This window comes from Silene latifolia, chromosome 3 (assembly GCF_048544455.1).
Source record: "Silene latifolia isolate original U9 population chromosome 3, ASM4854445v1, whole genome shotgun sequence".
Taxonomy (NCBI): Eukaryota; Viridiplantae; Streptophyta; class Magnoliopsida; order Caryophyllales; family Caryophyllaceae; genus Silene; species Silene latifolia.
Window position 1 is genome coordinate 21,701,522 of NC_133528.1, and position 72,089 is coordinate 21,773,610.

Genomic DNA, 72,089 nt, shown 5'->3' on the forward strand with positions numbered 1-72,089 from the left:
TGACATGAATTGAGAAAAACGAGACTTGTATATGGCAACTCTAGTGTACCCGTTTAATCACTCACTTGAAAAACATAAAATGTATACTTAGGTTAACAAAAAAATAACTACAATGGAAAATGATAATAAGATGGCACAATTAATGAAACCAAAAGAAATGGTAATCTTGAAAATGGGGAGACCAATTCAATTTCTGAAATCAACATCTTGTGCAGCATATTAACAAAAATCAACTACTCTATTCGAATGCTCCAAGCCTAATATCTTTGGCAGATACGCCTGGGACCTTTAGGGCACCATAAAGCTATAATTTTTAGTATTGCTCATAGTTTGTGCTAATAAAATTAAAACTATGTACGTAATGCATATGACCTCAAAAGAAGTAAATTCTGGATCCGCCATTGGTGCCTCCCACTATGATACACTACAAACTAATGTAGTGGTATGTCGTATGGTAAGCTAAACTCGCATATAACACCACAAACAATTAGACAAACTAATATTTTTTCAATTTGCATAGACAACTAGAAGAGAATTTGAAATCAATAACAACTATTATTCTAAGCATATTGTGTCTTTAACTTACAATTCTTCATACTCTAAAAACATTCACATTTCTAAAATACTACTCACTCTCTCTCATTCACTTGTCTATCTTTGATTTGACTAAAATACGGCAAAGGATTGCGACGGCGGCCAGCGAGCATATATAAAGTAGCCGATTTATATAAGGTACGTACACACAAAGCAATTCAATTTAGCATCAAGTAAAGTACATGTACATCAGTTCAAATACAACATCAGCACATGCATGCAACATTTTACAATATTGATAAAAAAATATAGATCAAACTACATCCAGTACCTTATTACAATCTTAATTATAAAATTCGGTAATTAAAACGCAGAAATCAAATCAATTATTATTGACGTAAAAATAAAGGAATGATGAGATTCAAACAAATTAACTTATAACTGAATTAAGAAGAGTTGGACCTAGAGAATATTGCTTGAGGGCATCGAGATCGGCGAACAATTTTGGGGCAGTCAAACATTGATAAAAATAATAATCTGCAAACGCTTACTAATTAGTCCAAAATAGTGAAAAATAATCAGCCGTTGGGTATTTGGCTCCCAAAATTGTGTTTGCAATGAAATCAAGAAGAAAGAATCTAGAGAATATAAATTAGAAGTGAAAGTAAGGAGGAACTGAGATAGTGTCTAGGTAAGAAGGAGGACATGAATACTAGTAATTGGTAAAGTGAAATGAACGATGGAGAGGAAAGTTGGTAAATGAGAGGGTGAGACTTGGGAGTGGAAAGACACGTGAGCAAAGTGTGCAACACTGTTACAGGAACAGTAACTGATGTAATACTCCGTATTTATGAGTCTTTGGGTACTCTATCGAGTAGGCCTTACTCTGTCGAGTAAGGGTAAGTTGCGTTTTAAAATAGTTTCTGACCTGTTGGGTACTCGATCGAGTAACTAGGATACTCGATCGAGTACCTTGGGTACTCGATCGAGTAGCCGGTTTACGGGGAGTTTTTCTCGGATTTTGTTAATTATGCGATTAAGATATATAATCTTTTCCGTCATCATTCTAAACACTTTTGCAAAACCTAATTTACTGTCAAAGAGAGAAAGTAAGTACGTTCATCATCTTAATCGCATTGTTAGCAAATCCCGGAGTTTGGAAGGTCGGTTTTCATCGTTTGTTATACCGTTGAGATCCTTGCGTCAAGGGTAAGATCTATGTACCCTTTTGTTGTCTTTCCTTTAAGTGGTTAAACCCTAATCTAGGTATTTGGGGGTTTTTGAGTAGTTTGTGATTTGGTAGCATTTGTATGTTGTATGATAGGAGGAGGTTTCGTAGAAGAAGTTTTTTGATACTGCTGTAGAAACCGTCTGATAGTTGTGCTTTCCAGGTAGGATTTCCTACTCAGTATTAGTCCCATAATGGGATGATTGTTGATGTATTGTGGTTGATTGAATAATATAGTAATTGTATTGTGACGGTTTGTTGATTGTGATTGTTTGTCTCTGGTTCTCGAGGCGTGTCCTCGGCTGAGTGGGGTCACTTGCGGGAGTAGCTTCACGCCCTAATTTCGCCCTTCGTGGAACCCGCCACGGAAGGGGATGTGCACATTAATGGACAGAGTTATCGCTCATTATGAGGAGCGGGGATTTGGTGGGTACGGCTGCGGTCCCCAACTGGCAGGGCTGGTCCAGTGGACAGTCGGTGATTGAGATTGTTGGAATTGGTGTGGTTGTGTGTGTGACGGTTAAGCTGTCTGTTTATCTTATTGTTGATATATATTGAGTTGTGTGATTAGTACTGACCCCGGTTGTTGTTTTGTAAACCTGCGGTGATCCATTCGGAGATGGTGAGCAGTAATTGAGCGGGTTTGAGTTGAGTATTGGGATAGCTGGGAGGTGCCACCGTCTGACGATAGAAGTCTTCCGCTGTAGTCTTTTAGTTTTATGACATTTCAGTATTTCAGTAGACATTTGGTTTTAAGAACTTGTACCCGTATTTTGGGATTTGGTTTCAGTTGTACTTTTCACTAAAGTTATATTATTTAAGTTGTTTCGTTATTGTCTTATGAATATCATGCCTCGGGTAACCGAGATGGTAATATCTTCATACCTGAGTGGTCCTGGTAAGGCACTTGGAGTATGGGGGTGTTACAAATGGTTTCAGAGCGACGATCCTGAAAACTGTAACCAATGAACCTAATGAACATAGGGAGTCAATTAAAATGAACCCGGGGTAAAGGTTGTAGGAGCTAATGCAAAGGCTTGGGAGACATCCTGAAGTCGCGAACTCGCCCTACAATTTTGAACCGGTCACATGGGGGTGTTATGCCAAGGTCGTATGCGTTGTTTGGTTAGCTTGTGTGTGAATGTGATGAAGTGTGTGTAACTGTTGGATGTTTGCAGTAGAGGGTTGAGAGTATGAAACAAAAGGTTGATGATATATGTAGAATTGTTGTTGGAATGAGAAACATGTTGGATGTTTACAATGTGGCGTTTAATAACATGATATAATGATTTCGTAGATCGTATGAAAAGATGCGTAGCATTATATGCTTAGTTATGATATAATGTTGGTTTTATAAAGTTTTTAGCATGTTCGCATATGATATAGCATGCGGGTAGCGTTTCTGAGTTAGCATGACTCGATCGAGTGGGATTGACTTGATCGGGTGGGTTTTTGACGATTTTGAGTTCAGAATCGTGTTTTTGGGCACTCGATCGAGTACCTCGGGCACTCGATCGAGTAGGGGGTCAGTCGATCGAGTAGCTAGGCTACTCGGTCGAGTATGTTAGAGATCAGAAGGTCTGTTTGGGGTCTGATGTTGGGGAACTCGATCGAGTAGCCTGTTACTCGATCGAGTATGTTTGGGAACTCGATCGAGTAGGGTCCGGGCAGCTTGTTTTCTTGTTTTGAGGTTTTGGCACGTATGTTTATATCCACCCATTTTTCTGTTATAGTTTCAAGATGCCGCCCAAGAAGAATGCGTTATATGCGAGAGCTGAGCTTATGAACATAGATGACATCGTTAAGATGTTGGAGTATCAGGATGCTCTTACTGAGGCTTTAAAGACTGTGGGGAAAGATAAGGATAAGGATAAGGAGAAAGAGGTTGATCACTCTAAAATCAGCCTCTATATAGCGAGGTTTAACCCGAAAGAGTACAAGGGAGTTGGGAAGCCGAACCTTCTTGATAGCTGACTTATAGAGATGGAGAACATATTAGATTTGGTTCACTGTCCTGATGAGATGAGAGTGGAACAGGCTGCATTCTATCTGAGGGAGGCAGCTGGTAAGTGGTGGGATACGGTGAAAGTGAGTGCTAAGGAGTTGTATGTGAACCAAGGTTTACCTGCTATACCTTGGGAAGAGTTTCGTAGGGCTATGAGAAAAGAGTTTGTACCGGAGCATGTGAGGAGTAAGTTGAGAGAAGAGTTTGACAGTTTTAAGATGACCGCTGAGATGTCTGTGGCCGAGTACTACAGGCAGTTCAACGACAAGTCTAGGTATGCTAAGGATATGGGTTTGAGTGAGGAGAATCTGGCGCTGAGGTTTGAGAGGGGGTTGACCCCTAAGATTATGGATAAGTTACCCGTGGGAGTCCTTACTGATGTTAAGGAAGCTTATGAGAGGGCTGGGAGAGCTGAGAGGTTGGTGGATATGGCTCAGGAGAGGTTAGGTGGTGAGAAAAGGAAGTCTGAGAGCGAGGGTGGTGGCCAACCTAGTCACAAGAAAGGCAACCACAATCAGTCTAAAGGGTTTTCTTCGTGGTCGGGGTTCGATCTTTGGGGCTTCCTTTGGGCGTGGCCGTGGAAGTGTTAGTGGTAGTTGGGGAGTGACCTGCTATAGTTGTGGTGGTGTAGGACACAAGAGACATGAGTGCACAAGTGCACCTGGAACTTTCCAGAGACCTGCGCAGAGCTATGCGAGCAATAGACCGGCTGGATCATGGGCAAACCGGGGAAGTCAGAGCTATCAGGGTGGAGGTAACCGCAACGGCGGTAATTCTTATCAGAAACCATCGACGAACAACAACAACAATCAAGGGTCGGGTGCTAAGCCGACCACGTCAGCCAATACTGTCCAGGGAGGTGGACAGAAGACCAGTGGAAAGTTATTCATGATGGAGAAGAAAAGCGGTGAGGAGGATGCACACGTTATCACCGGTACTTTTCTTGTTAATTGTATTCATACCTTTGTTTTGTTTGATTCGGGGGCTTCTCAGTCGTTTGTATCTTCGAGTCATGTTAAACGGTTGGGTTTGAGGGTATATGAGTCTGTAAGTGAGCAAGTTTTTATACCTTCGGGTGAGTCTGTATCTTGTGGGAGGTTATATAGGGATGTACCTATGATAGTTGGGCAAGTTGACTTCCCTGTAGACTTGCTAGAGTTTCCTTTTGACGGTTTTGAGATGATAGTTGGGATGGATTGGCTGGGAAAGTATAAAGCTAAGATAGACTGTCATCAAAAGAAAGTGTCTTTAAGAGGTCCTAAGGGTGTTAGTGTGTCTTATCGTGGGTTTCTAGTCAAACCCAAAGTTAAGTTGATTGCAGCTGTCACTTTGAAGTCATATCTGAGGAAGGGATGTCCTTTGATATTGTGCCATGTGAGAGATGACCGGATAGAGGGTCCGACAGTTGATTAGATACCAGTGGTGGGAGAGTTTGAGGATGTATTTCCAGAGGAGATTCCGGGGTTGCCGCCGAGAAGAGAGATAGATTTCACAGTAGAGTTGAAACCAGGGACGGGGCCAATCTCTAAGGCACCGTACCGTATGGGTCCTAAGGAGATGGAGGAGCTTAGGAAACAGTTGGATGATCTGATAGAGAAAGGATACATTAGACCTAGTGTATCGCCGTGGGGAGCACCAGTTCTTTTCGTGAAGAAGAAGGATGGGAGTTTGAGGTTGTGCATAGATTACAGGGAGCTGAACCGAGTGACGGTGAAGAACAAGTATCCTTTGCCAAGGATAGATGACCTGTTTGATCAGTTGAGTGGTGCATCGGTCTTTTCCAAGATTCATTTGAGGTCGGGGTACCATCAGGTGAAGATTAGAGAGGTGGACATACCAAAGACAGCTTTCACGTCGAGGTATGGCCATTATGAGTATGTAGTGATGCCGTTTGGGTTATCTAATGCACATTTGTGTGTTTATGGATTTGATGAACAGAATCTTGAGACAGTTTTTGGACAAGTTTGTAGTGGTATTTATCGATGACATCTTAGTCTACTCTAAGACTAAGGAGGAGCATGAGGAGCATCCGAGGATCGTGTTGCAAACTTTGAGGGATCATGAGTTATATGCTAAGTTTGTCCAAGTGTGAGTTCGGTTAGAGAAAGTTGCTTTTGGGGCATGTGATCTCTAAGGAGGGAGTAGTTGTGGATCCGGCGAAGATTGAGGCGGTGACAAAGTGGGAAGCACCAAAGAATGTTCTTTGAGATCGGGAGTTTTCCGGGTTTAGTGGGTACTACAGACGGTTCGTGAAAGATTTCTCCAAGATAGCAAGACCTATGACAGCGTTGATGAGGAAAGAGAACAGGTTTCGTTGGGATGAGAGTTGTGAGACGGCGTTCCAAACATTAAAGGAGCGTTTGACCACAGCTCCTGTCTTAGCATTGCCTAAAGGGATCGAGAACTTTGAGGTTTATACAGATGCCTCAAAGAATGGGTTGGGATGTGTGTTGATGCAGAACGGTAAAGTGATTGCCTATGCTTCTAGACAATTGAAGCCTTATGAGGAGAACTACCCTACTCATGATCTGGAGTTGGGTGCAGTGGTGTTTGCTCTCAAGATATGGAGACATTACCTTTATGGAGCAATCTTTAAGGTATTTTCTGATCACAAGAGTCTCAAGTATACTTTCACTCAAAAGGAGTTGAACATGAGACAGAGGAGGTGGATGGAGCTGATTGGCGATTATGACATGGAAATTATCTACCATGAAGGGAAGGCCAATGTAGTTGCTGATGCTTTGAGTAGGAAGAGTGTACATTCTCGTGTGCAAACAGCTCTATCTTTGATGAGGTGAGAGATGAGGTAGCGAGGTTTGGGATACATATGATGCAGAAAGGAGATGCCATGGGTGATCTGACAGTGTAGCTTGAGTTTTATGATGACATTCGAGGTAAGCAGGCGTTGGATCCTAAGATAGTGGAGTGGAGAGTTGGAGTAGAGAAAGGGACAGTGTCTCGATTCTCCATTCACAAAGATGGTAGTTTGAGGTTTGACGGTAGGTGGTGTGTTCCTAATGATGAGGAGTTGAAAAAGACTATCATGACAGAGGCACATTGCACACCATATTCAGTTCATCCAGGTGGAGATAAGTTGTATAAGGATTTAAAGAATACGTTTTGGTGGCCTGGAATGAAGAAAGAGACAGCTGAGTTTGTGGCCCGTTGTTTGACATGCCAGAGAGTTAAGGGGGAACAGCGACGACCACAAGGTAAGATTCAGTTTTTAACGGTACCTGAGTGGAAGTGGGAATCCATTTCCATGGATTTTATCGTGGGTTTGCCAAAGAGTCAACAAGGTAACAACATGATTTGGGTAATAGTGGATCGACTGACCAAGTCAGCTCACTTTGTTCCAATGAAAGATACATGGACTAAAGCACAATTGGCTATGGCCTATCGAAAGAACATGCTTAGGTTACATGGAGTCCCTAAGGACATAGTGTCTGACAGAGATGCGAGATTTATATCAAGGTTTTGGAAAGAGTTGCAGGAATCGTTGGGAACAACCTTGAAGATGAGTACAGCATTTCATCCTGCGACAGACGGACAGACTGAGAGAACAATCAAGACTCTTGAGGATATGTTGTGAGATTATGTGATGGATTTTGGTGGTAGCTGGGAACAGAGGTTGGACTTGATAGAATTTTCTTATAATAACAGCTATCACGCTAGTATTGGTATGGCACCGTTTGAGGCTTTGTATGGGAGGAGATGTAAGAGTCCGATTTGTTGGGACGATAGTGCTGAGGCAGTGGTTTTAGGACCAGAGATGGTGCATGAGATGGTGGAACAGATTAAGATGATCAGGGAACGGATGAGAGCAGCTCAGGATAGGCAAAAGAGTTATGCAGATCTACATCGCCGGGACATAGAGTTTCAAGTTGGGGACAAGGTTCTTTTGAAAGTGTCTCCTATGCGTGGGGTTATGAGATTTTGGAAGAAAGGCAAGCTAAGTCAGAAGTTTATCGGGCCTTATGAGATCTTAGAGCGAGTTAGGGAAGTTGCATATCGTCTGGCTTTACCAGCTGCGCTAGAGAGAGTGCATAATGTGTTTCATGTATCGCAGCTGCGGAAGTATGTGAGTGACCCGTCACATGTGTTAGAGGCAGAGAGCTTAGAGCTAGATGAGTCCTTATCATATCTTGAGGTGCCTAAGCAGATTCTTGACCGAAAGGTTAGGAAGACTAGGAGTGGTGAGACAGTTTTGCTTAAGATCCTTTTGTCTAACCACGAGACTGAGGAAGCTACATGGGAGCCAGAGGAAGCTATGAAAGAGCCTTACCCTTTTCTTTTTGATCAGGTATGTATGGTTACGGGGACGTAACCTTGTTTCTTTTAGGGGGGTAGGAGATGATCGCGAAGAGTTTTTAAGAGTTTTATACCCTTTTTGTATGTTGTGTCGGTATGTTTGTCGGGATGAGTTGGGTTAGTAACATGTTTTATGTTGAGTTTTGTTTTGGTTGTTGAGTCGGAAGTGTTGAGGGAGTACTTTTGTTTAGTAGTGGTTTGAACTTCGGGGATGAAGTTCTTTTTAAGGAGGGAAGACTGTAATACTCCGTATTTATGAGTCTTTGGGTACTCTATCGAGTAGGCCTTACTCTGTCGAGTAAGGGTAAGTTGCGTTTTAAAATAGTTTCTGACCTATTGGGTACTCGATCGAGTAACTAGGATACTCGATCGAGTAAGGGGGTACTCGATCGAGTACCTTGGGTACTCGATCGAGTAGCCGGTTTACGGGGAGTTTTTCTCGGGTTTTGTTAATTATGCGATTAAGATATATAATCTTTTCTGTCATCATTCTAAACACTTTTGCAAAACCTAATTTACTGTCAAAGAGAGAAAGCAAGTACGTTCATCATATTAATCGCATTGTTAGCAAATCCCGGAGTTTGGAAGGTCGGTTTTCATCGTTTGTTATACCGTTGAGATCCTTGCGTCAAGGGTAAGATCTATGTACCCTTTTTGTTGTCTTTCCTTTAAGTGGTTAAACCCTAATCTAGGGATTTGGGAGTTTTTGAGTAGTTTGTGATTTGGTAGCATGTGTATGTTCACTACAAGAAAACAAGACAAAGGCGACAGAGAAGCTACAGTCGCCAATTTGGCGACAGAAAAAAAAAACTCGGGCGACGGAAAACAGTCGCCAATTTGGCGACTGTAGCTTTTTATCCAAAAATCTGTATGAAATCCACGGGCGACCGAAAGTTATCCAATTTGGCGACCGAAAACAGTCGCCAAATTTAGCGACCAATACCCGTCGCCAATTTGGCGACCGAAAACAGTCGCCAATTGTGTGAACACAAATAAATCATAAATCCACCTCCCCCAGTATCCACCTTCTCATCATTTACATAAACAAAACCCACCATTAGTCACTTTACCGAAACCCACCATTAGTCACTTTACATAAACAAAACCCACCATTATCCACCTTTTCACTTGTGTTTTCCTAATAAAACCACAAAAAATCAATGATCTCCAAACATACATCTCGCTAAAACAAGATTAACCTTCACCAAATTTTCAATTTTATTACTTCTTTTTTCGGATTTCATCTTATTTTTAAAGGTATTGATTCGAATTTCATCTTATTTTTATCCTTGTCTGATTAATTAAAGGTATTGATTCTAATTTTTCTTTTCAAATTCAAATAAGTTATTATTATAGTCATATAGTGGTGTAATTGATAAAATAATTACTTACTTTACCAAACCCAAACCCACAAAAATTTGAAGACAAAAAGGAAAAGAGAAGCACAGAAGACGGATCGGGCTTTGATTAATGTGCAAATTCAGTGGTTGTTTTGTAATAGCTTTTTTGGCCAATATGTAATGTAAATTTTATTGATGTAAATGGCTTTGATTAATGAACAAGTTTGTATTGTAAATTTGTTGATGTAAATAACTTTGATTAATGAGAAAATATTTGATGTAAATTTATTGGTGTAGATTTATTGTAGGAATCTTGTAAATAAAGAATCGCTTTTTGGTTTTGTTAAGTGGCTAGGAAGCCTCTTTCTTTCTATGCAAGATGCAGATCTCGATTTTTTTATTTTTTAATGCCAAAATTGGCGACGGATGGTAGTCGCTGATTTGGCGACGATGTTTATTTGGTAGTCGCCAATTTGGCGACCATAATCGGTCGCCCGAGTAATTTAGGCGACGAGGCCTTGCGACTAACGCGGGACGACTGCTTTCGGTCGCCAATTTCCTTTTAGCGACAAAAATCAGTCGCCTATTTTGGTCGCCCGAGACTGAAATTCTTGTAGTGGTTGTATGATAGGAGGAGGTTTCGTAGAAGAAGCTTTTTGATACAGCTGTAGAGACCGTCTGATAGTTGTGCTTTCCAGGTAGGATTTCCTACTTAGTATTAGTCCCATAATGGGATGATTGTTGATGTGTTATGGTTGATTGAATAATATAGTAATTGTATTGTGACGGTTTGTTGATTGTGATTGTTTGTCTCTGGTTCTCGAGGCGTGTCCTTGGCTGAGTGGGGTCACTTGCGGGAGTGGCTTCACGCCCTAGTTTCGCCCTTCGTGGAACCCGCCACGGAAGGGGATGTGCACATTAATGGACAGGGTTATCGCTCATTATGAGGAGCGGGGATTTGGTGGGTACGGCTGCGGTCCCCCACTGGCAGGGCTGGTCCAGTGGACAGTCGGTGATTGAGATTGTTGGAATTGGTGTGGTTGTGTGTGTGACGGTTAAGCTGTCTGTTTATCTTATTGTTGATATATATTGAGTTGTGTGATTAGTATCGACCCGGTTGTTGTTTTGTAAACTGCGGTGATCCATTCGGGGATGGTGAGCGATGAATTGAGCGAGGTTTGAGTTGAGTATTGGGATATTTGGGAGGTGCCACCGTCGACGATAGAAGTCTTCCATTTGTAGTCTTTTAGTTTTATGACATTTCAGTATTTCAGTAGACAATTGGTTTTAAGAACTTGTACCCGTATTTTGGGATTTGGTTTCAGTTGTACTTTTCACTAAAGTTATATTATTTAAGTTGTTTCGTTATTGTCTTATGAATATCATGCCTCGGGTAACCGAGATGGTAATATCTTCATACCTGAGTGGTCCTGGTAAGACACTTGGAGTATGGGGGTGTTACAACTGAAGTTTGGATTTTTTTTAAAGAGTATGAGGTCGTTTGGTTACCCACTAAAAAACACAGGAAGTACAATTCATATGAATTGCAAAATGGGTAACTTGTTTGGTTACCCCAATTCACATGAATTGGAACTTCCCATGAATTCTAATTCCTCCATAATGGAGGAAGTTGCTTACCTAGGTCCCCCTAGGTAAGTGGGAATGCCTACATGAATTGCAATTCCTATATGCAACCAAACAACATTTTCTAATTCACATGAATTCTAACTTCATGTGATCTTTCACTTCCTAGGCAATGGAAATTCCTGCATGCAACCAAACGACTCCTATATATATATGGATACGGATATGGAAAAAATTTGATTTAACGTGTAAATGTAGTGCGCCACATGTCATTTTATTAGTTACTCAATCTATCATTTTTATGTTATTGTATAGACAATAAAACGTTAAAGATTAAGACTTTATGGATTTTGAAATTATATTTTTGTTTAGTTTATTTAACACTTACGAAGCCCAAAATGTAATATCTAATGTTCTTTTATTTGCATTTAATGTTTACAATTTTATTTTATTTTATCTTTTTTCTTTTTCTAAATAATAGTATAGATCCCGCGCTAATGCGCGGTATTTTAGATAAAGATATTAGAGAATTTAACAATTATACTAGTGGTATAACTCCGTTTGAAATTTACTCATAAAATTTACTATTAGTAATGTTTGTTATTAAGAGATTGACGGTTTTACTGAAATTATTTTGTTAACTTTATTTAAAAAAAAAAACATTGTTGTTATATCATTATATCCAATAAAGGCGTAATATAAACGTGAATTAATGACATATGTAATAAAATCAGATAAGATATATGTTGTAATAAATATACTTATGTACTCTGTATATGTTATATAAAAAAAATTAAAAATTTTAACCAAAATTTAAAATGTTCACATAATAATTAGCAGAGATAGATATTAATATTAAGTCATAATAATTCGTAAGTTTTTACGTTTTAGAATTAAAAATATCTATGAATATTATTAACTTGTTGTACATAAGTTTGTATCAAAAGACGGAATAATAGAATTATTTAGAAAGTCTTTGCTAAAATAGTGTTTTATGGCCATCATGTTTAGTTTACCAAATAATAATAGTAAAATATTTTTCACATCATACGTTTAATAGTGTAATTTAATTAATCAGAATATCTAATTAATATATGTCTATGCAAATTGAAAAAATATTATATTCTTTTTAAATGGAATAGAGTTATTTATTTTTGGGAAAAAAATTTAGTAAGTTCTTATACTTTTAGTATATAAGGGGATGACATGGCTTGCTTAGAACTCTCCAAAAACTGAATGATCTGTTATTATACTATAGATTTGCCTTTTTATATTATTTATAGATTAGCTCCATAATCCCTGAATTGAGTCTGTTTCAATGTATAGCCTTTCTACGGAAAAAAAAAAAACATAAATTCCAAGAAGAAATGGAACTTCAAGATGGCTACTTGACAGCATAATTGAGCTCCCTATATTCATTATCGGCTGAAACATCTCGCAATTAAAGATAGAGAAAACTTAATCAAACCGATGCATACAATACACGGAGTATAAATTAAAAAGTAAGAGTCAAACATCATTTATTTCCATTCTAGCATTATTTTCCTAAAGGAAGAGAGTGTTCGGCACTCCCTTCCACCCATTTTGGTATTCTCTTTAAAAAAATCATTTTTATTCTAAACAGAACAATGACATTGATAATTGAATTTTGAAATCTGCGTTACGTTTATGACTATGTACTCCGAAATTCAGATGATTTCGGTCCCTTGAGATGTGTGTGACGGACCATGTGGTGTTAGCAAAACTTTCTGCTTAAAAGTTATAAACTACTCAAAAGTCAATGTAAATCCTTAATCAATTGCCTCCTATTAAACACGTCATTAGCGTTATACTCACTTCGTAAAGGCTATATACTATGTTTAACTTTTTGCTTTTGGGGGCGGAGTTTACACATTTGAAGGATTTAAAGATTAGGGATATATGTCATGACGGAGGGGAATGATGAGAGGAAAAAATAAGACAAATCTTCGATGAAGAAGACGCTAGGAAAATCCTCGCTATAGAAAGGATGAGGTGAATTGAACACATACTGAAAGTGGAGTGTATACTGTGAAAAGTGGATATGGAGTGGTGTTCAATAATTTTATGGACACAAAAGGGTCAACTAAGGATAAAGAGAGATTAAGCAATAGAGGATAGTCGTTTTGTAAGTCCCGATTATGGCATCTTCCTGGACCTCGAAAGTGGAGGATTTTAATGTGGAAGATTCTTTCCAAAGCTTTATCTGTAGGAAGGGAACTCCTCAGAAGTAAATTGATGAATGAACATTCATGTTGTCTGTGTGACGGACACGACACTACTCTGGAAACATTAGAACACCTTTTCAGGGATTGTGAAACAGTTAAAAGATTATGGGCGGGATCGAACCTGGGGCTCACCCCACTCGATGAATATGGATATAGGATTGTGGATTATAAATTGGATTACTTATCTTGAGAAGTTAGTGGGTGTGGAAATGAGAGTGGTTCAGTTTTTAGTCGTTTTATGGAATATATGGACTATGCGTAATAATATTATGTTTAGAGGAGAAAAATTTCACCCATAAGATTTTTACAAGGTTTGGTCTCAAATGGTTCATTACATTTTCGTTCTCCCTTTTGTTTTTATCTTCCCCTTTTTATTCGCATTTTGAGGCGTGCGTTCACCCATGGACGGTTCGAAAGGATGATTCATGTCAGCCGACCCCAAATCATTTTGGGATTAAGGCTCTGATGTTGTTGTTGTTGTTGTTGTTGTTGTTGTTGGTCTCAAATGGTGGGTTTGGTCTCAAATGGTGGGGAAGTGGCAAACACTCTTAAATTTAAAGATAAGGAGATGATTGACAAAGTTGAATCGCTTATGGATACGACAATGACTGATCTTAGGAGAATCCGTGATGGTTACCCTTACCTTCTCATAGGTGGGACTAGGACATGTGAGGTCACACGATTAAAGTGGATGCGAGTTGGCAAAGATCTGTGATGCGGGAATTGGTTGGGTGGCTTATAATGGAGGAGATGAATCCTTCTTTAAAGGGAGTTTTAAAGTAAGGTCTACTGAAATTGCTCCAGATATATAATTGATGTCGATACATGCGTCTTAAGTTTGTTAACAGCGTAAAGGGATTGCTTTTAAATGCATATTACGATGGCTAATTCTCCACTTAAGAAGCGGAAACAGTGTACTAGGAATAAGGCCTCAACTAGGTTTGGTGTCCGGTTTCGCCCGAGCTACGTTTATTTACTGTTAAATTTTATTTTCAATGAAAAAATCTATGTTGGAATTGTCTAACTCACACATTTACTATTAGTAATATATTTTTCTTTGACATATCTTCTAATTAAGATGAAATGTAAAATTTATTTTCAAATTATGAGACACTTTCACTACCCCGCTATTAATATTATTACTTTCACGACATTCTTTGTTAATATCATTACGTTCACTACTCCCGTGGTTACTATTGTTTCTTTTACTAATTCCTCTATTTTTTTTTTGTTAAATTCATTATTTCCGTTAATTTTATCCGGCCTATATTTAAATCAATAAAATATTTCCTTGAGTCGATTGATTATTTAATTGTTCATACTTTTTCTCATTGTTATCACTATTACTTTCACTACATTCGTTGTTACATTCACTACTCTCACTATCATTATTATAACTGTCACTACTCCCACATTAATACCCGGTAATTTTATTAATCTCGTTGCTCCTACTATTATTTTTACTACATTTAACTTAATTTATAATTTTATGATGATACTAATTAATTTCATAAGTAGGACATGTTAATTTTAAGGAAAATCACTATATTATTGTGTTTTTTAAATTTAATTATTTAATTTAAGAGTAAATTATCGATTACATCCACGCTTAATACACATTTTTACATTTACTCCCACGTCAAAATTTTTTAATTTACACCCAAATTAATAGCTCAGGTTAGAATTTGCACCCCAAGGCATTTTCAGGTGAAAAAGTTTATGAAATGACAAAATTGCCCCCGCATATATTACTCTCAATAAACCTTTGACTCTTCATTTTACTTTCCCTATTTCACTTTTACCCTAATTTCATCCAAAATTTTCCACTTTTAAATTCCCCCAAATTTTCGCAATAATTCCAATTAAATCTTAATTATTGATAGATTGTACATCTATCTATTGCTAATCCGCATTTTATCACACCTCTAAAGTGAACATTCAAATAAAAGCAAATGAACAAAATTGAGTATCGCTCAAATGAATTGCTCTCATAAAACAAAATCATTTAAGAAATTCAAATTGTTAGTGGAAATAGGTTTATGAAATGTATATATGCCTTTTATATATATATATATATATATATATATATATATATATATATATATATATATATATATATATATATATATATATATATATATATATATATATATATATATATATATATATAATAGATTGAAAAGAAAAGAGGATAGCAAACAAAAGAAAGTAAAACGAATACCAAGTGTAGAAAGAAAGCAGTGTCATATATAAAACAAAGTAAATCAAAGCAGATTGAAGTCTTGAATCTCAGCAATGGAAGTCAACTTGGTTATACGCTCCAATTTGTTTGGTATGTTCCAAATTGTTACACGAATCTACAAAGACGCTTTGAAGTGATGGGGTGTAAATTGGGATGTCCGAAATGAAAGTCAACTTGGTCATATAAGCTTAATAAAGGAATGAAGGAGGGCAAAGTCGTCGAAAAATAAATATTTTACCCAAAATATTTGAAATTTGACGGAAATTTAGCCTGAATTCGATATTGGGTGCAAATTTTAACCTGAGCTATTAATTTGGGAGTAATTTAATAAAAAAATTTGATGTGGAAGTAAATGTAAAAATGTGTATTAAGAGTGGGTGTAATTGATAATTTACTCTTAATTTAATGTAGTTTCCATAAACATTCTTCATCAATGCATCTTTATATTATACTTTTAACCAAAACTATATAATATTTACATTGAGATCCCTTTATCAAGTCCATCACACGGTACTATCGATTTAAAACTATATAGTATATTTAATTTGTATAAATTTCTTTAATTACATTAAGTCCCTTGATTTCTGGAATTAATATATAAATATAAATATTGATTGATAGCACAGCAAATGGTCAAACTAAAAAGTTCCCTCCATAACAAACCTGGGTTACCGAACTGGCTCGAGTACCCTACGAATCACGATAGTTAAGAGTGAATTCTATCCGCTTACTAAAAATACATGTAACACACACTTTATAAGGGCGAATCGTGAATCTAACCATGTAACAAACATTACTTTTATAACCATCAACAACAAAATTGTCCTATTATTAAGACAAGTGACACATGATTAATCCAACTCTATAACTTCAAACATTTAACACTGACCAACTATCGAACCGTAACAAGAATGCAGCTCCAAGAATCATGAACCTTTGAATGATGCCTCATATTTGTCCAGTGAATTCAGTAAAGCCAATCTTGCATTAAACACTGCTGGAAATCGCTAAAGTGAGGCATGGTTTGACCATGATAGATGAAAGTCAAGCCCCACTGGAGCTCACAAGATTTGTATTGTCCAATCATCTGATATCCGAACATTAGGTTTACGAATTGTCAAAACCGGTGCTGTCTGAGGGTGGTGAACCAGGAGAGGGCCCATTTCAATTACTGCTTCATTGTTAGTAGGTTCAATGCGAGCGCTTTTGGGTCGAGATGACAGGCCAAGAATTATAATTCTTTCGATCACACAATCGGATGAAAAGAGCCTTTCATTATTGCCCAAGGGAGCCACGTTCAAGGAAGTAAGCTTGCCATTGGAGAAGATGAATCGGCGATGAATGTAGGCATCACGCTGAAATTCGAAGGTCTTGCCATCATCTACGTATAGCTCACCTTCGGCTTTTTGGGAACTGTTTAAAGCTATCACCTGAAACCAACCAAGGGAAATATACACATCACAACACTCAAATAGATAAATTGGCTGCCAAATTCTTTCATTGGAAGACTTATAGAAAGAGTTAGTCCTATTGACCCAAAACTGACATATCATCAAATCTTCTGGTAACAAATGTCGACAAGCTTAGCAAGTAAAGTCATTTAGTAGAAGGAACTAGAAACTAAGCACCCCCACACTCCACCCAAAAAAAAAGGAAAGAAAAATATACATACCAGGGTGTATGGATCATTCACCATCTGGGTGGAACTTCGGCGGAAGCGATCTTTCCTGGGTATGATGGTACCAGCCCTTTGGAAAGCAGGAACACTTTCATCGGAGACATCCAATTTATGAGTGATCCCTCCCTTGTATGTGCTTCCACTCCTCATATCATACCAGGACTGTTCTCCGGGGAGATATACTGATACATGCTTAATTTTCTGGATAAAGCATATACATGTTCCACTATTATGATTTTCACGAGAAAAACAGGCACATGGAATTGACGTTAATTGGAGAATATGTAAGATCTCTAAAATCTGGAATTTTGGTAACAAACCTCAGAGTACACTCCTTGCACTAATATACCGTTTCCAACCATGAAGGCCTCGTCATTATTGAAAGCAGCTTCATCATTTGGAAACTCCATCCACAAAGGACGCATCACTGGAACACCACTTGTATTTGCCTCTCTAAATAACGTGTAGAAATAAGGAAGTAGCATGTACCGATTGTGAATGGCGTCTCTCATGAGTTCCGTGTTGCGTTCCCTGTGATTGAAAGAGAATTTATGAGTCAAGCATGTAAATCAGTTTCGAGAGTGTCTATCATTAGCCCTTTCTTCTCTTTAGTACACTTCTTTTCAAGAGGGACTTGTGACTTGTGACTTATGAGAGGTGTTAAGGGAGGTAAGAAATATATCCATGCACAATGTATTGACTCAAACATGTACCATAAATACTAAGATAAAATGCACAAGAATCAGAGTTACAATTCTTCATATAATCTCCCGTACACGTGTCGGCTTTTGACACTCATAAAGTGTTAATCAGTTAATGTACTTCAGCTCCATATACATATAAATGAACCCCTAGACATGAAACTAAAATAACTGGGCAGGTTTAACAGTAGAATAATTACCCAAACAACCATGGTTCTCTTCTTTTTGTGTCATGATGGGCATGCCCACGGAAGAAGGGATAGTAGGCACCCAATTGATACCAACGCAAAAAGATGGCTCGGGTTCGGGGTTACCGAAGAATCCACCAACATCGCACCTATACAAAAAGACAACCGTGAGCGAGCAAACACTTACAAAATCTATTTTTTTTTTGTTTTTTTTTTTTTTTTTGCGGTGAAATGAACAAATATACCTGAAAAGGTAATTCCAGTGAGTCCCATGGTCAAGACCATGGGTCGAAACCCTTAGTTGCTCCCATTTCTGCGGTATTATCACCGGTCCAAATAGCTCCATATCTTTGACTTCAAAGAAAGAACGCCCTTGATAAGACGAAGGGTCTATCCTTCCCTTCACCTCGCTTTACAAGTCCATCAGATGTGCCCATGTGAAAATAATAACCATAAGCATTATGAAGTTCCCTGTGTTCAACACCTCCAACATGCAATGCATCTCTAGGCATTGTGACCTGGTGAAAGCAAGATACGAATAAGATCAGACCATGATAAAATAAAATACACCGACATCTTTGTATATCCCGCTTTCTTTCGCATCAAAGGTATATCAAGATAAAGGCAAATTTGTTCTTGAAAAGAAGTCAAATGATGACAATGCTAGTACCATACACTCTGAAACACCACACAAAATTTCGTTAAATTGGAACAATACCAACTGAGTCCTTTGGTAATTTGATAAAAACAATACAAAGTAAGTTATTTTCTAAAAATGAACTTAGAAGCCCAACTGAAATACAAAACAACTACCCTTCCCAGGCCAAGAGTCATATGGCTTAACGATGATCTTTGCTAAACATTGAGACTTGAGAGAGTGAGACACAGTTCCACATAGAGTAATAAGGAGCAAAGCATTAGCACAAAGTCTTATGTAAGATCGTCTTGCAAGACCTCTTTAACACTTGTAAATTACCAGTAACCCTTACCGCCAATGACCTTTGGGATAGTGAGACTTTTTCTATTGTTAGTGACCATTTTATCATTGAGAGTGATAGTTTTAGTTAGGGACCCTTTTTGTAGCATATAAGAAGAGGAAAAAAAACAAGCAACGAAGTTTGAACAAAGGATAAGATGGGAAGGATAATGACACAATGCCATCAACACCAATGACCATAAGAATCCGAGTTCCGGATCCATTCGAGAAGGAAAAGTTAGAAAAAAACAATTGTAATAATCATGAATTTATAAGCTCAATATCACAGATATGACCTTGAATAACAGTATCCATGCATAAGACGTAAATAGTATTCAGTGAATATACCATATATAAACATAAGTGCTAAGTCAGTAGAAATAGAGAAGAGACAACAAGTGACAGAAGAATACCTCCGGTCCATTAAATACAGAAGGTTCATTCATATCGTTCCATATGTATAGTGAGGGTGTGGACCCAACATAATTCTTGTAGGAGAATTTTTCAGCCCACCATTCCCTGACTTCCCGGCTCAACATATCCAGGTACGAGGAGGAGCCAGGCCAACACCATCCATCATAATCCTTCTTACTCCCATCCTTAACATAATGCCCATGTCAGTAGCTTCTTTATGAATGTAGTACGATTCATCTCGCTTAATATGAGGATCAACAATGGTAACCATACGTCTCCCCTTGGCAGCCAACTTGGTCTGCATCTCTTCCGGATGAGGAAAAAGCATACTATCCCAAGTAAAATACCTATTTCCATCCGTATGCTCAATATCAAGCCACAAAACATCATACGGAATATCATGCTCATCAAACTTCGAGTCCACATGATAAACATCCTCCTCATCCCTATAATTTCACCTACACTGATGAGAACCAGTAGCAAACAACTGTGGCATAGCAGGAAACCCAGTCACACTCATATACTGCTTAACAACATCCTTAGGCTCTGGCCCAACAAAGTATTATTGAGAGAAGTTATAGAGAGTGTGTAATTATGTTTTAGTTGATATGATAACAAAAAAAAATGTTTATAAAGGTTGTAATATTTACTAATCCGTGGCTTTCTTTGTTATTGGTCACTCATATGATGAACAACCACGAATGTGGAATATCATCTAATATTTTATTGACAACTAAACGGCCACGATTAACTCTTAAGTACCATCACTTTTTATGTTGTTTTAACTCCAAATTGTCCTTTTCCCGCAGAAACAATATTTTCAGCCGTTTATTATAAAAGAATTCGTACAATCCTATTGATCGTACGTTGCAACGATTAGTCGATAGCAATGTACGATCGATAGCATCTTAAACCATATGTCGCATGAAATCTTAATCTTAAATCTTGCGTTCCGGTCATATATAAACTCATATTCATCAAACGTTTCTAAAATTAGTCCTACGTTGTTGATCTGAACAATTAACTAATTATAACAATATACGATTGATAACATCTTAAACTTAGGTCTTAAATTTATGTCTTACGTCCCGAGACATGGGTATCTAAACCCGTATTGATCGTACATTGCTATGATACGTCAATAGCAACGTACGATCGATAGCATCTTAAACCATAAGACATAGGTATCTAAACCCGTATTTATCGTACATTGCTATGATTAGTCAACAGCAACGTATGATCGATAGCATCTTAAACCATAATACATAGGTATCTAAACTCGTATTGATCGTACATTGCTATTATTAGTCACTAGCAACGTACGATCGATCACATATTAAACCATAACACATAGGTATCTAAGCCCGTATTGATCGTACATTGCAATGATTAGTCAATTGCAACGTACGATCGATAACATCTTAAAACATAAGTGGTATGACATTTTAATCTTAAGTCTTGCGTTCCGATCATATATAAACTCATATTGATCAAAGGTTGCTAAAATTAGTACTACAATGTTGATCGGAACAATTAACTAATTATAACAACATACGATTGATAACATCTTAAAGCATAACTAGAATAACATCTTAACCTTAGATCTTAAATTTACGTACACATACGATCGTACATATTGCTAAATTCCTAAAACCCAAATTAACCCTATAAACCCAAACTCCTAAAAACCCTAGAAACCCTAAACCCCAAATAAACCCTAGAAACCTTAAACCCCCTAAAAAGCCTTAAAACCCTAAAAATATATTTTAACCAATCCATGATGGACTAAACTTTGGATGAACATACGATCAACGCAACGATCTATGTAGAACATTTGTATTTGAAAAATATAAATTTCTATTTTAATATTTACACTTAATAAACAAAATAAATTAATTAACTGTAACTATTCATTTCTTAACTGTTGTTTTTTATTTCTTAACAAACTAAAACTTATATTTTACTGTCAATTTAACTGTAGTTTATCATATTTACTATATTAATATGTTACTATATTAATTTAACTATATATTTATATTATGTTTTCACTAATATAATTTATATTTTAATATTTTAAATTAATAAAACTAACATTTTACCATCTAATTTGACTTATATAATTTGTGTATGGATAAAAATATATTTCGGCAGTAATATTCTACGAAGTTACATAAATTATTTACTTTTAATTATTTAAAAACATGTAAATAAATTAAGATATATTTTCTTTACTATTCTTTTTAATAATATAATTGGTCATTAATAGTTTTTATCTACTAGCCTTTTCGAATAGTGTAAAATAAATTAAGGTGCATAGGGAAGTCAAACGTTCATAATTCAATTTTATGGAGAATAGTAAGAGTTATCCTATTTTTTTTAATTCCATTTTATCGAGTATGATAAGAGTCACCCTTTTTGGTTTTTATTTTTTTATTTTAATTTATAAGGACAATTAAAAAAAGGTAATATGAGAAGAAAATTACTTTTATTAATATTAAAAAGGACGATACAAAGGAAAAAAAACAACAAACGAAATTTTAAAACTAAACCTAATGACTACAACCAACACAAGAATCAAATCTAAGTTTCTTAGAATTGAGCCTTCTTGGATGAGTTCTCCCGAACCTCTTCTTGGACATCTTTGGAGGGGGGATGTCGGGGGTTTTTGTGCATGGCGATTTCCCCGTAACTTTTCCGGAGTTCTTCGGCTTAGGAGGGGTTGCTATAACCTCAATCACCTCCACTACTTCGTCCTCCTCTTGCTCCTCCACCCTAACAATGGTGGAATCAATATTAGGGGTAGCTAACATCTCTATCCCATCGTCAATTTTCTTCCAATACATTTTGTCGAGTTCAAATTTACCCCAATTAAGCATATTAAATTCCTCGTCAAATAAATCAACATGGAAAGTATTTCCATGGTTACCGGGACTAGCTCTCGTTAAAGCATTTTGGACGTTGGTAGGACCAACTTCCTTGATTATTTCTCTCATGAACAACCTCGTGTTCACAATGTCTCTTGCATGGACTTTCCTCTCTTCCGACATTTTTGTTATTTCACTTTAGGATAGTTAAAAGATTAATTTAGTAGGGAAGATGTATTTTGGATGAATTAAAATTTAGAGGGAATGACTATATTTATAATACAATATTTCCCTCCAAAAAAAATAATCAACGCATGGTTTTCCGCCAAATGCAAGTTAGGTGGGGAAAACCCTAACGACCTTTCATCTTCTTAACTACAACATAAAAATAACAAGTTCCCCCGAAATATTTATTTAGAGTGTAGATTATAAGCATACAATTGGTATAGCATAGTTGGTAAGAGACATATTTTTCTTACCAGACGTCTAAGGTTCGAACCTTGTTGCAGTACTTTTTTATTAACAAGTTTTTCGTATGTACTTTTTGTAAAAAAAAAAGAGTATTTAAATAAAAATAGTTGTACCATAAATAATTATGTCCAAGAAAATTTTAAGAAAATTTTTTATTAATATTTTTTAAGAATTTTTTACATAATAATTATGTCCAATAAAATTTTTTTAATAAAATTTTTTAAAAAAAAATTTATTAACATTTTTTTTATTTAACTCGCTAATTTCATACTTAATATTATGAAATTATACAAAAAAAAAATATAATGTAAATAAAGTGCCTTATAAAATGCAAAAACAATTTATCAATAAATAAATAAATAAAACCTTGAATAAGAAAAAAAAAGTTATTACCATAAATAATTATGTCAAAGAGATACAGAACGCAAATATATTCAATAATAAATTAAAAAGAAAAATAAATCTAAAAAATAATCAGCGAAAATAATTATACAAAAAATATTACAAAGATAAATAATTAGTAAAAATGTATACAAGCTGAGATACAAAAATACGAAATATACAATATAAAAAATGTATACAATTAATATCGTACAAGCTCATGTACAAATATACCGTATTCATTAATGTATCCGCCTAAGTAAAAATATACGGTAAACAATTTGTATACATAAATATTGAAATACTGGTGTGAGGTTAAAACTCGTCGTCAAAAGTTACCTACCCAAAACAATATTTATAACTTCACAAACTACTCTTAGCAAAGAGGCAAGTAAAGGTCGGATCCCAAGGGACGGATATTGATGTAGGATTATCAATTGCAAATGGTTGTGTCTTAGGGTGTCACAATTTGGATTGAGATAAGAGATCAACTAAACTAATCAACAAGGTAAAAGTAAAGTAATGAAAACAAGCAAGATGATTCAAATGATATGTAAACAATTGATTAAAGGCACTAGGGTGTCATGGGTTCATAGGGGATTCATGGGAGCTGATCATACAAACATGTTCTCTACTAGATGCAAGCACTTATTGTTGTGATGGGATCGAGTTGGTGTATAAGCTTAGAATCCCTAAGAAGGTTTGGGTCCCAGAGCCGAATCGATTAGATTGTACAACACCTACAAGTCGACTTAGTCCTTCCTATCCAACTATATGCATGGTCTAATGAGACTCGAGTTGGTGTATAAGCTTACAAGTCTCATTTAAAAGATAAGTGATGGGGAAAAAATGCAAGGATTCATAGGCTTGCATTTCATCAAATATAACATGTGCATAAGTTGAAATCACAACAAGCAAGCAAATTAATTATGAAACATATTAGATTAAGCATGAATCAATCCCCATGTTGGTTTCCCCTAATTCCCCATTAACCATAGTTAAGGAAACTACTCACTCATTATCAAGTTTAACATGCTAGCAAGGTTGCCAATCACACTAGCAAAGCAAAACATGATAAATAAATGAAAGTGATTAACAATAATTAAACAAGGTTAAAAGAGAATTATACCTATGAAGATGATTCCAAATAATAAAGCAAAGAATAATAGAAGTACTTGATGATTGATGGAAGGTTGTCAATCCTCCAACTAAACCCAAATAATCTTCTAAATACCCAAAATAACTGAAGAACAATAGAGAAATTAAGGAAAGATTAATATTGAGGTTTGTATTAAGACTAGATTAAAAGTTGATTACAAGATTTAAGAGAGTATTTGAATTGATTACAACTTGATGATAATCTAGGTAGTACAAAGGGTTATTTATACTAAAGATTAGGTACAAGGATTAGGGTTACTAAGGGCTTAAATGACTATTAAGTCCCTAATAAAAGTTGAGGAAATGCTCATCTCGAAGGAAATGAGCATATCCGTCGTGCTAGTCTTGCCACGATCCGTGCGTCTTGAGATGTGGCACGGGCTCACTGACCTATGATCCGAGCGGATCGCCTGGAAGACGCTCGGATCACACTGTTGGGGGACGCTCGTTGATGCGTGTCTTTTATATGATGTTTTACATCCTGTTTTACACGCATTTCAGAGCTCATTTTAGTAGTTTATGCTACTATTCTCCCTATTTCCGTCCACTCTCGTGTTTTTGTACATTATTGCAGAAATGTGAAGAATCCAGCGGAAATCAAGCTAAATCCGTCCCCGAGTATCTTGCATTGCATTTAACGTGAAGTATTCACTTAAGGAACGAGCTTGGTACGCATTTCGAGGCCCAAAAGACAAATCCACGAGAATATAGAAGTCAAGTATCAGCTATAGTGGTCGATCGACCACTACCCTTAGTCGATCGACCAACCCACGATTTCCAGAGACTATTGTTCAGTGAAGAGCAGTCGATCGACTGAGCACCTTAGTCGATCGACCAAACCGCTAATCAGACGTGAATTAAAAGATCGAGGAAAAGCAAGCCCATGGTATTTAGGTTTTGATAATAAGTGTTATGTATATTTTCTATATAACGTAACCTAGAACATCAAGTTTTGTATTCAGTTTTTTGGTTCAAGTTTTGGGATATCAAATAATTAGGGTTGAGAATATTATTTCGTATCGAATCTTCATTCGTGCTTTCAATCTTTCCATTACAATTCCTCTGCAATTTCGGTATTCCCTTATTCTTATTTCATTTCATCTTTATTTCGTCCATAGTATAGGAATTTCTAGTTAGTTTCCCGAAACCGATTTATCGCTTTATTGTTAATCGTTTGTTTAGATAATTTAAGCATGAATTCTAATGTTTTAATCGTTAATATTATTGTTGTTTCAATCATAGTCATGAGTAGCTAAATAGCCCGTGCTAGGATGTAGGGGAACTGTAGAATTAGGCGGCATTAGAAATTAGTAGACTGAAATCGCGTGTCAGTCGATCGACTGCTATACCTGGTCGATCGACTGACCACGTGAGGTGTTACCTTCGTTTTAATTGTTTTAAATTCTATATTCGACGAATCGAGTGCACACGACTAGTTGAATGTCTAGGATATGACTGACCCATTAGATCGAGAGATAGGGACAGTTGATTGACCACCAATTAAAATGACTAAACTATGCTGAGATCGAAAGATAGGTAAAGTTTAGATTATTAGTCACTTCTCAGGATGAGAGTCAGTATTAGTGATATTAGGGACTTATAGCGAGATCGAAAGATGCTATCTGTTAAGAGTGGACCGAGAGGACCTCTTGTTTTCCCGCCTCATGTGTTTGATTTAGACCTACTTAGTATGCTGCCGCCGAAACTATAGTGAACCGACCATCCTAGTACCTCTTTTATATCTATTTTCATCCGTTTATTTAGTTTACTTTGTTTTATTTCCTTTAGCTATAGACCAAATCAATTCAAACCCCCACATTTTTGTTACCTTAGACCGAAATTAAACAACTAGAAATTACGTCTGCCTCTCTGTGGTTCGACCCGACTGCCGCTAGCTATAGTTGTAGTTGGAGATTATAAATTTATTTTTGACACCTCACGACGGGTATCAAATTTTGGCGTCGTTGCCGGGGAGGCAATTGTTCTAATTTTTAGTTGTTTTATTTTAGTATTTCTTAGTTTAAGGGACATCTGTTCCTTAAACTTTTCTTATATTCTTTTTGTAGTTTCCTCTTATGCGCAGGTCACAGGGTGGTGAACTACTACCGATCAATCCTGAGATTGAGAAGACCCTGCGAGAGTTGAGACGATCATCTAGGATATTGCCGACAGAGGAAGAGCTGAGTACTCTGTCTAGTTACTACGAGAACGAACTGTTTGAGGAGGATCCACATTCATCTCCTGTTTCCACTTCTTCATCTGAGACCGTCACATCTCCAGATTTTCTAGAGATGGCCGAAGAAGCTACTATAGCCAGTCACTCGGAGCCGACAGCTGCGAATCTCTACAAAGGAGTTGCATTACCAGGAGAGGACAGGAAATTCGAACCAAAGCCCTCTTACATCAACTTGGTTGAGAGGAACCAATTCGGGGGAGCTGCAAATGAAGATGCAGCCAAGCATATGGAGACCTTTATTGATTATTTCTGTTCCATACCCCCACCGATTGGTGTGACTCCGGACCAAGTAAAGGAGACCATGTTTATATTCTCCCTTCGTGATGCTGCAATGGAGTGGTATAGAGATTTGGACCGAGCTGCTAATGGGATCACGGACTGGAATTCGCTGGCTTTGGCATTTTACAAGAAATACTTTTCTGCCTCAAAGACGAATGCTATTAGAGCTCAGATCACGAGCTTTAAACAGGGGCCTGATGAGAACTTTCATGAAGCATGGGTCCGTTTCAAGAAGCTGGTTCGAACCATTCCGCACCATGGGTTCGAAAAGTGGAGCCTTTGCAATTAGTTCTATAATGGGCTCTATGACGATCAAAGGGCTATCCTGGATGCAGCTGCTAGTGGCAGATTCCAGGAGAATTTGGGAGAGACTAAGGGGTGGAAGATCATTGATGATTTGGCCACCCATAAAGCTGAGTATGGGAATTCCAGGGGGAATCAAAGGAGGAGTGCTGAGTCTCCTTCTGTAGCTGCATTAGAGGCTCTCACGGCGAGGTTTGATAAGTACGAGTTGGGAGGAGCTTCAAAAGGAGGGATCTATCAGGTGAATGATGTTTCAGACGGTCCCTTCGTCTACAGGAGATGTGGAGGAGAAGGGCATGTTTCAGAAAACTGCAGTGCTCCCTTTGAGTCTTGTGCTGCCTTTCAACATTATAGACAGACAAACACTTACTATGAGCCGAATGTCCATCCAAACTTGAGTTGGAGGAGCCAAAATGTCCTAAATCCAACTCCACCTCCGCAGCAGCAGCAGCAGCAGAATTATGTGCCTCCACATAAGCAACAACAATTCCAAAAGCCTCCGTACGTTCCTCAGCAGCAGCAGCAATTCCAAAATTCCGATCTTACCGAATTGAAGAACTTGTTGCTGAAAGAGTCTCAAGCTAGAGAGGCCGGTATGAAGATGCTAGAGAGCCAAATTGCTCAATTGGCTAGCAAGAGTACAACTCGAGCTCCCGGACATTTACCAACTCAGACGGACCAAAAAGAGACCCTTAATGCTATCACTTTGAGGAGTGGGTCCACCCTTGAGGGGCCTGTTATGGTTGAGGATGTCCCTGAAAAAAATGAGGCGGAAACAAGTAATAACAAAGTTGTAACGAATAATAGCAAGAAAAAGGCGTCTACCAGGTATATCAGTCGATCGACTGATATACCCAGTCGATCGACCAGTCCGCAAGTTACAGGACCTTCTGGTACTGTTGAAGCCAGTCGATCGACTGACCAACCTGGTCGATCGACTGGAACCGCTGCTGAAAGTGATTCTTTTCGTCCTCCAATGCCCAATAACTTGAGGGATCATTTGTTTCGGGGTACGACAACTCCGACAATATTGAGGGAAGACCCGAGTGCTGATGGGTCAGTCCCGGTTCCGAAGTTCGACCCAATGTCGGTTAATGGCTCACATTTGAGACGGTCTGAAGAGGGTTCAAGCTTCAATAAGGAGAAGGTGGTGGATTTTCAGCCTAAATCCACCGACGCCGGCATGCCAGCCCCATATCCAGAAAGATTAGTGCCGACGAAGGAACAGGTATCTTTTAATAAATTTGAAAAAGTTATTCGTAGCTTGAATGTACAATTTCCTTTTCTCGAGTTAGTAAACCAAGTGCCCGCTTATACTAAATTCATGAAACAACTTTTGTCCAAGAAGCGGTCACTTGAAACTGTGCATACTGTCGCACTTACTAAAGAGTCGTGTTCTTATCTAACCCACACTGCACCCCATAAGCTAGAAGACCCAGGTAGCTTCTCCGTTCCTTGTAGCATTGGTACCTTTTCTATTGAGAAGGCATTATGTGACTTAGGAGCCAGTATAAGTGTAATGCCCTTGAGTCTTGCTAGGAAACTGAAACTGACTAGGTTTGCAGTGACCGACATAACAGTACAGATGGCTGACCGATCTTCGGTCTAGCCTATAGGAGTCTTAGAAGACATTCCCGTGCAAATAGGAAAGTTCTTCTTCCCTGTTGACTTCGTTGTACTTGATATGCCTGAGGATGCCCACATTCCTATCATATTGGGTAGACCATTTCTGCACACTGCTGGTGCAGTAATAGATGTTGGTTCGGGAACCTTGACCTTCAAAGTAGGGAAGCATTCCATCGTTTTTGCCCAACCTGCTAAGAAGAAAGACCCCATGTGGCCTGTAACTTGTAATACGGTTTCTGAAAAGAAATCCTACTTTGTGCTTTCTGACATACCTATCTCTATTCATATTCCTGTTGTAACCCCTCCGCCCCATATTGGGAGCAAATTGGAGGAATATTCGTCCATTTCTGATATTGCAGGAGCTGGTTTGGGGAAGGCAGAGCTGCAAGTTGCTCCAGCTGTGAAGGAGCCAATCATTTCACGAGCCGGTCTTGGATGCCTTAGCTATAGCACTGATGAGGAGGTTGATGATGAGCCAGTCAAAGTAAGGGAGTCCGATTTGGACTTTGATGAGCCAGAGGAGGTCATTGACTGGGAGGATATAGAAGCTGTTGATCCGTTGAGTTCGGCGGATGTTGAAGTTGGGAAGAGTGCGGCTGAGAAGATGAGCAATGTGGAGGATACCTCATGTAGCCAGAAGCCGACGAAGTGGGCCATTCCATGGCCGTTCTTGATCAACTATTAGTTGATCAAATGCTTTATCAAACATTCATTTTATTGCTTTTAAGACCTTTTATCGTTTTTGTGTGCGCAAGACTTCGCATTTAATTATTTTGCCATTACTTTGGGTTTTGCGCAATTTTGGGCGCGTATTATTGTGCACTTGCAGGTTTTAGACCTCATTAGCTCAAGATATTGAGCAAAAACGAAGAAATCGGTTCTGACGAGTATTTTCGATCGATCGACCGGTATGTATGGTCGTCGATCGGCCGCATTCTGATTCCAGGAGCTTCTGTTCCTGTTCACTCTGGTCGATCGACTGGGCTATGTGGTCGATTGACCACCCTGCACTGCTGTACCTGTTCACGACCTCTCCCCTGCTGTGTTTGGCCGTTTGCGGAATTGAGGGAGTTTTCTACTCCACTTTATCTTCCGTCATATTATTTATTTCTTCTATTTTTCTCAATTTTGCACATAATACCGCTTCATTATTGTTTTCTCGGTTTTATGCGTGGTATTTGTTTGTCTTTTCAGGTACTTATTGGTAGCACTGCTGGCTACTGAAACCTCCTAGCTCACGCCGGTTTGGGGAGGTTTCCTTTTGCTGCAAATTCCCGATTTCCACTTCATGTTTTGTTTGTTTAATTTTACGCAAATTCCCGTTTCTCTTTTCTTTCATTACATGATTTTGCACAATGGGGACATTGTGCGATTTGGTTTGGGGAAGGGTTTTGCGTCGCATACATATGTTTTATTGCATTTCTGTTTCACGTTTACAATTTTGTTTTGCATTTGTTTATTTCATTTTCCTATATATATACCAAAAATGAAAAAAAAATGAAAAATTTCAAAAAAATTGCATGTTTATTTTAGCATATAGGTTGAGTCGGAACGGTAGTATTTCCATGATGACATTGCATTTGCATTTGTTTTTGCCTAAACCTTGCTAAATGACATGTTATTAGTAGAATCAATTGCATAGTCTACGAGTTTTCGTTAATTTCTCGCTGAAATTTAAACTTGACTTAGAATTTTGGCAACCTACATCATATTTCTGAGATTTAGAGCCTATAACTGGTGACATCTATGACCGGTTTATTTAGGAATGTGAGTAGTACTCCTTATGAGGCATGTCATATCAATATGCATAAATATGAACTTAATTTGCTTAATACCTGTATGCATTCGGTTTGTGGTTTGTTGACACATGTCGTAGAGGTTTTCCTTTATTCATTTTTGCCCATAAGCTCCACACTGCCAAAATAGCCTTTTTTGTCCCATTACTACATCCTACATATAGCCTGCCCTTGTCAAGCTAGTAGTTTAGTTTTCGGGATTGTTACTACATTTTTGGTGTCATATGCTCATGTTTGAGATGTTGTTGGGAAAATGAAAGGAAGGAAAGAAATAAATAGAAAAGAAAAAGAAAAAAAAAGATGAAAAAATGATTCGAAAAAAGAGAAAAAAAGAGAGTTCTGTACTGTAGAAGGCAGTCGATCGACTGACTTCATTGGTCGATCGACTGCAGCCCGAGAAGAAAAGAGGAAAAAGGAAGAAATCAATTCGCATGATTCAAGTCCTTATTAATTGGCGATTTTTGCTCCCATGTTGCGTTTATATCCTATGGGGAGTTGATTGATTTTTATGGAGATTTGTGAGATTTGTGCTTGATAATTAGCATCCGTTTTAATTTTGAGCAAGAAGTGGATGTTATCATATGGCTTTGTTAGGTACTAGCTTGATCACCTGTACCTCCTCATTTCCATAAAATGTTTTGCCTCTTCTTACCCATTACCTCACAAATCCATATTACCTCGGCATGTGTCATGGTCATCTGTTCGGTTGGAATGCATATGTACGGTTGTAGAGATTACTTTCATATTAGACTGCAGGCATGTCCTTATAGGTCGTAGTTAGGTGAGAGTCACTACAAAATGAATTCTTTATATCTTGCATATATTCACCTGTGCTTATGAGTGATTTGAGCGACCCGCGAGAGTCCAATTTGATAAGTCTCTATAGTTGACGGTTCAGCAATTTCTAACGACTCCATAACTCGTTTGCATGATTCATTTGCTAATTGATTGTTGGTTATTGCATTAAATTGGTTTAGGCTTTACGTGTTGCATTTCGCTCTGAGATTGAACTCGTTCCTTTAGACCGAGTCTAGTTCTTGCTTGGGGACAAGCAAGGGTTTGGTTTGGGAAAGTTTGAGGCGTGTCTTTTATATGATGTTTTACATCCTGTTTTACACGCATTTCAGAGCTCATTTTAGTAGTTTATGCTACTATTCTCCCTATTTCCGTCCACTCTCGTGTTTTTGTACATTATTGCAGAAATGTGAAGAATCCAGCGGAAATCAAGCTAAATCCGTCCCCGAGTATCTTGCATTGCATTTAACGTGAAGTATTCACTTAAGGAACGAGCTTGGTGCGCATTTCGAGGCCCAAAAGACAAATCCACGAGAATATAGAAGTCAAGTATCAGCTATAGCGGTCGATCGACCACTACCCTTAGTCGATCGACCAACCCACGATTTTCAGAGACTACTGTTCAGTGAAGAGCAGTCGATCGACTGAGCACCTTAGTCGATCGACCAAACCGCTAATCAGACGTGAATTAAAAGATCGAGGAAAAGCAAGCCCATGGTATTTAGGTTTTGATAATAAGTGTTACGTATATTTTCTATATAACGTAACCTAGAACATCAAGTTTTGTATTCAGTTTTTTAGTTCAAGTTTTGGGATATCAAATAATTAGGGTTGAGAATATTATTTCGTATCGAATCTTCATTCGTGCTTTCAATCTTTCCGTTACAATTCCTCTGCAATTTCAGTATTCCCTTATTCTTATTTCAGTTCATCTTTATTTCGTCCATAGTATAGGAATTGCTAGTTAGTTTCCCGAAACCGATTTATCGCTTTATTGTTAATCGTTTGTTTAGATAATTTAAGCATGAATTCGAATGTTTTAATCGTTAATATTATTGTTGTTTCAATCATAGTCATGAGTAGCTAAATAGCCCGTGCTAGGATGTAGGGGAACTGTAGAATTAGGCGGCATTAGAATATAGTAGACTGAAATCGCGTGTCAGTCGATCGACTGCTATACCTGGTCGATCGACTGACCACGTGAGGTGTTACCTTCGTTTTAATTGTTTTAAATTCTATATTCGACGAATCGAGTGCACACGACTAGTTGAATGTCTAGGATATGACTGACCCATTAGATCGAGAGATAGGGACAGTTGATTGACCACCAATTAAAATGACTAAACTATCCTGATATCGAAAGATAGGTAAAGTTTAGATTATTAGTCACTTCTCAGAACGAGAGTCAGTATTAGTGATATTAGGGACTTATAGCGAGATCGAAAGATGCTATCTGTTAAGAGTGGACCGAGAGGACCTCTTGTTTTCCCGCCTCATGTGTTTGATTTAGACCTACTTAGTATGCTGCCGCCGAAACTATAGTGAACCGACCATCCTAGTACTTCTTTTATATCTATTTTCATCCGTTTATTTAGTTTACTTTGTTTTATTCCCTTTAGCTATAGACCAAATCAATTCAAACCCCCACATTTTTGTTACCTTAGACCGAAATTAAACAACTAGAAATTACGTCTGCCTCTCTGTGGTTCGACCCGACTGCCGCTAGCTATAGTTGTAGTTGGAGATTATAAATTTATTTTTGACACCTCACGACGGGTATCACTCGTCTTGGCCGAGAGACGCTTGGATGTTGGTGGTGGGAGACGCTTGGATCGTGTCTAACCCGCTCGGATTCCTTGGTGTAGATACCTCATTTCTGCACCTCTCGCAAACCACCCGGTGATGATTGGGCCGCATGTTTGGTACGCGGAACGATTTGTGACAGTTCATAAGTTTATCGTCAAGTGATCGCTCAAATACTTGTGTCCACCTCTTAATTGTCATCTACGCGCCGATACAGTCGTTTTGGCAGTAATTAGAGTACATTTGGAGTCCGAGCCTAAAACCGTCTTCATTTTCTGATTATCGTTAAAATGCCGAGTCAGAATGTTCTGGAATGTTCCGGATATTTCTATTCCATAATTTCCAATCTTTTAATCTTTAGTAAAGAATTTCCCGTAATATTCACACAAAATATTAAGGAAAACAAGATTAATCCATTATTCCATAAACTAAACACGGAAATCTTTCTTCCGCAGGAGGAAACCACTTGGGAAAGGACGCAGCAAGTGCTGCGCCTCTTCCAAGAGACGCAGTGCCTGCTGCGCCTCTTCCCAAGTCCTTTTCTGTGTATTTTTCGTATATTTTCATATCTTTTCGAGATTCACTTCCAAAGTTTCTCCGAAAAACCCTACTTCCTCCGTGTGATTAGTATAAATAGAGACCTTCGGTCTCACATATTTCTCACGCGAGTGTCCGCCCTTGTAACACCCCCATATTCAGAGGAGCCTTAACTAGGCCTTCCTTAGCACATAAGGGCGTTACCATCTCGGTTGCCCGAGGAAAGCAGTTACCAAACGTCAATAAAAGAACTATTAAGTTACTTTACAAGTGATTCAAACCAAAACACAATATAAAGGTACAACTCAAAGACTACTCGCTACGACCATCATATCTCGTGAAGACTCATCCCCGCCCGGACTCCAGCTATCCACGACATCAACACCTGCTAAGACCGACTGCTCACCATAAGGGATCACGGCAGACACATAACAAACAAACAACACACAAGGTCAGTACTGAGACAAGACGAGACAACCACAAACGACAACACAAACAATGACACCAGTCCCAACTGCAACCTCAACAATCCAACCAAACTCATCCATCGATCGTCCATCCCTTTGGACAGATCCGCCGATGGGGACCGCAGCCGTTCCCACCTAAGCCCCGCTCATCGTACGAGCGATAACCCTGCTCATTAATGTGCACATCCCCTTCCGTGGCGGGTTCCACGAAGGGCGAAACTAGGGGCGTGAAGTCACTCCCGCAAGTGACCCCACTCAGCCGAGAACGCATCTCGAGAACCATCACAACGATCACAACCACAACCACAACACAATACAATTACTATGTCAAGCAACCACAATACTATCACAACGACCGACACACTAGACGATCTACAGCAACTGAGTAGGCGAACCTACCTTTACGCATCCGCAACCAATCCATGCCGACAAACACAGCATCCAGCGCACAAGCAAAGCCTATTACCATCATGCAAATATCTATTACTACAAGCAAAACCCTAACTATGGAAACAAAGGCACGGATGATGATTATGACATACCTATTAGGGAGAGACAAGGCAAGAGACCGCTACCCGACTCAAGGGACGCCCTCCTAAGGCATAAGAATCTTCAAGAGACATCCATGGAGGTTTTGAGGTGAAAGGGGAGGGAAAGAGGCGGCTGAAGGATAGGAGGAAAGTGGCGAAAGTGATTTGCGGATTTAACAAAACGCGATATAAAACCCCCGCTGAAAACCAGGCACTCGATCGAGTACCCAACATACTCGATCGAGTAACCCCCTACTCGATCGAGTGCCCTAGCTACTCGATCGAGTAGCCTCTACTCTATCGAGTACCACTCTTAAAATGCACCCCAAGATGGTTTGGCATACTTCCCTAAGGTTACTCCCGCCCCCAAGGACAGTCAACGCTGGTCAAAGGGATCCCTAAAAGGGCGGGTATTACAGTCTTCCCCCCTTAAAAAGAACTTCGTCCCCGAAGTTCAACTCACCTCTCCCGCTCGCGACATGGAAACAACACGACCTTACTAAACTTCCCGGCCAAACCATTGCCTCCTGAAAATACCATCCCCCCCCCCCATGTCATCATCATCACCGACCACATATAAATCTATCGACTCTTGTCACTATCATGCAAGTTTTATCACAGTCAACCGTTATTTTATATACACATAAAACATCCGACGCGCAGTGCGAATCGCCGCTCACGAACTTCCAACATACACTAATTACTGTCCAACCATCCACCTAGAACATATCTCATATCAACTTTCATGTGGTACAACTAATGCCACCCTGTTACTTGGCAACATGATTCAGATACAATCACACTCGCTTTAAAGAACTATAGAAAATAAGTCGTTATACTTCAACAACAATTTTTTTTTTTTTTTTTTTTTTTTTTTTTTTTTACACATGACACCAACCCCTTTATAAACAACTACCAACAATATTATAAACTAGCAAAACACTATTCGAAAACAATTATAAACAAGCAAAACACTATTCGAAAACAATCTTTTTATTACGTGACATTACTCTTCCCCTCTAAAAAGGAACTTCGTCCCCGAAGTTCACCACCCAAATATCAACGCGTAATACCTAATACATGTATCTTAATGTTAAAGGAGACCATATTACTTGTTGTGGACATTACTCGCTAATTACTTACTTGTTAAGTTAGAAACCATACGCAAGTTACCGAAATAACTCGTTACTATTGTCGACACATGTTAAAATGGTATGCGCAAACCTAGGTGAAGTTACAATGCTGACAAATAGAATGAAGGAGGCGTATGCGATATTAAAGTAACAAGAAAATGACTACCGCTTCACTAATCGTAACAAGAAATTATTAACGCCTTACTAATTGTGACCAATACGCTTATAAACTTTAAGCACGACTTCCAACATATGAATGTAACAGTTCAAAGGTGTTACTACGCACTAATAACCACATTAAACATTAAACTTGCCGTTATAAAACGATTGAACATTTTCAATTTTCAAAAACCCCCTGTAACAGTGACACTCGATCGAGTAAGTATCGCTACTCGATCGAGTAGCATGCTACTCGATCGAGTGTGTTGGTTGCTCGATCGAGTAGCCCCCTACTCGATCGAGTGCCCTAGCTACTCGATCGAGTAGCCTCTACTCTATCGAGTACCACTCTTAAAACGCACCCCAAGATGGTTTGGCATACTTCCCTAAGGTTACTCCCGCCCCCAAGGACAGTCAACGCTGGTCAAAGGGATCCCTAAAAGGGCGGGTATTACAACCCTTCTCTTCTCCCTTTGCATTCTAGACCACGTTCTTACTTTTTGGCGTCTACGTGCTTGAACTTTCGACCACGTAAGCTCGGATCTTTCTGAGTACCAGCCTCGTTTTGCATGACCGACCAATTTGACCAACTCCACATCAATCAACTTTAATCAACTTTTTTCGTTTTCCTCGTAGAGGGCACTTTCGTCGTACATTCGAGTCGAGCATCACTAAATGTTAACTTAGTTCATCTCGTTTCGTCAAACATGTAAGTCTGAGGGTGTAAATCCTTCTTTTGTTTATTGTTCTTTACTTTTTGTAATCATATTGTAAGGTTTATGTCGAAAGGATTGTTAAAACCGATTTATAAAACCATGCTTTAAATCCCTTTTTACTAATTATCAGAAGACAACCGTCGAGAAAGGACGGAGCAACTGCTGCGCCTCTTCGTGAGGCTGCCGCAGTTCCTGCTTCCTTTCTTCTTCCTTCGTCTTTTGTCAATTCGTCTCTTTTATTTTGTTTGTTCTCTGATTCTTTAACATAACAATTTTAACATAGTAATTTGACATATTAATCATCGTCGTTAATATTTAATTTGTCATTAAGTCCCGACTTAAATCTCTTGTAACTAATATTTGCGGGTTTTCGTCATTATAATCAATTTGGGTTTTAGAGATTCGATTCATTAATATTGAGTCTCTGGAATTCGTCTTTGATATATTCCCATCTGTTATTTATCGTCACCATCGTTATTAATTTGTTTAACCTAATTAGTTTGTTTAATTCATTAATTAGCCCTTTTAATCATGTAATTAACTCATTTTAATTAGTTTCATCCATGTTTTATCGTTTTTATCACCTCAATCACATGTAAATAATCTGTTAATCACTTTCATCCGAGTCAAATAATATAATCAAGCATTAAAATCACCAATGAATGTTAACGGCTTGCAATTCCGGCTTCACAGCCAGAACTGAGCCAAGGAACAGACGCAGCGACTGCTGCGCCTCTTCCAAAGGACGCAGCTCTGCTGCGCCTGTTCCTGGTTGATTTCTGTCTCTGAACTCCCGTTTTGCCTTGACCTAATTATGTATTAACTAACTATTATTCGTATTATCACCCTGATTCCTGTTCGTTAATTTATTTATTTATTCTTTTCCAAATTATCCGTTTTAAAAGTATTTTCGACATAAATTTTTTAATCCCATTGTAATTATTGTAATTTTCATTATTGTATTTATTATATTTCTTGTATCATATTGTTGGTATGCCTTCACACATAATAAATCTAAATCCCTACATCGACTTAATTGTATGTTAAATTACGTGTTTCGCCGACTTAATTAATTCTCACATGTTAGGATTAAAACATTGAATGTTGCATTGCATGCATATAAATCGACAATATATAGAGTATAGACGATTTTCCCTAATCATTAGTAGAGGCCGCTATCGAGGCGGGCGGGATTAGGTGTTCGATCAAAAGAGCTTCCTAATACGTACCCTCACCCCTTACTGCAGATCTCTGTGAACATCCGTGTTCATTGGCATCCACGAGAGTCATTCTAGACATAGAATGCTAAGGGTAACGAGTGCTTAGTGTTCATGTCATTACTTTGTGTCTTGACATGGCACGAGGTATTCGAACGGTTTCCAATTTTCCACAATAAATTGGTGGCGACTCCACAAATGCAAACGCTTGTCCCAAGCGCCCCCCGTGGCCCGCGTCCACAGTTTGGCGACTCCGCTGGGGATAATACACTTACGTGTAGCCAAAAGGGTGAAACTTGAACAAGGTTAGGGAATAGTTTGTACAAGACAATTGTCGGTTTTTCATAACTCGGTCTTCCTAGATCGTTTCATTCGGCCTTCCTAGGCCCAACCCAACCCATTCAACCAATCGTTCCGTCTAAACGGTCCTCATTCTTATTTGGGCCCAAGGATGGATAGCGATTGACGTCATCCATACCATGGTACTTACTCTTGTTTGTATCAAGGACTTTCACTACTTGAGGGAATGGACTAGGAATCGGCCTTACTTTTGTTTGGTACGAGCCTCTTCACAGACTTCGGGTTTGATTGTTCGGTATGGCAACCCACCCTTTAAACCAAAACCCTTTTAAATTCACTCAGCATCCCGTTATAATGCCTGTATAATTGCTTATACTATATGTGATCACCATTTCTAAAGAAAACCATGACGATTTTTGTAAAAATCAAAATCCTCTTCAAAATGTAAAAATTTCCAAAAAAGCCCGATATTAGCGCAAAACAAGTCGAAACTCTGTCCAATTCTCGAGTCAAATTTCGGGCCAAGGCCCATTTCAAAAATCCCACTTCGAGTCCACTCCTACAACTACACTACAGTTGACTAGGACCAACATTTTCAAATTCTGTCCTTTCTTCAAAGCTCACTTGATACAAGTGGCACACTCCCACTTCAGAAGTCAAAACATTTTCTTAGTAAGTGTGCTAGAATGGTCGATCGTGTTTTGATTGGTCGTCAATCTCTTATCCAGTTTCCAAGATGCCTGAAACAAGCGACTTGAGCAACGACCAACCCCAGAATGGTAATGATCAAATCCTAGCCGCGCTAGCTCGTCTCCAAGTCACTCAAGACCAAGTGTATGATCGCCTCGACACAATCTAAGGCCGAATATATATCGTATAAACGAGGTTGCCTCCTCGAGAAAGTGAAGTATCTAATGACTTTGTGAACAACTTTGGGGAAGAAAACCCTCTCGTAGGTATGACTGCAGCTGAGAAACGACTTCAATATGTAGAGGAACAATTGATGTATCTCAAAGGGGATGACATTTATAGGGAAAATAATCGCAAATATGAAGCCGTGAGCTCCAAGTTGCCAACTAACTTCAACATGACGGATATCCCTAAATTCAAGGGGCACGAAAACCCTTTGAACCATATCTGTGCCTTCAAGGATTACATGTCTATCAAAGGCATTAAACCCGAGATGTTCTTAAGGATCTTTCCTTCATCTCTTGATACCATCCCAAGACAATGGTTCTATTCTTTAGAGCATAATAAAATCGCTACCTAGGACGATGCCGCAATTGAATTTGCCAAACAATACGCGGATAATGCTGAAATCCAAGTCAACATGCGCACCTTAGAGGTTCTTACCCAAAATGACAAAGAAGATTTCACCGACTTCCTAAGTAGGTGGAGGAAGACTACTACCCAACTTGTTGAACGTCCAGATGAAGCTACCCTCGTGGAAAAATTTGTGGACAATCTAAAGCCCATCTATGCAAGTCATTTGAGGTACCAAATCATTAAGACCTTCAAAGACTTGACCGAACTAGGAACAAGGATCGAAGATGAAATCCGTAAAGGACTCTTGTCCAAAGCGGTAGGTCGAGGATATCAAGGCTCAACAAGTCGTTCTTACGGCTTTACTAGCAAGACTGATGAAGTTAACCTTCTCGAGCCGTCTAAGAAGAGTACCCCACCGATGAAGTTCACAAATCTTGGGGACACATATTCCAACGCTCTAAAAAGGTTGATGAAACAAGGCAAGTTTCAACCCATAGGACCTACACCCGAACCAGAAAAGAAATCCAAGTTCTGGGACGAGAATGCCTACTGCGAGTATCATAGAGGTAAGGGACATGACACAGAAAAATGCTACAAACTGAAAAATGTGCTTCAAGACATGATTGAAGACGGTCGCCTACCAATACCGCCGGGAGGTAAGCCTAACAACACTTAGAATCCTCTTGGAATTCTAGTGATTACAAGTGAAGAATCTAACACAGATTGTTCACACCTCATTTCTCCACTCGAAGATGAAATTCATGCAATAGAAAATGAAGGGAACTACTCCACCATTTCCCCAACCATCACCAATTTCATCACATGGGCAAGAAGTGTGAATAGGCAAGTTATGGAACTAGAGAGTGTAGTGGAAACCCTACGTGATCCCAATGCAACACCTAAAGAACGTGCGCCACTAACTTTCTCTCAAAATGCCACCATGGAAGAAGTAGTAGCCATGGTTGATGAGCTAATCGACCAAATTATCCAATTGGAGGCTGAAATCATGAGAATGAGGGAGCTTGCTAACAACAATGGAGTATGGGCCGATGACGATGAAGATGAGTATCTCATTGAACACCACCTAGTCAAAGAAATAGTCCAAAATGGTGAAGATCAAGATGTGGACCACCTTACTCGTTCGAGGCGTCCATATCAAAGCACTTCTCAAAATGGTCCAACCAACATCGTCACGCCAAACGATAATAAATATGACTCTACTGACCATTTGCTAAAGAAATTACAGAAGACAAAGGCTGATCTTTCAGTCTGGCAACTAGTAGCGAGCTCATTCCCACATCGCCAAGCTTTACTGCAAGCCTTGGCCAAACTAAATGTGGCACATAACTCCACGCCTGACGATGTAGTCAACTTGGTCTTCCAAGAATCACCGAAGCTAAGTAATCCAATGACTTTGGTAGATGATGGCTCTGCAGTCAACGTCATACCCTTGAAAACGGCATACAAATTGGGCATGAAAGAGTCAGATTGGACCCCTACCAATCAAGGTGTTCGCGCATATGATGGTACACGACGAAAGGTAGTAGGACTTGTTAACCTAACCATAGCCACAGGGCCGATTGAGCGAAAGGTTAACTTCCAAATAGTGGACATCGAGGCATCCTTTAACATACTTCTGGGACGACCTTGGATTCACGCTTCCAAAGCGGTAACATCCACCCTCCACCAGAAAATCAAAATCCCACTAAACGGTAAAGTGGTGACGATCACTTCGTCACCCATCAAAGCAATAATCGAAAAGAGATCAAGTAATCAAGTCCTTACGGATCCAGTATATGAACTTGGGGGCTTCCATAGCATAAATGTAATAGAAAGTGAGTTGGCACCCTTATACTTCAATCCCTACTCCAACTTGGTGGTCAACCACATACTCAAATCCCAGGGATACTTCCCGGGAATTCCTTTGAATCCTATCCGAAGAAACACCTTTGCACCCTACAAAGAAGACAACTCGAAAAGAATACCACTTGGATTAGGATAAAAACCCACTAAAGAGGAGGTTCTCGGGATGCTCGCTCAAGTTCAAAGCCGTAAGAATGTAGGAATCCAAATGCGACCCTATCTCCCTACCCTAAATGGATACTTCGTTAGGGAAGGAAGTCAGGAACTCTTTCACGGATTTCCCGAACCTTGGCACTATCTCGAAAGGAAGCTAGCCGGAATCGAGATCTTTCACGATTGCTACTTCATTCCTCCATAAACGGTTCCTACCGTCAAGACTCGTCAAGCACCTTGATTAGACGAACAAGCTATTAGTCTACTATTTGGAGAAGATCGATTTATCAGAGCCGCGCAGGACGAGATCATTACCATGATACTTCAAGACGATCGCTTCAACCCTACCGCGTTAATCACATAAACCAACACCAACCAGCAGAAAGGATGGAGAAAATCAATCAAGTGGACAAACAATCATGGAAGACTCTTCAAGCTCACCACTGGAGAAGGAGTGATGTTCAAAGGAGAACCAGAAGACGATGAATTCGATTCAGAGTCGGAGTCGGAGTCAGAGTCAGAATCTAGAGAAGTTCCTAGAGAGTCTACTCCTGTCGTCATCCCCATTCCCTTTGTGTCTCCTAGCCTAGCATCGAGTAATAACAGTAGTTTGGGAAATGTCCCAATAACTATCCCTTTACCGCCACTGACTACAGATCAGATGGCTTCTTTGTTTCAACTTTTCTCAAACTTTAATATGAATAAATCAGGTTCTGCTTACTCTTTGTGTTATCTTGAATGCATTACATTTACGATGATCGAGGATGACCCAGATCCAGACTCGATCGAGATACCTCCCTACATAGCCAAAGAAATACTACAAGAGGGGGAAGGGGGACCAGTAATAGAGAACACTGAACTCATCAATGTAGGAACCGAACTAGAACCCCAAGAACTTAGGATAGGGACGACCTTGAGCTCTACCGAAAGGGACAATTTCATAGATCTCCTACACGAATTCAAGGACGTTTTCGCTTGGTCTTACAAAGACATGCCATGGATCGATAGAGACATTGCAGAGCATAGAATCCCAATCAAGCCAGGTTTCAAACCCGTAAAACAGAAGCTTCGTCGAATGAGGACAGAATGGGCTCTTAAGATCAAAGAAGAAGTCGATAAGCAATTCAAAGTCGGGTTCATCAAAGTTTCTGAGTACTCAGACTGGCTAGCTAACATAGTACCCGTACCCAAAAAGGATGGGAGAATCCGTATTTGTATTGATTTTAGAGACTTAAACAAAGCAAGTCCTAAAGATGACTTTCCTCTACCACATATCGACATATTGGTGGATAATACGGCAGATCACGCGCTATTGTCCTTCATGGATGGATACGCAGGATATAACCAAATCAAGATGGCCATAGAGGATATGCATAAGACCGCCTTCGTCACTCAGTGGGGAACCTATTGCTACACGGTTATGCTGTTTGGATTAATCAACGCCGGAGCTACATATCAACGCACCGCAACTACGCTCTTACATGACATGATGCATAAAGAAGTTGAGGTATACGTAGACGACATGATTGTCAAGTCCAAGGACAGAGAGGGGCACATTGCGAACCTTCGAAAATTCTTCTCAAGACAACGAAAGTACAACATGAGGCTCAATCCTCAGAAATGCGCATTCGGAGTAACATCTGGTAAACTCCTAGGATACGTTGTTAGCCAACGAGGAATAGAAATAGACCCTTCCAAGATCAAGGCTCTAATCGAAATGCCGCAACCTCAAACAGAGAAAGAAGTCAGAGGATTCCTAGGCAAGGTGCAATATATAAGTCGATTCATATCGAAACTCACCATGATCTGTGAACCTATCTTCAAAAAGCTCAAGAAAACAAATCACATGATGATTGTCAAAAGGCATTTGACCGAATCAAGGAGATACTAGCCAAGCCACTAGTGCTCATGCCACCTCAACGAGATCAACCTCTTGGTTTATATCTCTCGGTAACCGAAACAGCCATGGGCGCCATGCTAGCCCAAACCGTAGGAAAAGAAGAAAGAGCAATCTACTACCTTAGTAAGAAGTTCTTGGAGTACGAGTGCAAATACACACCACTCGAAAAGACATGCCTCGCTCTTGTGTGGGAAACGAAGAAGCTACTCCATTACATGCTTAGCTACTCCGTTAAAATATACTCCAAAATGGATCCTGTCAAATACCTCTTCGAGAAACCCGTTCTCAATGGACGCCTAGCAAGATGGACTTTGATGCTCTCAGAGTTCGACCTCAAATATGTACCTTTGAAAGTTATAAAAGGACGCGCCGTTGCCGAATTCTTCGCAGAAAATCCCATCAATGATGCGCAAACGATAGACACTTGGTCATTTCCAGACGAGGATATACTCCAAACCGATGTAGACTTCTGGGACCTTTATTTTGATGGAGCATCAAACTTAAGAGGATTTGGAATAAGAGTGTTGCTCATTTCTCCTGAAGGGGAGCATACACCGATCTCTGTCAAACTCGACTTTGAGGTGACAAATAATGCTGTAGAATACGAAGCTTGTCTCAATGGATTACAAGCAGCAGTAAGTTTAGGCATCAAGAATCTTCGAGTACATGGGGATTCGTCTTTGATCATCAACCAAGTTACGGGATCTTGGAAAATCCGAAGCGAAAGCTTAGCACCCTATCAAGCCAGAATAGACCAAGTTGCCCAATTCTTCGATCAAGTGACCTATCTACACCTACCTCGAGAAGAAAATCAATTTGCAGATGCTCTTTCAAAACTTGCATCTTTGATTAATATGTCGGATAGCATGGTAGAAATGCCTTTATGCATCGAACGACGATCAGAGCCAGCTTATGTGCACCAAATCACCGATGAAGAAGAAACCACAGAGGAACCTTGGTTCCAAGCGATCCTAAACTTCAAGCTCAACGGTACCTATCCACCGGATATGGACAAGAGGGGACAACGCGCTATACGCCTACTAGCTTCCCAATACGTTCTCATGCAAGGAGAGTTATACAAAAGAACACCTCTTGGTGTAATCCTACGTTGCCTTGATCATTCACAGGCACGGAAAGTGATGGAAGAAGTCCATGATGGAGAATGTGGTCCTCACATGAGTGGACCGATGATGGCAAAGAAAATCACACGTTTGGGTTATTATTGGACCACAATGGAATCTGATTGCATCAAATATGTAAGACATTGCCACAATTGCCAAATCTTAGGGAATGTGCAACATGTCTCTCCTTCACTGCTCTACACAATGACATCTCTATGGCCATTTTCTGCTTGGGGAATTGATATCATCGGAAAGATCACTCCAGCCGGAACCGGAGGTCACTGTTTCATCCTAGTGGCAATTGATTATTTTACCAAATGGGTAGAAGCGGCGTCCTACACTAGTCTCACAGCCAAAAACGTAGCAAAGTTCATACAAACCAATATCATCTGTCGATATGGTTGCCCACATGAGATCATTAGTGACAATGGATCACATTTCCAAGCTGAGACTGAGCAATTGCTAGCCAAGTACAAAATCAAGCATCATCACTCCTCGCCATATAGACCACAAACTAATGGCGCGGTAGAAGCGGCAAACAAGAACGTTGTCACAATCCTTAAGAAAATGATTGACAACTATCGAGATTGGCCAAGCAAGATACCTTTTGCTTTATGGGGATATCGTACATCTGTTAGGACGCCCACTGGGGCCACCCCTTTCTATTTGACCTACGGCATGGAAGCCGTACAACCAGTCGAGCTAGAAATACCATCCTTGCGCATTTTACTCGAAAGTCAAATCCCAGAAGACGATTGGAAGAGGGACAGATATGAAGAACTCATCCTCCTAGATGAACGTAGACTACGTGCATTACATAATGTGCAAACATATCACGCACGTATCAAACGAGCCTTCAACAAAAGGGTTAGGCCAAGGAACATCAAAGAAGGAGACTTGGTACTCAAATCAGTTAGAGCTCTTTTACCTGTCGATCCACGAGGAAAATTCAAGCCTAATTGGGCCGGGCCATTTCTAGTCAACTCCATACTTCCAGGGGGTGCGGTTAGGATCACTGACCTAGATGGAAATGAATTTTCCAACTCGACAAACCTCGACCAACTGAAACGTTACTATGCCTAGAATAGGAACAAAAACGCGCCTCGCGTAACCTCACGTGTCGCTCCTGTGACATGAAATAAACGGCCTCTGGCCAAGCTGAAATAAACTGATGTCACCTTGCTCTTGCATTTTGACAGCTTGTCATCCTCGTATCATAAAAAAAAAACTAAATTGCATTTTAGGAGTAAGTACAAGCTCATGCTCATTTTCTAAGTTCATTACAAGCTCTTGCTTAGAACAATTATTCTTTTACATTTACTTGAACTACGCGCAAGGGTTTGATTTCATTTTTAAATGAATACGTAGGCAATCCTTCATAGGAAACAACCCATTAATTTATTTTGAATGTAAATAGAAGGACATTTGCAATTGCATTTGAAATTCGACAAGGATAATAAAAAGAAAATCACGACGGTTTCATAACCAATTAACCTCTTTTATGTCATTTACAATAATAATAATAATAGTACGCTACATAATAATAATGCTAAATAATAATAATAGGCTAGGATTCTAAAAACCCCACCTTCTTATTACAATAATAATAATAATAAATAATAATAAAGACTTGGGCTACTCCTCCATTTTCCCTTTGCCCTTGTCATTTTTGTCATATTTCTTGTCTCGACCTCGAGCCGGACGCTCTTGCGCCACTTCAGACCTAATCACCAACGGTCTCTCTCGTGGTCTAGCTTTGCCATTCTTGTCAATCACCTTTTCAACGGCAGGAGAAGTCTTCGGTTTCTTCGAAGGATGAACGACTCGAAACCCGGGTTCTTCCTCTCCCTCAGTCAGATGCTTCTCTTTCTCCTTTTCCACATCACGAACCTTGTAGTCAACAGGCTCGCGCTTCCTCAATCTCTCGCGCTCCTCCGAAGTAGTAGCTTTTCTCCACCGCAGATAGGAATCTGACACCAATAGAGCACTAACAGAAGAGTTCAAGAACCATACATTTCTTTGAGCCCATTTGATGGGCCATTCTCTTCGACTCTCAGTAGTAAGCGCCACGGCAGTCTGCGGAATCGTGTCAAGCTTCGGAATCATTTGTTTTAATCCAACCTTCCTCATCAACCTCTCCGGGAAGATGCATATCATAAACTCCAAGCCAGGAATGCGAGCAGATCGGGTAGGATCCAAGGAAGATACTCCAGTGACAGATTTGAGATGCCACCATGGTACGATCCATCTAATCAAAGGGCCGTCATCACTCTTCAGTTTGTTTTCCCAATAATTGCAGACTCGAGTGAAATCCACCATGTAGAGCCTAGTCCTCATTGCAATTGAGCGAGCATGATAAGCAGGAACATTAACTGGGGGCTCGATCAATCGAAGGCGTTCCATAAGCCAAACCTACCAAAAGCAGGTATTAAAAAAAACAAAAAAAAAACAAAAAACAAAAAAAAAACAAAAAAAAAAAGAGAAAAAGAGAGAAGAAGAATTTTATTCTCTACCTGCAAAATAATGGGACTTCCCAAATAAGGTAGGTCACGGTTGGCTTTCCTGTTGTCTAAACCCAATAGGATCTCTCCTAAACATAGGCAAGTTGGGCTCCTGCGCAGCTCCATTTGCTCAATCAGGCTCAGATAACGGGGATCACCTCTTAAATCCTCATCAACATGCCCTTGAAGGACATATACATGTAGTAGGCAAAACCCGAATGCCCTTCGCCTAGCAACATAAGAGATGGTGGGATCTGCCCTGTTAATGAATCGATCAATAAAATCCAGCATTCGCACTCCTTTCGAGGTAACGAGACGGTCAACCTCAAGTCTGGTCAACCCAAGCAAATCTCTGAACTTATTCTTATACCCTTGGGAAGTAGAAGGAATAGCACGCAAATGTTCAGGGTCCCAACCACCAATCGCAGTAATTTCTTCGGGAAATGGGCAAATATCACCTCCAGGGAAAGCAAATACGTGATAATTCGGGTCCCAGTAATCAAGACAAGCATCTAGGAATGGTTTGACTACCTTGATCAGCTTCAAACTCAATAGCGATCCAAAATTATAAGCACCCATGTCGTACTTCTCCACACTAGAAAACTCATTTGTCCACTCTTTTAGACGAATTTCGAGAGTATTCATGATATATGCTTATTTTGAGAGCTTTATGTAATAAGATTGAAGAAAGAAGGAAGATTTATGTGAATAAAACCTCCCTCGACGTCTCTATTTATACTAAAAGTTGTTTCCTAAAATCTGTCAGGACGGATGGACTTGGGAACAGGCGCAGCACCTGCTGCGCCTCTTCGAAGGGACGCAGCTCCTGCTGCGCCTTTTCCTCAGCCTTCTTTCTGTGATTTTCCGCGTTGGATCTTTCCTAAATTCCTCAACGAATAATTTCCTATTCATACGGGTTATTATTTTGGTAAATACGTCAAATTACTATATTTCGTGTTTCCAAATTCCACGGGCACGCATTTCGAGGCGATATCGACATTTTCGTCATTTTAGCACACTTATACATTTCCAATTTAATTTATTAATTTTCAAATAATTTAATTTATTCATTTTTTAAACTTATAAAATTTCTTTTTTAATTCTCTTTTTAGGGAATCATTTCACTCCCGTTCCATATTACATTTCAAACTTATAGGTTTCTATTTTCTTCTTTTTTTAGGGGGTAGCCCTCCTTACCATCCGGTCAATTTTTTGCAATTTTTTTTTTTGCATTTTCGAGTCGTTGTTTTGCGCCAATTTAGGCCATGTGTACAAATGTATGTTTTATGTGAATTTCTATGTAAATTTCGGCAGCATGACGGCGTAAACCGTCATCTACCAAACCTGTTCAAAGCTAACCTGCAGTTACAAGCAACACAACTCGGCAGCAAAGGCACTCAGGCCATCATATATACAACCAAAAGGGATATATACACCAAACTGGGGGCTCGAGCCCCAAAACAAAATCCGAATATCCAAAATATGGGTCCAAAAATGTACAAAAGTACAAAAATACAGCCGACAAAAAAAAAACAAACAAGAAAGCTACTGCTCGTCGCCGCCTAACTCCGCAACTCTCGCCTCGAGAGCAGCAACCTCGGCGTCATGAACCTCGAGCACCCTCAGCAAGCGAGATATCTTCTCCCGAGACTGGGCTTGTTCTCGCTCCAGGTCGCTCTCCCCCTGCAAACGCAATAATTGGCTCATGTCAATCATTTCAAGCGATAAAGGAAAGTTAGAAAATTCAAAAATGAAGTAAAAGGAAGGTTCATACCTGACGCCCTCGACCACCGACAAGTGCATCGGCGGCAGTAGCTCACAGCCGGTTGGCTACCCTCCACAAAGCCACGAACCGGGATGGCGCGACCTACATTTCGAATGACAGATTCTCAATAATTGGATAAACTCGAGCAAACGTGTTCTTACACGAAAATGATACAAGTTAGGAGACTCATCCTCCGAATCAGATGCTGCCACTCGTCTAAGCCAGCATCCGTCACCGCCACGTCAAAGTCACGCCGTGCGGAGATCGTCGTCCTCCCGGTCGCGTCAGTGTACTCAAGAGTCGCGGGGTACTCTGGTGGCTCGATGCCCGCCGCCTCGACCTCCTGCAAAGTCAAAGAATTTCTATTTAAACCGATGATCATTCATCGTATTTTCAAGATAATCAAAAGAAGAATGAATACTCACCACGACTGGCCAGTACGCCAACCTCCCGTAGAGGAACGCAGAGTAGCCCTCACCCGGAAGAAGGAGGGCGTCACCACCAACACCCGCCAAGTCAGCCTCCCTCTCAGCCTCGGAAGGCTCCCTGAACATCGTCCTAGGAGGATCGATGGGAACCGTCAAGACATCCCGAGAGCACTGACGAGCCAAGCGCTCGCCCAAGTACCACACAGGACCCATCGACGTCCTCAGCAGCAACCGGCTCGAGCTCCTAGGTCGAAGGACCTCAGCCACGAAGGGAGGAGCGCCGGCGTAGTCCACCCAAGGCCTGAGCACCCACTGGGAAAAGCAAACAAGAAGTCATTCTTATGATCAGTTCTAAAAAATAATGAAGAAACAAATAAAGGTGAAGTACTCACGCCGTCCAACTGAAGAGCGTTCACCTCCCGTCGACAGACGTCGTGAAAGGAACGCCGGCTCCTCGTGCGGCACATCACCCAATCCCTCACAACGGGATAGGCCTTCTCCACCGGCTCCGTCCTCTTGGGCGCGAGGCTCGGGAAGTAGGAGTACACCGACGCCTGTGAAGCGAGATAGTCAATAACGATCTTTCGTGACTCGATAAGAAAAGGAAATGATCTTTTTTTTATGAAACAAAGTGAAGGTTCATACCTCCAACAGCAGTCCAGGGCCGATAGCAGCAGGAGAAGTCCCCTTCTCCATCAACTCCGGACGAACCATGGCCCTCATAAAGCGGATGAGGACCGCAAAACCAGCAGTGACCCAGTCCCAACGGCCTAGGGAGCTCAGGTCAGAAAGGAAGGGAAGAAGCTTCGTCGACAGCCTCTCCCCCTTGTCTCCGAGGTAGATCGAAGACAAGAATCACCAGAGCCACAAACGGACTCTCTGCTCTGCAGTGCAGGGAGGAGGAGCCGTCTCCCTCCCATCGATCACCACCGACGTCGGGGTCTTCCCCGCGAAGTAGTCTCGAACGTAAGAACTAGGCACCAAATCAGGTACCGCAGCAGCCTTCGGCGCCAAGTTCCAGCCGATCAACCTCCTAGCCTCGGCCGAGTCAACCCTCATGGCAGTCTCTGGCCACTCCACCACCTCAGTCCCACACGGCAGACCAGAAATCATGCCGTAATCCTCCAATGTGACCCCCACCTCACCAAAAGGCATGTGAAAGGTGGAGGTCGTGTCCCATAACCGGTCCAAGAAAGCTCGGACCAGGCTAAGGTTAGCCCGAAGATTCCTCTTCGCGATATCCCTCCAAGCCTGCACCAAGGCACCGAACGCTCCCCGCTCGATCATGGCCCGCTCCTCCGCCGACAGCCTCTCGTAGCACCCCATCGCCGTCGTGTAGCCCGAGAACGATCTGATGTTCCCGACCTCCTGTTTTGATTTGAAACAAAAGCTATCTTTAGTTTGAACGAAGCAGAAAAGGAATGACAAATGGAGATGAAAGAAGATGAGTGGAGAGTGATGAATTCAAGTTACCAAGCTCTTCACCGTCATGTAGGACATGTGACCCTCCGCAGCCCAAAGCAGGTGCCTACTGTCCCAGGTCTCAGCCCACGCAGGTGCTCCCCTCAGCTGGCGACCACCCCGTCCAACGATGGCCCGACACGGGGCCTCCTCCTCCTCAGGAACCTCCTCCTCGAGGACCTCGTCCTCAGCAACCTCAGCAGCCGTCACCGCAGCGGTGAAAGCCTTCTCTAATGCCTCCTCAAGCATCCGAGAAGGGTCAAGAGTGGTGTCCACGTCCATGGGATCCCTGCCAGACGTAGAAGCCTCGTCACCCGCAAAAATTAAAGTGAATTTAGGCCGCGTCAAATGACGGCAAGCCTTAGTTAGGGGATTTTCGAGTTTTCAAAGCTCCGAAACCGCTTTTTTCTCGCCATCTTTGGCAATTTTCCCACAAACCCGACCGCTCATGTGGTAATTTGGGTCGAGTCAAGCCTAAGTTGAAGCCTAGTCATGGGTTCGAGTCGAAATTTCGACAGCATTTTGTTATAACGGCGATTATGCCCTAGGAAGTGTCCTGAAAAAGCCGTCACAAATCAAAATACCGAGATGGTAGAAAGTTTACCCATAATGCAAGGATTCCAAATATCAAGTTTCGTCACAAATGGGCAATCCTAAGGCTATTTTTGAAGCGATTTACAGTTTAGCTGTGAGACCGTCACAATTTCACTCAAATGCTCAAAACTCAACGAAAATTCGAAGCAAATACATGGTTATGATCCTTATACTACCAATTAGCCGTTTACAAGGTCAATTTTGCAAGGCAAAATCGCTTGGGGGAAAAGCCCCAAATTTTCGACATTTTTGGGTTGGAAACCCTAATTTTGTCGGTCCAATTTGATCAATTATGGAAGATTAATGCAAAAATAATACACATACCTCGATTAGTCATGGCAAATGCAAGCTTTTGGATCAAATTTTGACGAAAATGGTTGGAATTTGAGAGAGAATTTGATAATTTATATTTCGAAAATTATGAAATAAACCCCCCTGTTTCGTCGGATTTTACGCAGGAATGACACGCCCAGGAATAGACGCAGCAAGTACTGCGCCTCTTCCAAGAGACGGAGCTTTTGCTGCGCCTCTTCCTCAGCTTCCCTTCATACGAATTTTCAAAAGTTCGTTATGAGTTCGTTATTTGTGGGCCCATCTTTGGTGCGCCTTTTCCTTGACGCCATATCACGTATTTGGTCCATTTGACATCTACTCTTCGCCCGGATCCGCATTTTCGAGCCAACTACAACTGCAAACTATCATCACATTTATTTTTATCCAAGACCTTGCTTGTCACAACGAGCGAGTATTCCCTGACAGGTGTTTCGACACGCCTTTATTATATTTCCCCCAGCGAGAGTTCACGACAGACAATCGTTCTTCTCGAGACATGGAGATCAGTTCCCGATTATGTTCCCCCAGCGAGTTCATGACAGACAATCGTCCCTCTCGAGACATGGAGATCAACATCGACCCCAAGCTCTTCCGAAGTTTATTTGAAGCCGACCCAAGCAGATTTTTCCCAGCAGTTCCTGACTACGTCCTGCTGTCTTCTCCCAATATCGCGTTTTGTTTCCCCTGGAGTTTCAACAAGCCTCAGGTATGGTCTCTTCTTATGGCTGGCGAGCCTCCTCACGTAGTCTAATGGACTTTAAACGACCCTCCCCGATAGTCGACAGATTCTAAAATGTTCCCGACGACAGGTCCTTGGCTCAGACCCCTTGAGCCGCCTCGCGTCGCCATAGTCGTCAGGTTGTAATCTTCGATTGACCTGATGGCTATACTTTGACTTTCGCCTTGTCCAAGCCTCAGTCAAAGCGGGGGCTCTGTAGATACCTCATTTCTGCACCTCCCGCAAACCACCCGGTGATGATTGGGCCGCATGTTTGGTACGCGGAACGATTTGTGACACTTCGTAAGTTTATCGTCAAGTGATCGCTCAAATACTTGTGTCTACCTCTTAATTGTCATCTACGCGCCGATACGGTCGTTTTGGCAGTAATTAGAGTACATTTGGAGTCCGGGCCTAAAACCGTCTTCATTTTCTGATAATCGTTAAAATGCCGAGTCAGAATGTTCTGGAATGTTCCGGATATTTCTATTCCATATTTTCCAATCTTTTAATCTTTGGTAAAGAATTTCTCGTAATATTCACACAAAATATTAAGGAAAACAAGATTAATCCGTTATTCCATAAACTAAACACGGAAATCTTTCTTCCGCAGGAGGAAACCACTTGGGAAAGGACGCAGCAAGTGCTATGCCTCTTCCAAGAGACGCAGTGTCTGCTGCGCCTCTTCCCAAGTCCTTTTCTGCGTATTTTTCGTATCTTTTCATATCTTTTCGAGATTCACTTCCAAAGTTTCTCCGAAAAACCCTACTTCCTCCGTGTGATTAGTATAAATAGAGACCTTCGGTCTCACATATTTCTGTTGGAAATCTATATCTCATTTTTAACTTATTCATATATGTTTCAAATTAATTTAGTCATAAAATTAATTACAAATCTTATGCATGCAAACTAAAACAAAAGAGATAAGAAAATCAATTTCTCACCAAATAAATTTCGGTCAAATGGGCACCAACAAGATCTCCTTCTTGTTAGTTCTTGAGCTTTCCAATATTGGATGAACATACATGACCTCAAAATAGAAGCCCTCCAATTAGTAGCACCCAAGACTATCCCTTAAACCCACAAACTAATATGTACTAGATATTTATGTTGTGGTTTACCTTAAAATTGATTACTAATACTCATATATTACATTGATAATTTTAGTAATCTTTTGAACAAATTTGGATCAAAAACCTCATCTTTTTTATGAAGATTAAAGAGAGAGAAGAGAGGAAAAATACATGAACTTTTTTGCATGTAATATATTAGAATGAATGATGAGTGAAATTAATCCCCTTGCCCATTTCATTTTCACGGTTGGATTAAAGAAAAATAGGGCATCTATTTTCACTTTTTATCTTCACAAGAAATAGATGTGTAAGAGTAGGTGTAAGGCTAGTTGTAGGTAGGCATCATCATGCCATTTTATTAAATAAAATAAAACAACCAAAACCCACTAACTCTTTCCATATTTCGGTCCATATATGCATAAAATGGACTACCATTTTATTTTGTCAATTTGTCATTTGTCACACAATATGTCACATGTAGTATGATACATGTTACTAATTAATTAAATGCATATTTATCACATAAATATCATTTTATAAATTAATTAAATTACATTCAACAAATTGACTAGTGATACTTGATCACATAAATAAAATGGGTCATATAATTATAATTCACAATATCTTGTAATTATAATCAACCATTCATTCTTATCTTTATTGTTTCTCAAACAATAAACAATTTTAGTAATAAAGCATTTTATTTACTAAAATAAATCTTATTTAATCCCATTACAATAAGATATCAATATTCTCTCTCACAAATTGAATTTGTTCAATTTTAAGGAATTAAGTAATCTGTATCGGTATACAATTAATTAACCTTTTCAATTAAGGGAATCGTCCTTTAGGTGTGACCTCAAGGGATCAACTGATCACCACCGTCGCACGACAGTAATGTCAAACTCTAGTCAGCCAATCATTACCGATATGTGTGGACCAGTTGACTATATATATTATGTATCATCCTTTCCGTATTCTTTTAATGAGATTTAATAATGATATTTAAATCATGTGATCGCACTATTGTTGAGGACACATTTCCCAACAATCTCCCACTTGTCCTCGACAAGTGTGCGTCACCAATTCTCTTGTCCTATTACTATCTCCCACTCAATGCAAGGTGTCTTTCGGGTCGTACTTGCAAGTGATCATATCGAGAGTGGTTTCCTCGATCTGGAGAATAACTGATTGACCGGATTTATCTATCATAGATACCTTCCGAGCGTGGCCACGCATTTCCAGTTCATTACTCCTCGAGTGGCCCTGGGATATTGTTTTAACCCTGACAAGGGGTGGACAATTCTTATCGCACTTATTCCTTTCGACTAGCCACAGCCATCATAACCCAAAATATGCCCATTTGACCCCATTTACGAAGGTCGTAGTAACACAAATCAAAGTTAATCTGAAACTGTGCCATCTTAGGCGAACAGTCTTTAGTCAAAAGAATCGACTCATTAGAATACTATAGCAGCTCTCGCCACGACCAGGCTATATAAATTTTCCAGAACTCTATAAGCGGTCACTGCCCGACAAAGTGTTCCTAACAGTCTGCCTATGTGATCGACTAGTCATCTCACATGACTCTATGGCACTTGAACTTGCCATCAATCGCATCACACTCTAGTCACTTCGAGACGTCACCTCATACAAGCGACTATGGGCAAATACTATGTTAATCCGGGTTCACTTTAACGGGGTTCAATGTTGTCTCTACAACCCGTTTGGATGTAACAAAGTATAACAAAAGAGTTTTAAAGTAAAACTCGAACGACAAATGCGATTATCACATATGAATAGTCAATGCCTGATTACTATTTCATGTTCTATAATCTAATTTGATCTTGTATGTAGTTGTTCATTTCAATTCAATTGAAATGACATGACTCATCATGTTAAGCCTATGAGAAGGCTTTGGTTAGTAGGTTTTATCAACTTCTTGTACCTTACTCAACCTTACTACATACTCGTTTTCCTTTGTAATGTATACATTTGCATCACAAAACTTTCTGAGTACGTGTCGAGATCCAATGAAGACATAGGCTCTCCAGCCTAAAAATAGCTCCCACTGTTTCCACAGTGTGCGGGACTCATCCTCTTGCACATCTCATGATAGCAAGTGTACTCAATTTCCGTTATAAATATCTCTCATTGTTCTTTATTACCTAGAGCGATTCTAGAAAATCTATTTCTTAAATAACATAGCCACAATGGTATCTTAACCATCCTAATGTGTTTTGATTATGGTTTTGTCGGAAACCATGCGCAATCTCAATTGTCAATTGTCACTTGTGTAACACTCTTACACAAAATTGCATCATAAACACTTTGCTTTACTGCCTTAATGCTTCTGCAAGCACTTAAGGGTAATCTTTATGGCTTACTTGGTAAAGATTACTTAAATTCGATTTTGAAAACAATTCATCATACTCAAATTATATGAAGTGTTGTACATCATTACTTATTTAATTGATCTGGCAGCGGAAGCAAATGGAATCAATCAAATATGTTCAACTCGATTGAACTAGTCATGAATCATAAGATTCCTTATTTGACATTAATATCACGTGGATTTATCTTCATAAATCCGTATATTAAAGATGTACTATATTACTCCAAAAGTCTTAAATCATTCTCGATGATCAATATGTCATTCACATATAAGACTAATTAAAATTTCCGTAACTCCCACTAAAGTTCATGTATAAACACAATTTCTCGACTTATCGAGAAATGTTTTATCACATGATCAAAAATGTTGATTCCAACTCATTGATGTCCTACTTAGGACCCTCTCTTAAGTTTCACATTATCTTAGGATTGCAAGAATCTTCAAAACTCAAGACATGTATTGAATACATTCCTTCTAATTGAAGAAGTGGGTTTTAGATTCACTCGCTATGTATTTCATAATAATGAAACACAATCCCTAAGAAGATCCAAATAGACTTAAGCATTTCAACTGGTGCAAAACCCTTTGCAACCAATCAAACTTTGAAATCTGTCTTTATTAGTGCAAAACCCTTTGTCACTAATCAAGCCTTTTATTTCGGATTTTCATGGCTCTAAGCCTTGTATTGAGTTGTGACTTAAACACTCTTATGTAAGTCATATGTTGATTACTTTCCAGAAGTAATTAACTTGAATCAAACAATTTCTTTGTAAGTTTGTAAGTATTTTCTTAAAAGTAGCATGAATTCATCATTTTTAACAAGTGATGAATTTAACCTCCTAGGTTTTGAAGAAACAACGTCTTACACAAAACGTCTCATGTAGCCAAGAAACATCAGTTTCTTGCGACATAACATTCTCTGTGGCATTCTTTGTGGCTCTTGAATAATTTCTCCCACTCTGTCTTCTAAAAATAAACTTGTATTTTAGAAAGACAGCTTCACGAGCCACAAACCCGTCGTACTCGTGATAATTGAAAGGGAAAAATGAGCATTTGTTTCTTTGTGAAAACTTACAACCAAGGTACCCTACCAAATCATATCTCATATGATCCGTTTTAGATTTAGTGGAAAAATAATTTAGACAAAATGATAAAATCCCCAAAAAATGATCAAGTAACTCAAAGTAACTTGATTGAAGTCCAAACCATATCGAATAGCGTTTGAATTCTTATCCAATCACACATTATCCCATAATGCGTGCTAAGAGAGATTAACTTGTGATACTATATCACATTTCCTTTGGCTTATAATCCCATCACGACTAAATCGTGATTCCTTGAACTCTTTAAACTTCTTCAAAGATTTCTCTATTTACCTTATTAAGTGAACATGTTAGCGTCAACTTAAATCATTGGTAAAAGAAAATGATTAACCTATTTTGGATCAATGATTTACAACCTCGATCTCCTTTTTAACCAAAAGGTACGAGACATCTTGCTTTGAATACAAGATACGCATATACCATAAGATCTAATGGTTTCAAGAGTACTCGATAACTCTTTGCGTTTATCATTCCAAAATCTAAGGTTTAATCTTGGGTTACCAATTTGAATCTTACATCATCTACATGATATATCATTCTAGTTTGGTTTAGAATATAATCACCTTGATAATGGGCTAGCCATACATCAATACGTGGTGTATAGGGTCACAAAAGTGAAACCTCTTTTGTATCTTTAACAAGTTTATATTCTTATTTAGAGTTTATGTACTTAATAGTCATAATTAAGTACAACTCCAAACCCGAAAACTAGATTTAGTACACAATGACTCTATCTCTCGACTTCATTGTTGCTAGTCGTCATATTCTAATCATCCTATGTATCAAACATAATGATGAAAACCACCACCGGTTTCTAATATTGACGAAGTAGTACTAGCAAAATTTATGTTTAATCAAATAAACATTTAAAGAAGAAGGTCCCATTAGATGTCCCACAACTAACTTGTTGATTCTTCAATAGTTTGGGGTAGTTTTTTTTCTAGTGTCCAACATTTAAGACAGTGGAAACTTTATCGGTCGGAATTGATAGGTTTAGTATCGCTATTCTCAATAACTTTACTTTTAACATTACCTTGTATCAATTCCATTATAATCTTTACTTCTTGAACCTCGTCCTCATCTTAACGGTTTAAGAGAATGCTCCCACTTATTTCAATGAGTCTTTGCTTTGAGAAGCAAAATTGAATTCATGAAGATCACTCTTCATTTGTTCGTTTTAGTCTTAAAACTATCATTGAAGTGGTTGCGTTATTTTGGTCAATTACGAATTCTTGACAAAACTAATTACCAAAACAATTTATCGCTTCAATGTACTTAATTCATTTAAGTACATGAAAAAACAATCCATTGTAAGCAGATGTGTTAATCAAGAATCAAAAACCTGTTTGATAATGAATAACTTTTATCTATACTCTTTACAAGAGATCCTTCCAATGGATAATGTGAGGTTTTAGAAGAAAATTCATATTTGTCTTTAGTTACGATGTTTTAATGGAGATTTGAATCAAAAATCAAAATGATATCGTAAATGAATTGTGGTAAAGAAATAGAACAATATGATAACGGAATAATGAAAACAAAACATTCATCGTTATAATAATACTTGTAAACAAGTATAGCATTTACATAGTGACCTCTACCCAACTATGATAAAAGATTCCAAGATCCAAATTCATATTAACTTGGGCACGGGGTAGCCGATGAAACCCTTATCAATATAACTCGGTGGATTAACTCTTTAATCGATTCTACTTTTAGAACTCTCGGTCGATAAAATTACTCTAATATTTATCTATAGCCCAAAACACATTCGACAAGGGCACGGGGTAGCCGATGAAACCCTTATCAAAAAACTTTTGTTGAGTTCAATCCAAATTTCGAATAAATGTGTCCATGATCCAAACCCATATTAACTTGGGCACGGGGTAGCCGATGAAACCCTCATCAACATGAATTCGATGGATAGACATTTATCACCCACTTCCCCTACGTAACAAGGTTTGTACCCCGGGGTAGCCGAGTGCACTCCCTCGCGAAATAGGTTTTCATGGTTTCTACTATTTGGTAAGGCTATGTCTCAATTGATTGTTTTAGCGAGAGGTCATGTCAATTTATTATCTATCACGTTTTAAGTGAACTAAAGCGGTGAACTACGATAATTGTAATTGACACGGTCGAAAAACTCGATAAAATGACAATGCATGTTTTAGTTATGGCGATTTAGCGATGCATGCAACATATAGATAAAATGCAAAGCATAAAATAAAATCCTAGTATGGCCTTCCTAATATAGAAAATCTAATTAACTATTACATATTCGGAAACCAACTCCATTGGTCCCTTGAACTTCGGTTGTGGCACGCATCTCGAGGTAACACCGTCTTTATGTATCGCCATCTTGAAGAAATCCGTCTTTGGGAACACCGAAAAGAATAAAATTACATAATAAATTACATAATTTCCTATTATACATTTGTAACTAAAATAAAATAAATCTATTAAATTACAAAACGGTGATACGAGATCACAATAAATTACAACCGAATCGATATTCCCATACATTTCGGGTAATACCAATAAAAAACTAAGGCCATACTAAGTAAAATTACATAATTCAAAAATTACATAAAATAAAATTATGACAATCATAAATAAAATGCAGCATTATAATATGTATGAACATGCCCAATTTTATGTTAAATCGCCTTTAAGGAGCCAATATCGTATATTACACGGTTTTTATGGATTTGTGTGATTCAACGTTTTATAATCACAAAAATTACATAAATTCATATTTATGCACAAGTTAATTACCCTAACCTTTTAGGACTCAAAATTAGTCTTCACTAATTACTTGACTATAATTAACTCATATTTCTTAAAATTGTTCATTAATGGACTTAAAATTACAATAAAATGCTATAAACTTCAAATAAATCACAAAAATTTCAAATAAATTTGAAATTTGAAATTTAAACTAATGAACATTCTGGAAAAAAAAACCATGACACTCATAATGTTCTAAAACTTAGGTTAAAAATTTCGAGATTTATCGGGAAAAACAATGTTGCGGTTTATCGAATTTATCAATAAAAATCATAAAAACATAAGAAAAATTATATTCATCAACTTTTCAATTTTAGATCTGAAAAAGATAATAAAATGCAACATGTAACGTTTTTCCTTAGTCATGAAGTATGTTTTAGCAATTATTCACTAATTAAGTCACTATTTATGCTATTTTTCATCAAAAATCCATAAATCATGCATAAAGACTTCATTATAGCCAATTATTTTACACACATCTTGTAAACTTGCATGTGACAACATACTAAATTTCTATGACCAGATTCGAAATTTATCTCATATTAACCTATTTTTCATTTAAATTCGATTTTTATCATGAAAAATCCATTTTTCGAGCATAAGAACTCCAAAAATTATGAAAATTTCCAGATCAACTAAAAATAATATATGTGAAAACATATCCAAAAACCACTGGAAAATTCGAAGTTTAGCTAATGTTCGTCCAAAAATGACATTTTTATCATAAAAATCACATTTTAATGCCAATATTATATAAAATGAACAATAAAAATCCATAAATTAACCAAAATATCCTAAATACATTTTAGGATCAGAAAATTTAACATGCATAAATTATTTTCGTGATATATCATAATAACACAAATGTACAAGTTTTATATGTTAATCGTATAACTCGGAAAAACTATAACCGATTTGCATGCAAACAACCTTGTGCTCATGATACCGCTTGTTGGAAATCTATATCTCATTTTTAACATATTCATATATGTTTCAAATTAATTTAGTCATAAAATTAATTACAAATCTTATGCATGCAAACTAAAACAAAAGAGATAAGAAAATCAATTTCTCACCAAATAAATTTCGGTCAAATGGGCACCAACAAGATCTCCTTCTTGTTAGTTCTTGAGCTTTCCAATATTGGATGAACATACATGACCTCAAAATAGAAGCCCTCCAATTAGTAGCACCCAAGACTATCCCTTAAACCCACAAACTAATATGTACTAGATATTTATGTTGTGGTTTACCTTAAAATTGATTACTAATACTCATATATTACATTGATAATTTTAGTAATCTTTTGAACAAATTTGGATCAAAAACTTCATCTTTTTGATGAAGATTAAAGAGAGAGAAGAGAGGAAAAATACATGAACTTTTTTGCATGTAATATATTAGAATGAATGATGAGTGAAATTAATCCCCTTGCCCATTTCATTTTCACGGTTGGATTAAAGAAAAATAGGGCATCTATTTTCACTTTTTGTCTTCACAAGAAATAGATGTGTAAGAGTAGGTGTAAGGCTAGTTGTAGGTACGCATCATCATGCTATTTTATTAAATAAAATAAAACAACCAAAACCCACTAACTCTTTCCATATTTCGGTCCATATATGCATAAAATGGACTACCATTTTATTTTGTCAATTTGTCATTTGTCACACAATATGTCACATGTAGTATGATACATGTTACTAATTAATTAAATGCATATTTATCACATAAATATCATTTTATAAATTAATTAAAATACATTCAACAAATTGACTAGTGATACTTGATCACATAAATAAAATGGGTCATATAATTATAATTCACAATATCTTGTAATTATAATCAACCATTCATTCTTATCTTTATTGTTTCTCGAACAATAAACAATTTTAGTAATAAAGCATTTTATTTACTAAAATAAATCTTATTTAATCCCATTACAATAAGATATCAATATTCTCTCTCACAAATTGAATTTGTTCAATTTTAAGGAATTAATTAATCTGTATCGGTATACAATTAATTAACCTTTTCAATTAAGGGAATCGTCCTTTAGGTGTGACCTCAAGGGATCAACTGATCACCACCGTCGCACGACAGTAATGTCAAACTCTAGCCTGCCAATCATTACCGATATGTGTGGACCAGTTGACTATATATATTATGTATCATCCATTCCGTATTCTTGTAATGAGATTTAATAATGATATTTAAATCATGTGATCGCACTATTGTTGAGGACACATTTCCCAACAATTTCTCACGCGAGTGTCCGCCCTTCTCTTCTCCCTTTGCATTCTAGACCACATTCTTACTTTTTGGCGTCTACGTGCTTGAACTTTCGACCACGTAAGCTCGGACCTTTTTGAGTACCAGCCTCGTTTTGCATGACCGACCAATTTGACCAACTCCACATCAATCAACTTTAATCAACTTTATTCGTTTTCCTCCTAGAGGGCATTTTCGTCGTACATTCGAGTCGAGCATCACTAAACGTTAACTTAGTTCATCTCGTTTCGTCAAACATGTAAGTCTGAGGGTGTAAATCCTTCTTTTGTTTATTGTTCTTTACTTTTTGTAATCATATTGTAAGTTTTATGTCGAAAGTATTCTTAAAACCGATTTATAAAACCATGCTTTAAATCCCTTTTTACGAATTATCAGAAGACAACCGTCGAGAAAGGACGCAGCAACTGCTGCGCCTCTTCGTGAGGCTGCCGCAGTTCCTGCTTCCTTTCTTCTTCCTTCGTCTTTTGTCAATTCGTCTCTTTTATTTTGTTTGTTCTCTGATTCTTTAACATAACAATTTTAACATAGTAATTTGACATATTAGTCATCGTCGTTAATATTTAATTTGTCATTAAGTCCCGACTTAAATCCCTTGTAACTAATATTTACGGGTTTTCGTCATTAAAATCAATTTGGGTTTTAGAGATTCGATTCATTAATATTGAGTCTCTGGAATTCGTCTTTGATATATTCCCATCTGTTATTTATCGTCACCATCGTTAGTAATTTGTTTAACCTAATTAGTTTGTTTAATTCATTAATTAACCCTTTTAATCATGTAATTAACTCGTTTTAATTAGCAAAGTCTTAAGAAGAAAAAGTATCTACAAGGGCCTTATATACACTTGTCAAGTTTCCCAAATAGATGCTTTCACAAAAGTTTTATAGAATGCAACTAACATATATACATCCTAATGCAAATGCTTCTATCAACTAGTATGCCAAATAATCTAAATGCAATTCCTAAGATCACATTGATTTGTACCGCATCAATCAAAATAAAGCCACATAGTCATTAACATAGAGAGAAAAAAGGAGATTGGAAAGATCATACCATGCGGTCTTCAATATCCTCATGTCTCGGATATGGCGTAGTCGATCAAATGTGATAAAAGGACAAACAAGCACAATATATACAATATATATACAAGACTACATTATGAAGGAAATGAACATGTTTTTGTATTTTTCAAAAAAAATTCAATTTTTATGATTTTTGATTTATAAGTCATGTTAAAATTTCTCATCCCCACACTTGTATGGGCATTGTCCTCAATGGCCAATACGATAGGAAATTATGCAAGCTATATGAGAATGCATGATTTTATACTACTATTCAAGCTATGTGACATATATATATATATATATATATATATATATATATATATATATATATATATATATATATATATATATATATATATATATATATATATATATATATATATATATATATATATATATATATATATATACAAGTGATGCAAACTACATTATACTATACTATATGATGCATGAATTTGTTTGTTGGACAGCACAATTTGAATTGACTCCCAATGTGTATGCCTAAACTTCGCTAAACCAAATGGGACACTATTTCTAATGTCAAAGTGGGGGGAGTTCATGCACAAAAATGCAATGCATGAATCTAGTTTGTCATTTTGGATTTTCACAAGGTGGGAACAATAAAAGAAACCTCAATGAGACCGAGGTGGGAGTCCTTTGAGTGTTGCTAGGACTCAAACAATTGATTAAGATAAAAATATTTAAAAACAAGAGAAATGAGCAAAGCTAAATGAGGTGTAGGAGACTCACAATGGATTGTGGCATCGTCCAAAAAGCTTGCTAATCCTCAATCGTCGCTCATGGCGACATCTTCATCACTTCCATCGTCATCATCATCAACTTCCTCATTATCATCATCATCTACCTCCATGGACCCGGAGGCTTCACCATCATCACTTGAACTTTAAACCTCTTCTTCCTCACTTTTCTCTTCTTCTTCATTTTCTTCATGTTCTTCATCTTCTTCTTCACTCTTAACAACAATCTCCTTCCCTTTGGTAACCTCATCACCCATGCTAGCATCTCTAGGAGCATTAGGAAAGAACACTTCCATATCCGCCCAACTAGGCAAAGGACATGATGGATCAAGGAGTCCTTGTCTAGCCAAGTGTAAGAGGGGCGGATATTAAGCCCGGTAGGCATTGACCCGGTCCTCATAAGCTTCCCTATGCATATGTTGCATCAATTTGGTCAAGTAATCGTTACCTACCTTAACATCTTTGGGTCGGAATTCTTGGTAGGTAAACGGGTAAGGTGTAGTCACAATAGAGGAGGATGAGGAGGGCTCGGCAATAGTTTTCCTATGTTGTTGCATAATCAACTCGGCTTCATCGGAGAGTGGAAGAAGATAGTTTGGGCTTCGGACATTGAGGCGGCAAATCTTGTTGGGCAAAATAAAGGACTTGGCATCTTTGGTGAGCCACTCAAATTTGTTATCAAGGTTATCATTCTTGATCCAATGAAATTTGTTGATCATGGTGGCTAAATCAATAAGGTTGCCTCCCTTAACCGGCTTGTAAGTGTCATCCTTGTTGAAATCCGGGTTAAAGTGTTTGGCTAACCATATTACCAATCCTCCATTCACTATAAAGGCCTCCCCATCTTTACCATGGTCAATTGAAAGCCACCGTTCAAGTAAAAGTTGAAGTGCATTGTATTCATTGATGAACTTCTTGTCGATGTTCATGGTTGACTCAAGGTAGATGAAGTTGAGTTCGGTGAAATGATTAGTGCCCTTCCTTGCAATTAGAGTATTTCCCACAACCTTATGCCATACCATTATACCCGGATGGTGGACATAAAGGGCATGACACTCATGGAAGGATTCAAACTTTCTTCCGGTGATTGCTTTTCATAGAGGGGCGGGGTCATATTTTGAGGGTTTCTCCACATAAGGAGAATGGTCCTTAAGACCAAACACCTCGCCAAACTCATCCAAATACATATTTCTATCCACATTTTTAAGGCGGAATATGACATCCCTTTGAGCCTCTACCTTAATGGTTTTCAAAGAGCTTAAAAATTCCAAGGTAGGGGAGGGGTAAGTCAATTCTTGCATATCAAAAAGTGTAAGCAACCCCATAGACTCGAAGAAGTTCTTGGTCCTCTCAAGAACACCCAATTTGGCTAAAGCATCTTGACATATAAACTTGGTGGACAAAATTGTTTTCTTAGCAAGAGACACAAAAGCTTTTCTATGAGAATCGGTTGCGAAAGTTACTTCCGGATATTCTTGTAGTTGCTCAATAACCGGAATAGTAGGAGCTTTTACCATAGGAGTAGGAGCTTCTTGAATTTCCACTCTTTCTTGTTGTACCACCAAAGCCTTTGAGGCTTGAAGAGCTTTTTGCCTCTTTGAAAGATTTTGTTTTGTGGGTGCCTTGTTTCCACCTTTAGTCCTTGCCATTGTTCTTCTCCTTTCAAGATTGTATCAACAAACCAAAGTTTTGCTTGAATTCTTCTAGTATCCTCAAGCTTCAATGAATCCCAAATCGATTTAGGATTTTCGAAATTTGCCTTTAACCCTAGAAAATCGATTCAATTTTTGAGGATTTTGATGTTTGAATGGTCTTTTGTTGATAAAGGAGTAATTTGATTGTGTTTTGAGGAAGTTTGGATTTGATTTGGGTGAATTTGGTTGAGGAAATTGTGTTTTATGGATGAGGGGATTGAGGGTTTTGAGGGTTTTGGTTGTGTGTTTGTGTTTTGAAAGAATGAAATGAAATGGGGAAGAGGGTTTAAAATCTCGTGTTATAGCTTCTCAGCAGTAGGAGACGAGCGGATTAGGCATTAGACGCTCGTATTTTAGGTCAGTCAGCATTGGAATATGAAACCCGTGTTGAGACGAGCGGATTCTGGAGGAGACGAGCGGATTCTTGCTTGAGACGAGCGGATTGCTCTGGGGACGCTCGGATTGTAAGAGAGTATGAAATCCCAATTTTGGAGGTAGTCAGGACGCGAGGATTTTTAATGAGACGAGCGTCTTCTGGTCTGAGACGAGCGTCTTCTAGATGGGACGCTCGGATCCATAGTCAGTACGGAATTTTCCTTTCCAGCTCTCTCAAGACGAGCGTCTTACTGCCAGGACGCTCGGATCAGATCCAAGACGAGCGGATTCTCATGGGGACGCTTGGATCACTTCTGCACCTCACGGGTTCAGTTCCACCCGTGGGGATCTTCATATCCCATGTCATTTCTTTTTCATTCCTTTGTTCTTCATGGTGGGTGCACTACGAAGGCTTGGATAGCCTAGGCAATTGCTATCCCCACACTAAGTCAAACACTCCACATCAAGAAATGTTAAAATACCTCCCTCACTTTCTATCTTAATGAAAATCTTGATCAAAATGTAAATCCAAAATTGACAAAAAAATGCAATGCAAAAAGGTAAAATGCAAGTTAAGGGTTAGAGTATTTACAAATGGTGGTTTAGGGAGGACTCCACCAAACTCTCATTCATGGATGAGATGTCAAGGGGGCATAGCCAAGGTGTTGTTGATGTTGCTCAACACCTTGTAGAAGTAGTCGAAGGCTTGTTCATTTTCATTAAAAAGATCTTCAATAGAGCTTTTCATATGTTGTTCTTCATGGTGGTGACTTGAGTCAAGATTGTCACCAAAGCCTTGGTCTAGGGTCATAGCATTACCAATATAAGGATTGACTAATCCTTCAATTTCATCATCTCATAGACCACATACTTCATCTACTTGCTCCCCAATATTGTCATGAGTTGACAATGGCAACTCCTCTTTCTTGTTATCATGGCCAGTGAGGCCTTCTTCATCACTTGTCATGATTGAGATTTTCAAGCTCTCATTGTTGTTGAAATTTCCTTGCTCTCCGGATAGAGCATCTTGAGGTTTATCTACTTTCTTCTTCCATATGGGTGGTGATTCTTTACTCATAGCTTGGTCTTTGCATTGAGATGCCAACTTCTTCTTGTCACTTTCTCTGCTATAATGATCGATCTTGAAACATGGCTCATATGGTCGGGGAGCTCTCATTGTTTTGTCAAGGTTAAAAGTGATTGTCTCATCCCCTACTTCAAGTGTAAGTTCTCCATGTTTCACATCAATCACCGCTCTCGCGGTGTGTAAGAAAGGTCTTCCTAAGATGATAGGAATGTTGGAATCCTCCTCCATGTCTACAATGACATAGTCTACCGGGATGAATAATTTCTCAATTCTCACGGGTACATCTTCCCATATCCCTAAATGTATCTTTGTTGATCGATCCGCCATTTGAAGAGTAATTTTAATGCACTTGAGCTCTCCCATTCCTAGCCTCTTGCATACCGAGTATGGCATGACACTTACACTTGCTCCAAGGTCACATAAAGCTTTGTTGATTGTAGTGTCGGCAATGGTGCATGGAATAGAGAAGCTTCCCGGATCTTTGAGTTTTGGAGGTGAACTTCCTTGAAGAATGGCACTACTCACTTTAGTGATAGCAATAGTCTCAAGTTTTCGGATGGATTTCTTCTTGGTAAGAATATCTTTCATGTATTTTGCATAGGTCGGAACATGATGGGTCAATTCCGTGAATGGTATTGAGACTTCTAGGTTCTTCACAATCTACATGAACTTTCCAAGTTGTTCATCAAACTTAGGCTTAGCTTCACGACTTGGGAATGGAAGTCTAATCACAATAGGTTCTTTTTCTTTAGCCTTCTCTTCATTCTTCTTCTTTGAAGCCTCTGGAATGGTGGGTTCTTCTTCCTTAGAGTTCTCCACAACTCTTTGCTTGTCACTAGCATCCACAATATCTTCCTCAATTTGCTTCTTTGGCCCTTCATACCTTGTATCATTCCTCAAATGAATGGCACTCACCGACTCATGTCTTGGGGGATTACCTTCAGGAGGTAATTGCCCCTTTTGTCTTTGAGAGCTAGAAGATGCTAATTGAGTCATTTGGGTTTCCAACATTTTGGTGTGGGCTAGTATGTTGTTGATGGTGATGTCTTTTGCTTGGCTATCTTTTTGCATTTGGGTGAAAAATTCTTGTTGATTCTTTTGCATTTGAAGGACCGCTTTTAGAACATCAAAGCTTTGGTCATTGGATTGATTGTATGGAGGTTGATTTTGATAACCTTGGCTTTGGTTGTAAAAGGGTCTTTGAGATTGATTTCTCATTGGAGGTGGGGTGTATGTTGGTTGAGGGTTTTGGACATTTTGGCTTTTGTATGAAAGATTTGGATGGAATTTGGTATTCTCATTGTAATAGTTGGAATAAGGGGTGCCACTCTTGTATACTTGGAAAGCATTCACTTTTTCACTTGTTCCCCTACATTCACTTTGGTCATGTCCCAAAGTTCCACAACTCTCACATACTCCACTTGGAATTGAGGATGATGCTACCATAGCATTAACATGTTGTTTGGGTGATTTGGAGGCCTCTTCAAGTTTAGCCATAGCCTTCTCAAACTTCAAATTGATGGTGTCAATGTGAGCACATAGTTGAGTACCCAATTGTGTGATAGAATCTACCTCATGCCTTCCTCCTCTAGTGGCCTTTCGAGGCCTACTATATTGGGAATTATGAACCGTCATCTCTTCAATTTTGGCCCATGATTGTCATCAAATTCAGTAAACATACCATTGGATCCCATATTGAGAATGTTTTGAGAGTCTTCATACAAACCATTCCAAAATTGTTGCACAAGGAACCACTCGCTAAGTCCATGGTGTGGACAAGAACGACAAGTGTCCTTAAATCTCTTCCATGCTTCATACAATGATTCCTCATCCCTTTGTTTGAACCCGGTGATTTAGGCTCTCAACATGTTAGTCTTCTCCGGAGGATAGAATTTCTTGTAGAAATCAAGTGCTAACTTATTCCATGAATCAATACCAGGGGTATCCTTGTCTAGGCTTTTCAACCATTGTTTCGCGGTACCAATCAAATAAAAAGGAAATAATACTCATCGGATTTGGTCTTGAGTAACTCCGGTTTGAGAAATTGCATCATAATAGTCACAAAAAGTCTCCATATGAGAATGAGGGTCTTCACTAGGCATCCGCTCAAATTGACTTCTCTCAATTAGTTGTATGAATGCGGATTTGGCAATGAAATTACCGGTTAGATGTTGTGGTGTAGGAGTACCATTTGGTAGGTTCTCCTCGGTTGGTACGGAATGTGATGAGAATTTAGGCATTGTGGGTTGATTTTGTGGTGGGTTTTGTATTGCGTTGTCCTCTCCTTCTCTTGAAAAAGGGTTGGTAAACTCAATGTTATTTGGTTGAATATCCACAATCTCTCCAATACCTACAACTCTTGAAGTACCTCTAGCAACTCTTCTATTGTTGGTTAAGGTCCTTTCAATTTCAAGATCAATGGGTAACAAGTTACCTTATGATCTTCTAGACATGCAAAATATCAAAAAACTTGAAAACAATTAGAACAACACTTGAGGAGATTGACTTCCCCAAGGTGAAGAAATACAACTAAAAACAATTAATGAAAATCAAATCAAGTTAACACCGTCCTCGGCAATGGCGCCATTTTTTGGTGTGAGGTTAAAACTCGTCGTCAAAAGTTACCTACCCAAAACAATATTTATAACTTCACAAACTACTCTTAGCAAAGAGGCAAGTAAAGGTCGGATCCCAAGGGACGGGTATTGATGTAGGATTATCAATTGCAAATGGTTGTGTCTTAGGGTGTCACAATTTGGGTTGAGATAAGAGATCAACTAAACTAATCAACAAGGTAAAAGTAAAGTAATGAAAACATGCAAGATGATTAAAATGATATGTAAACAATTGATTAAAGGCACTAGGGTCATGGGTTCATAGGGGATTCATGGGAGTTGATCATACAAACATGTTCTCTACTAGATGCAAGCACTTATTGTTGTGATGGGATCGAGTTGGTGTATAAGCTTACAATCCCTAAGAAGGTTTGGGTCCCGGAGCCGAATCGATTAGATTGTACAACACCTACAAGTCGACTTAGTCCTTCCTATCCAACTATATGCATGGTCTAATGAGACTCGAGTTGGTGTATAAGCTTACAAGTCTCATTTAAAAGATAAGTGATGGGAAAAAAAAATGCAAGGATTCATAGGCTCGCATTTCATCAAACATAACATGTGCATAAGTTAAAATCACAACAAGCAAGCAAATTAATTATGAAAACATATTAGATTAAGCATGAATCAATACCCATGTTGGTTTCCCCTAATTCCCCATTAACCATAGTTAAGGAAACTACTCACTCATTATCAAGTTTAACATGCTAACAAGGTTGTCAATCACACTAGCAAAGCAAAACATGATAAATAAATGAAAGTGATTAACAATAATTAAACAAGGTTAAAAGAGAATTATACCTATGAAGATGATTCCAAATAATAAATCAAAGAATAATAGAAGTACTTGATGATTGATGGAAGGTTGTCAATCCTCCAAATAAACCCAAATAATCTTCTAATTACCCAAAATAAATGAAGAACAATAGAGAAATTAAGGAAAGATTAATATTGAGATTTGTATTAAGACTAGATTAAAAGTTGATTACAAGATTTAAGAGAGTATTTGAATTGAATACAACTTGATGATAATCTAGGTAGTATAAAAGGGGTATTTATACTAAAGATTAGGTACAAGGATTAGGGTTACTAAAGCCTTAAATGACTATTAAGTCCCTAAAAAAAGTTGAGGAAATGCTCCTCTCGAAGAAAATGAGCATATCCGTCATGTTACTCTTGCCACTATCCGTGCGTCTTGAGACGTGGCACGGGCTCACTGACCTATGATCCGAGCGGATCGCCTGGAAGATGCTCGGATCACACTGCTGGGGGACGCTCGTCTTGGCCGAGAGACGCTCGGATTTTGGTGGTGGGAGATGCCCGGATCATGTCTGATCTTCTCGGATTCCTTGGCAGACAGCTTCTCTTCTTTTTCCTCCTTCACAATCCGTAAGGATCATTTCGGGGATGCAAGGATCCTTTTATCATTTCCCATTTTACTTTATTATCTACATAGGCCTTCTAGTATTGTCTCCTCTTTGATACTTGGTCATTAGATGCCATCAATTAAGCTTCATTTTGCCTCATGAATGCAAGGTTAGCAATCATTTCCTACCAAGGATACATATCCTCAAAGAATACGCAAAACGAGAACTAAAGATAAGAAATGACCCAAATAAGTGCTATAAAGCATAGGAACGAGGTTAATTCGGGGACTAAATGTGCTCAATTATGAGTCACATCAAATACACAAAAATATAAATAATAAATAAGAGTTAATAAAAAATTAGGAGAGAAGTGTTTTTAATTAATAAAATATATGTGAATACCGAGAATATTAATTAGCGGGGTAATTAATTAAGAAATCAAGGGATTAATTAGATTAAATCAGATTCTTTGAGTTTGACATGTGGCGTGTCCTAATTGGTGGTGTATGAGCTCATACACCTAGTGTAACTCTACCCTTTTCGCTTTTTTCAAGGCATGTGGTAGTCTCAAAAGTTTTCAAAACGTTTATTATTATCTAGATAATTATTTATTTTAACTTAATGTGCCATATAAGGCATGTGGTACTCTCAAAAGTTTACTTCTTTTCGTTTTGCAGGATTCGTCGTTTCATCTTACCATTAATAATGTCATAATCATCCATAATGATCCATCGTATGTAATCACCCCTTCTCATGCAGTAACTTATCTTTGTATGTTGTGTACGCATTAATGCTTACTGATGCGTGCATTTTATATGCGTTATTTCTCTTATTTGGCACACATTTTCATGCTTTATTACGACCATTTTGCTATTATTTCCACCCTTTTCTCGCTACTGGGTGAGTTGTTTGACTTATGCAGATTCTAAGTCCGAATCCGCAATTATGAACCAAAACCCATTGATTAAGGAAGGAGATGAGTCTATATTTCAACCTCGTGTTGGAAGCTGTAGACGGATGACATATGATGTTGTGAGGAGAGAAGAGGGTGTCGATTGACATAGGAAGGAAGTCCATCGACGAACTTGCCATCGTCACAGGAGGTTGATATTTTGGAACTATTAGTGGCTGTCGATCGACTTAATGTTGGTGTCGATCGA

General features: G+C 38.7%; 2 non-coding genes and 1 pseudogene across 2 annotated transcripts; 1 reads left to right on the forward strand and 2 right to left on the reverse strand.

The window, feature by feature from the left end:
• Positions 1-16,227: 16,227 nt before the first annotated feature.
• LOC141648820 (putative glucan 1,3-alpha-glucosidase) lies at positions 16,228-20,006 on the reverse strand (annotated as a pseudogene).
• A 6,987-nt stretch (positions 20,007-26,993) lies between these two features.
• Positions 26,994-27,100, reverse strand: LOC141650342 (small nucleolar RNA R71). Its single transcript, XR_012546382.1, has one exon. It is a non-coding gene; the product is annotated as a small nucleolar RNA R71 (small nucleolar RNA).
• Positions 27,101-68,708: 41,608 nt separating this feature from the next.
• LOC141650242 (small nucleolar RNA R71) lies at positions 68,709-68,815 on the forward strand. Its single transcript, XR_012546286.1, has one exon. It is a non-coding gene; the product is annotated as a small nucleolar RNA R71 (small nucleolar RNA).
• Positions 68,816-72,089: the final 3,274 nt, after the last annotated feature.